Source organism: Malus domestica, chromosome 09, assembly GCF_042453785.1.
Source record: "Malus domestica chromosome 09, GDT2T_hap1".
NCBI lineage: Eukaryota > Viridiplantae > Streptophyta > Magnoliopsida > Rosales > Rosaceae > Malus > Malus domestica.
Window position 1 is genome coordinate 16,097,475 of NC_091669.1, and position 69,792 is coordinate 16,167,266.

Here is a 69,792-nt window from a genome sequence, read left to right on the forward strand (position 1 = left end):
ACTAAGAGGGTGGCTGACCAAAATAATGGGGCAGGACCGAGAGCTTCGACTAGAATTTGGTAGGCATTTTTACTCCAAGTTGGAGTCAGCATGCCGTAAATTAAGAGAAATAGGTACCACATTGCAATACTTCCCCACACAAAGAGATGCTGAATCCACGTAAAGTGGCTCATTGTGAGAGCAATCTGGCAGTTCACAGCCCACACGATGCAACTGAACATAGTGGTACCCATAGCAGCCATATCAGCCGTCTGGCCATTAGCACGGAAGGCCTGGTCGTAGAAGATGATAATGTTGAGGAAGTAGATTATGAGAGAGCAGTAGACACCATTGCCCATCCACCCCAGTATCCTGTACCAATCGAAGAACAGATTTCTAGGTCCTTGTTGGTACAATGCTGGGAACTGCAAAACACAAAAAAGTTTTAAATGACACTGCAGGGCTATCACAAAACATGGTTTATGTATTTATAAGGGCAGTGTTAGCAAGACTAACCTGTAAGCAGACCTCGGACGAAACATCTTGTTCAAAAACTCCAAGTGAAATGACAGGCAATGAGGTTAGAATGACATTGAATGATAACATGTACCAGTCATCATATATTGATTGCCCAGAGAAACCCGTGAATGCCTCGAAGTAGAAGAGGGTGAGACCAAATGCAATATTTTTGTAGAAGAAATAGCAGACCTGAATACAAAAACATCCCCATTAATAGGTAGAAGGTTTAAAAAATAATAAAAAATTAAAAAAAAAAACACCACATGCATTTAAAGATATTACCATCTGAGCAATCCTCTTATAGCACCAATGGCCGTGGACTACCAAAAGTCTCTCCAAATACCGAAACTGGGAAATAGCAAAGTCACTAGCCATCACAGCCTGCAGGCAATTACCAAGTATTGTGAGACTTAAAAGTCAAAAAAGAACATGTGCCGAATTAATAAGACACTTAAGAAATTTGAGGTCTGGAACTTTGGAGTGATGATTATGCCCCTGAATGTGCATGCAACCATTTTTAACGGATAATCAACAGGCATACCTCACATCAAGGACTAATTTAAAGCACTCAAAAAATTTAGGAGGCAAAGTGAGTCATCTCGAAATTCAAAGACCAATGTGAAACACAGGTCAAATTTAAGAGACATCATCGTATCGAAAATTGAAATTGATAATGTGTATGCTACTATGCATATCGAAACTTGAAAGAGACAAAACTGTTGCAAGCAAAAAACATTATAAGAAAGAGTCAGTAGGAAAAGATACCAACCTGCATACCTTCGACCCCACTGATTCCAACACCAATATCAGCTTCTTGAATCATTCCAACATCATTTGCACCATCGCCAATTGCTAACGTCGTTTTTCCAGTTCCTTGTTTGACTAACCTTGTTACCTAGTGTAAGAAAAAATTGAGTATATAAGGAAACAGCATGGCTATACCCACATTCATAAGGATATCTCAGTCATTTGACAATTCAAATGGAAAATCAAATTTAACCGGAAATAGAATAATTGCAAAAAAGGTATAAAAACTTACCAATGCCTTCTGCTTGGGAGAGACACGGCAGCATATGACTGATGCACAGTCAACAGCTAATCCCAAGAATAGATGCTTCATATCATCCTCCAAAGCATAGGTTAAAGTTTTTCCATCAATAATTAATGCAAATGCCGCATGTGGATCTTTTTCCAACTTGATCATTTGTGAGGCATTGGTGATTTGATTCAAAATGTTATCTTTCACCGCCTGCTCATTAGTGAAAAGACACAAAGTCTAACATTATATAAATTAATCTCCTGAAATAAATCCATGTTCGTTTTCTCAATGAAATATATACCTCTTTGCTATCTTGTCCCAACGTGTCTAAATTTGTGGTTGATATACAAATCTGCTTCATGCCCTGTCGGAGCAAACTACATGCAAATCTGAACAGGAAAAAAACCCCAAAGAACAGAAGAGATATCATTACATTTATCTAGAGGAGCTTCACAACAGTTACAATGAGTAATAGTTCCTCCTAAGATTAAGAAAACAAAGTGCTTTCGGCTTAATTGGTTAGAGACAAACCCTATGTTGATTGCAGTTTCCATCTTGTCCCCCGTCAAAACCCAGATCTTGAGACCAGCTTGTGCGAGATTGTCTATGCACTGGGGCACCTAAAGAAAAGAAAATGAAAAAAGAAACTAAGTAGCAGCAGATCAGTAAGCCAATATCAAATTATGTCTAGAACCAACAATTTATGTACCCCTTTTTGCAATTTGTCCTCTACAGCTGTAGCACCAACAAGGATCAAGTCTCTTTCCATCTTATCTGCTAGTCGCTCAAGCATTCCATCCCTATCAGCCCCAATTGATGTTTTTGCTTTCTGAAACTCATTACTCCAAGCAGAGTACTCGGACTCCTCAAGCTTTCTATAAGCAAGTGCCAATGTACGCAACCCAGCTTCTCCATATTCATTCAAATGCTTAGTAGTAGCTTCCTCATACATTCTTCCATTCTTTGAAAGTCGATCGAAAATTATGCTGCATAAGCCAAGTAAAGGTATGATGAGAGAGAGAGAGAGAGAGAGAGAGGAGAAGGAGAGACGAGATGAAATAAGAATCAAACAACTGCTTAAAGCATCAAACAGTTCACTTAGTTAATTATAGTTAATTATATTTGGCCTGAACGAAACCCCAATTAAACATTTAAAACTAAACAACAAATGAAAGCTGACTGAAGACGCTGCATGATGCTCAAGTTGAAGCGCATATGAATTCTGACTGAAGACAGCAGCCGCACTACATTATGTTATCAATTGCCCAAAAGAATTAAAGAAAAGTTGTGAGCCTAACCTGTCAGCACCTTTGCACATCAGTAAAAGCTGTCCATCTTCATCTCGCACAATTACAGACATACGCTTCCTTTTGCTAGTGAATTCCAATAGATTTAAGATTTTGTACTCCCTGTAAGTTTCCCAAGAAACAACAAAGATGTTAAGGCAAAAGTAGAAACTTAAATGCAATGCTGTAGTAATATAAATCATTCACTCACCTTTCCACTGGTCGTCCTGAATGATGATACCTTTCGAGGACAAACACACCTGATTGACTTCTTTTACAAAACTCAAATCCTAACTCTCTTGCTGCAACAAGAAAAGCTGCTTCATCCGGTGACTCGGCTTCATATGTATAACTGCCAGTCTCTTCATTTACCTCTGGAATTGCAGTGTGGCAAACTGCTAATATCCGTAAAAATAATGAAATCACATCAGGGCTGGACTCATTCAACCAATTTCCTCCCATGAGGCGGCTGTCCTCAAAGCTAAACCCCTTTATGGCAGGTTTCCGATCCTTATCTTCATTGGACGTAACAACAGTCTCTAGCTCAATTTCCGATCCTATTCCATTCTCCCATGATACATGCGCATTATGTTTTCGCATGGGAAAATTGGCAAGCTCATCATCACGGTCTTCAAGGTCACTAGCCATCTGTTTTGCTGCTGCAAGTTCAACTTCACTGGAACGAACGCCATAGGCAGTACCAGCAATGGAACACTTCAGAAAGTCCATCTGGTTGCAGGTTAATGTGCCAGTTTTATCAGAGAGGATCGTGTCTACCTGGCCTAACTCCTCATTCAAATTTGATGTCCGTGCTTCAGCAGGCTTCCCAGTCTCTTCATCATACATGAGTAAGTCTTGGTTAATAAAGCTTGCTTGCAAAACCTTCACAACCTCAATTGAAACATAGAGAGAGATAGGTATTAGATATCCATAAAGGATGAGAGCGGTGACCAAATGGATAAGGCCGGACAAGGCAGGCTTTTTTGGGCTATACATATCCGTCGTATTATCAGGTCGTAAGTACCACGAGTCTGGCATGCTGAATTTTATCTTCACAGCAAAGCCTATTGAGCTGATCATTGAAATCCCTAAAAGGAGGGTGAAAAGAATATAGATAATGTGATCCATTTTCCTTTCTATTCCGCTCCTTTTTGAAGGGGACTTCGTTGAATTCTGCATGACTTTGCTATCATGACCTGTAAATATCACCACCCCATACACATAAGCTGTATTCCTGAGCTTCGAATCTCTCAAGAGTATCTGATTGGGTTCAAGAGGATACACCTGCCGATCATACTCAAGATTACCTACGAATGAGTAAAGATTGGGGTTTGGATCTTCACATTGAATTGTTGCCGTCAAATCCTTGAAAGCGCCATCATCCTCCATTGGCGAGGTTACTTCCAAACATCTCTTTACCTTCAAATTTGTTTCACCATCTAAGTTCATAGTCTCAACATAACAAATCCCATCCTCATAACTTGATGACAAAAGAAGCAAATCTGCAGGAAAGAATTGATCCTTTTCCACTTTCACAACATCTCCAACCCGAATCTTATGCCATGGCCTAAAATCAAAAACACCATCTCCTTTATGAACGATAACTTTACGTCGATTAACCTTCATATCCTGCAAGAACCTATTCCAATCTTCCATCGCTTCCTTTGCCATACTAAGACCAACAACAAATACCAGAGGAGCAATCATACTCACTGGAGAGAAAGGTGAAACAGGTGTGAGGGAAAGAATTGCAGCTAAAAGGAAATACACATTGGCAACCCGTCTGAACTGCTCAAAGAGTGCTTTGGGCAAGAACGTGATAACGTTATACTTGGTGGTTGATATATAATTTGAACGGTATTTATAAGGCTTCTTTTGATGGAAATGAGGTTGGTTGCAATATACAGTTCTTGTGAACCCAGCTCCTTGGATTGGGCGAGGCGCATCTGTCTCATCGGCTTTAGGCTTACGGCAGAATGTGTAAAGGTTGCTCTGGCGAAGCTTCGCCCTCATCTTACCTCCTGCCATTTCTATCGATCCCCGCCAAAGCCAACTATATTTGGCACATATTCATTACAAAAAGGACTCGAACCTCTGTCTTTGCTCTACGACACCCTTGTCTCCAATTTCTCCTTACAGATGCCTAATAAACACAAACCCCCTATGAAAATTAGCTCTCAGCAACTAAATTCACAAAATCCAGAACATAACATCCTTAACATATTTCAGACACCATGCAATTAATCAAACATCACGCATTAATGTTTCCAAAAAAACTAAACTCACTTCTTGAAAGAGCTCCTATTCAAAGCTACAACCAAATGCCTTACATACTAAGATTTCTAACTTTCCCAACCTTTCAGATTTGAGGAATTCACAGAGAAATTCACAGTAAAAATTAAATCATAACCATTTTCTATACCTTTCTAAACGTGAAAATTTACATGAAAATTGATAAAATAATTGATATAAGAAACCACAACAAACCCAATGATACGCTCAACTCAAAAACCAAATAATTCAAGAAATTCAACAAAAGTAATTCAAAAAAAATCAAAATCCAAGCTGAGAATCGGACAACGTCCAGCTCAAACGCTGGAACAATCATTAACAAAAGCACAGATTCCTCGTACAAAAACCTTAAAATCCTCCAAAACAAGGCAACGCATCCGTAAAAAACGAGAAAAACAACTCGACCCAGAAGAGAAAAACAAATCTTTTCCGCAAAAAGCACATTAATTCAAACAAAACACGCACAAAAACACAATGGGTACCTGCCATCAGAGGACCTGGCCCATCTTCAAGGCAAATTTAGAATACCCATTATGCAGAAAAGGGAAAGAGCGAACTTTGAGCTGCAGATCAAGGAGGAAGACAAAGTCTAGAGAGAGAGAGGGGGGGGGGAGGGAACAGAAAGAAAAGAAAGAATTGAGCTTCCCCTTTCTCTTTCTCTCTCTCTCTGCCCGTCGTGAAGTCCAAACCAATGCCAGGAATTTCCGGGCCCTCCTTTTTCTATTTATATATATATAGATATTAAATTAAATTTCTTCGGAAAAAAAAAAGATATTAGATTAAATGTGTATTTATATAATTTCAATTTTATACAATTTCCTGGGGTTTTTTGGGGGAGGGCTGGACATATAGAACTGGAACCTGGTCCGAACCGGGTCTGAACTGCGCTGTACTGAAGGATTTGTTATGTGTTGGGTTTTTTTTTTTTTTTTTCAATAGGAATCAAACCGAATTGTATTACTTAGGGGACAATATCGATTTTCATTTTCTAAATTGTTTCATGCTAAATCGTTGTTTATTATTTAATTGTATGTTTTTAATTACACATGTTAAACATCTATTGGTTGCTTAGGAGGCTAGGATGGTGTTTCATTTGTGTACTCGATGAAATTGAAGGAGTCATTTCCTCTCTGTCTCTCTGTTGAACCACAGTAAGCCAACACCCAAATCAAATTGCTCAACGACTAATGACGAACAAAAAAACACAGTATTTCACCCTCTTCCAGGCGTCTCCTCCTCCCTCCTCCACCCTTGTTCCTCGCCTCCTCCCACCTCAATCCATTGTTTGCAGTTCGAAGTTTGAACTTTGAAAGTTCAGAGGCTTGAGTTCCTCGCCCTGGCGTCCACTTCTAAGCTTCTCACAGCCTCAAAATTACAAATTGTAAGCCTAATGGATCGATATTGAGGTTCTTGCGCTAGCTTTATATTTTGAGGTTAAAATTTTTTTGAATGCAATTGTAAATTTGTAATGCTTAATTAATGAGATCTTTTTTTTTTACTTGAAATTTCTAGTATTCGAAGCTGGATTTTGCTGGTGTGCATTGTATGTGGTGATTTGAAGCAAATTGAATTTTTGAGAATCCAAGGTGTGTGTGTTGTTATGTTAGTGCAACCCAAAATTGAAACCCTCCCCTTGTATCGAAATTGAACCAGTACCAAACGGTTCAGTACACACCTCCATACATACCGAACTGTATCAATTTTTTTACAATTTCAATTTCACTTTATACTGTTCCTAACCGAACCATGTCCAATTCTATATATAATTTTTTTTTTAATATTTATTGATTGATATTGTCATGACCTGTCCAATTTTATATCGCTGGTCTTTGTTTGAGCAGCCACCAAATGAGAACCGGTTTGTCTTTTGAACCTCAATTTTATTTTTAAGGTTTTACCGAATTATAAAAGCTTCACCCTCCAGCACAGCGGGACCCACTTTTTCCTACGTGGCATGTCTGCAACTCCAGTTCTTTTGTCCCGGTAACTGTGGTTTTTTTTTTTTTTTTTAAATAAATATCAATACTAGAGGGTTAGAATTTGTCGGACGTCACAAAATTGATCAGTTCTAACTAGGTATCGAAATTCACTATCCATTAAACGTTAATTTGAGAGTTTTTCTTTACAAATAAAGACAAATACTGTTATCTTTTACAGTGTTTTAATTTTGGTATTTGAGGTTGAATAATATTATTAATCTAATCTTATTCTCATTTATAAGTCGTTATTTCTAATCATTTGAAAATCAAAACTTACGGTTATTACAAATGTTTTGTAAATAAAAGATGATGAGCAAATTTGGCAACCGTCAATTTTTGGTGCGAAGAGAGGTACACTGTCTTAACAAACTTTATTACACCCAAATATGATTTTTTTTTTCTCTTTCTTTCGTTTCTTATTTTTATTTATCTTTATGTTCTTTTTGTTGCAAAGATACAACTGTTACACTTAATTTTCAAAAAAATTTAAAAGAAAACTGAGAAATAATTGGGACAAGTCGTACCTGGTTTATTAAGGTGACAAGGTCAAATTTGGTTTATGAATAGGTGCCTTCTGCATCCATAAGTCTTGTAGTGATAGCTGTGATAGTTTGACTTGCCATAAACCAATATACAAATTTATCTCAAATTGAAAATTGATATATAATATATATGTGTGTTTATATTTGCGCAATAATATATGATTTAGAATCTAATTACTTAATTAATCCTCCTATACAAGGTTGATTTTTTATAATGATCTCCATCCACAAAGGCATCTAGGTCTCACATCCATCAATAGAATCAAATATATCTTTCTTAATGTATACAACTAAACTATCATTTAATAATTAATTTCTCATCCTATTACGATGTGTTCTTCACAATATTCACCGAAGAAGCTCTTTCAATGGAAGCAGTCACAACAGGTAAAATCAATGCTAATTTGACTAGCAAGTACACCAAGAGATACTGCTTATCCCTCTTTGTCTCCACCAATTTTTGTGCAAGACTACTAATTCCTTTCAATACAGAAACTTCATATGCAAATGCATGCCAGAAATATAATTCTTAAGTTCATCTTTAAAAAGTGTGGCCTCTATACAAGGTTCTAAAAGACGCTAGGCGCTAGTCGGGCGGCAGGCTAGGGCCTAGCGAGCAAACTAGGTGGATTTAAGTAAATCTATTATATTTTGTGTAAATAAGTGTATGTTTACACTTAATATATATATATATATATATAATTTCATCATAAACTACAAAATAGAATGACATATATATTATGAAGTATTGGAACATAATGAAAATATGAGGAACAAACATATAATGTGTGTTCATTTAAGTATTCAACAAGTCTCTTACAATTTATTGAAAAAATAAAATGCAAAATGAAAGTTATTTGTTTTCTGTCTAAATGAGTCGCAACTTAAGCAGATGCATAGGCGAGTCTGGGCAGGCTAAGCGGGCTCCTCAATAGGTCTAGGCATCCTTTCTTAATTTTCAAACGCCTAGGCATTAATAGAGGTAGTGGGCAGCCGCCTAGCCCATAGGCGAGGCTTAGACGGTGTTAGGCGGAGATTTTTAGAACAATGGCTCTATATTAAAAAAATCTTTGGATAAAATTGAGTAAGACGAGCTAACTTTTCAATGTCAAAAGTTGAGAATGAGTCATCTGGGTTTAAACATGTTACATAAAGAAGCAACTATGTACTTGCCTCATTGATGGTGCGTGTTTGACAAAGTCTTCAGCGTGTTTGAGGAGTTAGCGTGCTCAATTTAAAAAATATTAATTAAAGATCCTTATTTATTTCATCTGCTGCATGCTAGTATAAGGGTCAATTTTTTTTCTTTCAAAATGATAGATTTTCGAACTTATTAGGGTCAAGGAATGCTAATGCCCCCGCTTTAATTCCGCTACTACTTTGATTCGAATACATTTAGTATTATCGGGGGCCCTCTTTATAAAAATTAGTAGCATTAGGAAATTCCAAATGGATGTCATTTTGGTTTCGTTTGGTTACCTCCCAAATGAATGATTAGAAATAACATGTTGTAATTCATACAATAGATTATTAGACATTTTTTGGCGTTTTTCTTATACAAGGATATAATTTATAATTACAAGTTGGTGGGTTGATAACCATAATACCACTTTTAGCATAAATTATTCACTTATTACCGTTTATTTTGGGGTATCATACACTTTCCCAGTAAGATCCATATCCTCCAATGGCTGTGAAACAAAGTTTCAAGTTTCTAATAGAAAATTATCCCCTTGTATACTTGGGACCCACGGTGTGGGGTCCCACTCGGTCCACCTCCGCCCATGTGGATATTAATTAATTAATACCAGCCCTATGAAAGGAGAAGCAATTTTGGATTACAGTTCATATGGGACACTTGGCACCATATAGTTCGAATTCGTATCAATTTTGCTTTAAGATTTGGCTCGTAACAAAATTAAAATAAAGGACTCACGCGTAAACTTTAGAGCATGTTTAGTCATAAAGAATAGAAACTAGAATAAAAAAAATAAGAAAAAGTGCAACTTTTTTAAAATATGGTTAAGATAACCATTTCACTTCTTAACTCTTCTCTGTGTTTACTTACACGCAAAGAATAAAAAGAGTGCAATTTTTTCCTTAAATTTGTAATTAAATACCTAAAAATAAGAAATCGGATCAACGGGATACTTATTAAATAGATTCTCTTTCCTTACTTCTAATATTTTTAAGCTTTCTGATTCATTCATTTTTTTCTATTTCTATTAAGTAAATATGGTTTGTTCGGCTCAAACTCTTTTTGAAAGAAAATTACAAAATGAAAGATCTTTGAATAAGAAGAGAGAAGATAAATCCATGTTAAGTGCTTCTTCTGAAGTAATGAAGAGTCTAGGTCCAAACCATGATGAAGTCCTCTTTCAAATCAATTATATCCTTAACAAAAGCTCAAAACATTGGTTGTTTAGTTCTTTTGGGGGTTTATGCAAAAGACCTTTAGTCGTATTGTTAAACTCACAACAGTGAGGTTAGTGTTTGCCTCGACAACTCATTACAACAACAAGAATAAAATCTTATCTCATTAAGTGGAGTCAGTTGTATGAATTCTAAAATATTACTTGCTCGATTTTGTGCAAGTTTTCTATTAGATCCAACTACTCCATGTATTTTCTTAAAATCTCTTTTCTAGTCTTTCTGGATCTTTATCTACTCTTTTTCCCCTAAGCCTCTTTCTCATAATCACAGTTCATAGCCAAAGCATTTATAGGTCTTTGTTTCACATGTCCAAACCACCTTAATCGATTTTTCTCTCATTCTATCTTCAATTGCAGTTACTCCTACTTCACCTCAGATATCTTCTTTGTTAATCTTGTCCCTTCTCATATGCCCAAACATCCAACGAAGCATTCTCATCTCCGCTACACATTACACTAATTGTTTGCACGTGTTGATGCTTAACCGCCTAATATTCTCTACCGTAAAGCATTGATGGTCTTATTGGCGTCCTATAAGTTTACCTTTGAGCTTTATTGGCATACGACGGTCCCACAACAAACTCGATGCACTCTTCCACTCATCTATCTAGCTTGTATTCTATGATATAGATTTTCATCCAATTCTTCGTTCTTTTGCAAGATAGATCCAAGTTAACAAAAACGTTCACTCTTTGGAACTTCCTAATGTTTAATCCTCATGCCTTGACAACTCATTACAAATGCAATATTAAAGTTAAAATCGATATCAAGAATGCCTTTTTTGCTTCACATTTTTCAAGAAGATTTTTTTTTTGGCTCACCTTCAAGTAGTTTGATTCAAATAATCTGATTTTGTTTACAAACTAGAAAGAAAAAAAAATCACTTTATGGACTCAAGCATGCTCAAAGAGCCAAGAACGACACCAATTTCTTTATAGATTGGGCTATGAATGGGTGATTCAATCCCCCAAACGCAACAAAAGTAGCTCTAGCCCATCAAAAGTCAGTGAGGCGATTAGTGGGCCCAACACCCACGGACTAGCTGCTTGGGTAATGCTCGCCTGCCTTAGCGTTTGAGGCTATGTGACGTCATGACGTTAAAAAAAAATTTGCAGCACATTTTGAAGCTTCGTGAGGAGAGCATCGAGCCTCTGCCTTGAAGCTTTGCGAACCTAGCCTTCCATGGTTAAGAGGTCGAGAGATCGACATTGTTAGTGGTAGAGAGATTTCGTGGCAACGTGATCGACAATGTGAGTAGCAAAGAGATTTGGTAGCAATGAGCCGAGTCGCAGAGTGATTTGGTGCTATGTGCGTGAGAAAAAGGAGGAGAAGGAGCTAAATTGGTTGGTGTGGTGTGGGAAAACAAAGAGGGAGGAAAAAATGATGTGCAATTGAGAGAGAGAGAGAGAGAGAGAGAGAGGAAAAAACTTAGAAAAAAGTACTATTTTTATTATTTTGCCACTTAGTACTATGATCTAATAGTATTCTTCTTCACTTGTAAGTGGAAAGTCTTAGGTTCGATTCTCGTCAAAGACGAATATGAACCATATTATTACTAACTCATTGTGAGGCTTAGCCTACTCCCTCCCCCTTAGTAGATAATATCGCTTGTTAAAAAAATTATTATTTTTTATTTATATTTAATATGTTATTTTCTAATAGTAATTGTCCAGGCAATTTATTTTACGGGGTAGAGATGCACTTAGGCAACTACTATCTACTAAGGTAATAATTGTCTTTGTCCAATTGACGGGGCAATTATCGCTTTAGTGGGGTGAACTTGCTCTTAGTTGTATACTTACTCCTTTATGTTGACAATGTAACACTCAAATGCAACAAAAATACTTCATCTATCCAAATTGTGATTTCTCAATTATCTATAATTTGACATGAAAGACTTAAAATTTATTGCCAAATGTAACAAAAATACTTCATCTATCCAAATTGTGATTTCTCAATTATCTATAATTTGACATGAAAGACTCAGGAGATTTGCATTACTTGAAATTGAGTCCATTTTTTATTTAAAAAAAAAAGAAAAAAGGATTAGTTGGTGGCTTCGTCATAGTAGTCTATTCTTTCGATGGTCGGAAAGTTTGAAGATGCATTTTAGAACCCCCTGGCCACCATCGTATGATTCACCAATACGAACCTGAAATTCGTCCTTAATCAGTGAGCTATATCAAATTTTAAATTAAGTACATTGAGTACAGAATATTTGTCCAGTGAAAACTGGAATTTCATTACCATGACAAAAGCGACACTAAGAACAAAAGCATCACCCCACAGACACCAAAAAAAAAAAAAAAAAACTAACTAGAATGAGGACATGGCAGGCCGTCCTTGTTATGCACCAAAAAGGAAAGAGGTCCGACGACCTAAGTAACTGCACTCATCTCCTGACTCTTACTTATAGCCATCATGGACAGCCTCTTGGACACTCAATTAATCGTTTATTCAATCTAACTTAATATATGTTTGGGGGGACAATGACTTGTCAAACCTTTAAAATTTGTGCTTTCAATGTACAAATGGGTTTTGATGAGTCTGTAATAGGAGAGTGTTGATTAACTACTTAATTAAACTACTGATGATGTTGCTGTAGGCTGTAGCATATTATACAAACATAATTCGTTGCTGGCTCCACCTCATTACCATCTTTCATCGAAATCAATATAGTCGACATAAAATGCAACTAGTTTGAATTAAAGTACTAAAAAAATATCTGATTTATAAAAACAGATTTGGATCCTCTACTGAACCCAAGGAGAGGATCCTTCTGATCAAGAAGTATGGGCCGTTGGATTTTCATTCAACGGCTATAATTATTATAACTTTAAAGGGACCCTCTGTTTATTACCGTTGAATTTTCTTCCAACCGACCACACTTCTTGGTCAGAATGATCATCTCCTTGGGCTCAGGAGAGGATCCAAATCCTAGAAAAACCAGCAAGCGGAAGATATTTATTTGAGGAGTCTTCACAAAGAGATATTTGAGATTCTACTGTATAACCGGTTATTCAATTTTTATATTTTTATCACGTAATAAGAGATATATAATTGTTTGATCTTTTTAAATTAATTTCTTGAAAACTAATTTCCACAGTCCTTCAAACTCTTACCGTTGAAAATTCTGAATAGGTCAAGAACTTAAATGATACGTTGTCATCTCCGTAGGACCGCCCTAGTTTTTGTTCATATAGGTTCTTCCAGCCGAACTTGATGGACAATTTCTTGGCAAATTCCTTTTCACTCATGTCTTAATTAATATTTAGACCAAGACTTTTGAATTGTTTTGAGTCTCTTATTGCCAACTTTTCATGTACGCGTTACATAATTTTCAGGGTTTGAATGTTAAATGGGCGGCTTCCTCGAAATACTACTTGTACTATCAATTGCATTTCATTATTATGGCAAGGGAATCAAAACAAAACAAAGAATATGATCTCAATAATCAAATGACAAATGTTAAAGGAAGGATCAAAATAAATTTCGCGTGTCGTTTATTAAATTGAAAGTATTTTGTCATCTTAATTATTATTTAACAGATTTTTTTCAAGAAATAAACAAAATGATTGATGGTAGACAAACTCATGGACTAATTCTATTAATTTCAAATCTCAGAAACTAAAATGAAGAGTTATATCAGTCTCAGAAACTTTTATAAAAAAATATTGTACTTGAAACGAGTTCGTCTTATCAAATGAAAAATAAGAAAGGCAAAAATGGTGGAAGAAAAAAAATACTAATCTTTCTAGGCCAACGATCTAGAAGCAATAATTTGTTTATTTTTCTTTTCTGTTTTGGTGGTTAGGCAGAGTCGCATAGTGATTGTATTCTTGGAATTATACCTACCAACTGTAACATTTATATTCAGATGCAAATGACTTAATCACACATTGACCAACACGCAAACGTGTAAGCTGATGGAGCCATCACGGACGTTGATTATGTGGAATTTTCTGCGCCCTTTAAATTTGACCTTCTAGTGGAGTAGAAGTACAATTGGACCGTTCTACTTCTGGGCAAGAATAATAGACTAATGGTTATTTCACCTCAGGGCGGATCTATGAAAATATTATTTGGATGTCAATAAGAATAGTATGCAGTGTGCAAATTTTTTAGATGAAATAGCATGCAGATTGGCATTCATGAGTTTTGATAGGTCTGAGGTCATGTACCAAGTTATATTGCATGGTTGTCGACATATTGCTAATAACTTTCGAGCGAGCGTGTCGATTGATGTTAATAGCTTTTGAGTGAGCATTCCAACAAACGCCAATATATGCCGTATGAGCCTATCGACAAATGTCCAAAGCAACACATATAAAGACATGAGGTTAACAGCTACTTTGCCCAGTGCTCATAGAGGCAATTCATCAAGTAGTTGGAGAGCAGCTTTCAAGAGCATCTTAGATTTTCCAAGGACATCACCCAACTATTAATGGATACGTAAGATTATTTAAACAATTTAAACATAACATTTACTCCTTGGTGACACTAAACCAACTCGTTAGTTAGCAGGTTAACCCATTAATTGCAACCGAACTCAATCAGACTCAACCCAAATACTAAACTTTATGTGTCGCTTCGTGCCATGTACAGTATTACAAAGTTTTAATGTCATCCAGTCTTCACTTTATTAAAAGAAGTGACAAGTTAAAATCTCATAAAACAATGATAGTTAGAATTAGGTATGTGTTATTCATACATCATTTTTTACTTTTCACACACTCTTTGTTAATTTTTGCCCTTTTACCTTTTTTAATTCAGTTGATTCGACAACCGCAAATTAAGAGGGTGTGTATGAAGTAAAAACGGGTGTGTGGATAGTACACCCCTAGAATTATTATGTTGCAAACAAAGGATTTGGATCCTCTCTAAGGCAATTGGTTGGGATCCTCCTGACCAGTATTTTTGGACCATTGAATTTTTATCCAACGACTACAATTATTATAATTTTTAGAGGACCTCTTGTTTGTAACCGTTGGATAGAAATCCAACGATCTACGAACACTGATCAGGAGGATCCGACTAGTTGCCTCGGAAATGATCCAAATCCGTAAACAAAAGCAACTCAAACATTATTATTATATGCATTGGTTAAGAAGAAATCAATTTAATTTGTATGAGTGCCTACTTTAGCACGACAAGACTAGACAACTAATCAAATTAGTATTCAAATCATTTGACACGAGTTTGACAACTATTATAACTCGTTGTGCATGAGAAACAACCCATATATCATGGGTCGAGTTCATGGTCGAACACATATATGTAGAGGCCCAAACTTAAGATCGAAGCGAGCGTAGGATGCGGAAATGACACTACCCTGCTTGTTGATGTCCCTTAACTCACCCTCAATATAATTTGCCATTTAATACTACGATCTAGTGATATTCCTCTTAACTTGTAATTGAAAGATCTTAGATTCAATTCTCATCAAAAGCAATTTGAACCACATCATTGCTAGCCCATTGTGAAATTTAGCTAACTTTCCCACTCCTTAGTATAGATACTATCATTTGTTAAAAATAAAAAATAAAAACTACGTACAATTTTTCTCCTCATACACACTCCTGTTTAATCATATCCGTCATTTCTGTTCAATTTATTTAGGATGGTGATATGCATACACCCACTTTTACTTTTCACACACATCTCTCAGTTTCCGACCGTCGGATCGATTTGAATTGAAGAAGACCAATGAATAAAAACTAACAAGAGTGCGGGAACTAAAAAGATGAGTGTGAATAACACTAATCTTTATTTAATCCAATGCAAGATTGAAACCCAAAAAAAATGAACAATGGTATAAAGAACCCATTGACCAATATCCAACTACTCTACATTATGAAGGAAGGTAACAAGACCTTGTCAAAATATGAAACAAATTTCCTCAGCAGAAAAAGAATAAAACTAAAAGTGAAGCCAATTGATTCTCTCTGCGCGCAAAAACACATCATTTGAGAAGGGTTCTGGTTAGATGCTCCCGTGCTGTTGCCCATGCTTGTGTTATGGTCTGCATTTTAGTAAAAGGCGACTGGATTAGATTAAGATACGAGTTTGCAAAATTTTGTGCTAGTAGGATTAGTGCTGCTTTGATATCTGAAAGATTGTAAAGATCAAAATTTGATGATCTTGGATAGCAAGGTGTGAACATATCTTCTTCTTTAAGCAATGGCATGAGTGACAATTAATTAATTTGGTTTTCAACTGAAGGCATCAAATGAGGAGCTTGTAGTACCTGCTCAGACAAGGGTGCATCTGCATCCATGGTATGAGTTGCCACCTTTCCTGCAATAATGCTTGGATCTGTTTCGAGAATCATCCTGCCATATGACTTAACGGCATAAATATACAAACACTTAATTGACTGAAATACGATTGAGGATGAACCAAGCAGCACCCATTTTGAACGTATTGGGGTGTTTCTGGACAAAATGCTCCACAGAGGGAAGAATATCAGGTACAGTTTATGGACATGGACTAGTGATTGTTATTATTTAGAATGAAGTGTACCACAATTAAAAGACTGTAGCAAAGTTTGTAGATATATAGGTGCATACACCCACACACACGAATACAGATGATCTACTGACACTTTGCCGTACTCATGATTAAAAGACTAACACAACTTTGCAGATATATAGGAGCATAGATGTAGAGTGTGAGAATTTAAGAAGCATAGCATACCCTCCATCAACAATCTCATCGAAACATAAAAGTATAAGATCCAGATTCTCTAGTGCCTCACGTTTGTCAACGTTGTTCCTACAAGAAAAACATTGTAAGACTATACAGCAAAGGTATGGACAAGTAATCATCAGAAAGGAAAAAGATCTAATAGAAAATTTTAATGACCAAGACTACCTCAAGAGAAGGGCAACTGCATCAAAAAATCCCTGGAGAACTGTGGCTAAAATCAGTTCATTTTCATCGTCACCTCCAGTCACAAAAAAGTGAAGGTCCTGCACGAACTTATATATAACAACGTTGCTCTCAAACATCATTATCTCCGCTGCAGTTTAAAAAAAATAGCAAAACATGAACGCTGCAACTGTGGTGATATAACATTGACTTTTACAGCACATTGATGAAGGTTTTTTTTACTTGGACTCTTTCCATGTTTACTTCAATCATGTTTAGCCGCATACCTTCTATCCGAGCATTTGTCTTCAGAGTCTTAGTGAACACAGATTTTTCAAAAGCCAACTTTGCACCATTTGTTGGCCAATCATCTGAGAAGTACTTGACAGCCACACGCTTTCCTTCAGAGTCCAGAAGAAGAATATTCTTCACAGAAGGGCACGAGTCCTATATGAAATTAGAAAGTTTATTAACTGAACAGCACGTCCATTCACTTCCTACATGATGAATACTCAAACTCTTTTGGGTTCAGCCTTATGGAACGATGTAGTATCCGTCATAAGTTCTCTTCGCCTCACATCAAGCTTTAATTCATCAACCTAAATAACTAGTCGGCTAGAGGAGGCAAACCTCAAGCTAATAACAACTGTATGTGGGGATCCATACTTCACGAATCACGCATAAAAATGCAGCATACATGTCCTGTCAGAAATCTATCGGGTCAAAACGAAGTGCTAATGCACCGGTGATTCTTCTCATTCTACAATCCTTACCTAATCTATAACAACACCATTGTATCCTCGCCGCCTCGGATCTTAATTAACCACATTAATCTTCTCAAATAAGAAATTAACCACAATATTCACAAACCCAATATAACAGCATTTCCAAACACATTCCCTGTTGATTCTAAATCAGGTAAAGCAACAAATCACCCATAATTTTCACAATCTATAATTACTGAAACTTTTGCTGAGTTCATAAAGATCTAAAATTGGGGAAAGCCCAGAAACGCACAGAAAGAAAAGAAAATGGGAACTTGATGCGACATTTAAAATCAAATAGAATGCGTATATGCTCGCAAACTGTTTGGGTCCTAAGAAAATGGGAAAAAAAGTGACCTTGAATACGGTGGAATCTCCAGATCACCACAAAACGATTCCCAATTAATTGTACCAAAAAATTGCTAAGTGTTGAGACAGTTATATTTAATTGCATAGAATTCCAGACCTTTTTTCAGAATTTTACGGATCTTGTGTAACAATTGCACACACCCCCAGAAACGATCCTCATCGTAAACGGGAATCCTGGAAAATCAAGACATCGGAGAGAGAGAGAGACTTACACGGTAGCTGAAGAGGCTTGCCATTGTTGATGGAGTGGGAAAAGCAGCGAGCGTTTAGCTTTACAGTTGCAGAGTTCTGTGTATACGAATTATTTTTGCCAACGTTCTGTATTTTCTTTTTATAAATTAACTATGTACTTCTTGGAAATGATGCTTTCAAGATATTTTCCTTATAATCTATCAAGTTCAGGAATTCGGACTATTGAAATTTGATTCAACGATTAAAATTATTATAACTTTTAAACTGAGTCTCTGTTTGTAACCGTTGGATCAAATTTCAACGGCCTGGATTCCCGAACTTATGAATTAGGAGGAAGGGATCCGGAGAGGATCTATTTCTGTACTTCTTTTCATTCGGGCAATTTCGTCATTTCACGTTAAGGTTTGGAGTGTGGATACTACGTCAAATGACATGTCATTCGGGTAGCGTATACCCAAATCCGTTCATGCTCAACTCGACTTTTAATCCAATTGAGCGAGTTATGATTAGGTAATACCCTCCAAAATTGGGATGAAGATCCTCTTCTGATCTATTTTTATGGAAATCTTAGAGATCCTCACATTTTAACCGTTCATCGTACAACATAAGGTCAGTTTTTCGTTAGATACTATTGTAGACATCGAAATTGCGGTGAAATAAATGTTCACCAACGCATTAAAATTTTGACGTGTCAGGGCATACATGGCATATGCCACGTGTCATACAAATTGTACACATGGTGTGTGACTCAACAAAATAAGAAGAAATACCCTTGGAGGATTACACAAGTTTTTTTTTCTCATTTTGGGCAATGACAAGGCAAGCACATTTCAATCCATTGAAGATCAAAACAAGGTTTTCTTCTCATTTTGGGCAATGACAAAGCATGCACATATCAAGTTTAAAATGATATTAAGTGGAAAATTAGGCCATAAAATTACCACTTCAAGTTTAAAATTGTATTAAGTGGGAAATTAGGCAATGGTGCTTGGAAAAGAAAAAAATATTTTGTGGTGGTGATTCATTTTCAAAGCCTATAAATAGGCTTCTACATCAAGGTATCATCAACCAATTCACAAATACATTTCTCTACTCCCAAATTGGAAGAGAATCCCCCAAATCTTTGAAGCTTTGAAACTTTAAAGCTCTTAAGCAAATCTTGAAGGATCAAGAAAACCCTCTTCGTTCTTCATCAAATCCTCCTTCAAGATCAAGCCCCAACGACCCTTGAAGAACTTCCACCAATTCAAGATCAAGTCTCGACAGCCCTTGAAGAAAGTGTTCATCGTTCATCATCCGTTCATCCTAAGATCAAGCCCCAACGGCCCTTTGGATCAACAACATCAACAAATCCACACAACTGTTCATCCTAAGATCAAGCCCCGACGACCATTTGGATCAATAATATCAACAAATCTACACAACATTTCTTTAAGATCAAACTTCGACGGCCCTTGAAGAAGCTCCCAACCGTTCATCCAAAATCAAGCCTCAACGGCCCTTGGATCAACAACATCCATAAATCAACACCTTACGGAGATCAAATCAGAGGATCAAATTAGAGATCATAACCCTAAAAATAAAAAAATCACAAAATATTATTTTGTACACGTTGTTCTTGTCTCTTTCGTTTCAGGAAAATTTCGTGTTCACAACTATTTATGTTTAATTTTAAATAAAAAATTCAAAATGATTGTTGAGCACACGATGTACGATGAACGGTTATGATGTGAGGATCTCTAGTATTTCCACAATTTGGATCCAGATAGAATCCAAATCTCCAAAACTCAACCTCACCTTAACTTGATCATTTACTGGTAGGCTGGGACACTTGGAACCAAAATCCTAAAGTGAAACAGGAAATAAATCGGACCGCACTAAACAATTTAATTTTTTTGGTTTTAAAACAGTTTTGGTTTGAAACAGAAAAGCGATTTGATTTCAGTAATGAACATCTGAAACCGTACCAAAATCGAATCGAATCGCACCGCAAAAAAGAAGAAGCCTAGATTCCACATTAAAAAGACTACACACCTTACATTAGTTAGCATTCTTCAAGCCGTCAATCTGTTGTGCCTATTTTGGTTAAAAATTGAATATTGGCTGCAATCTTGCATCGTACTGATTTAAAACGCATATAAATGCTTGCTAGCTGCCCTCCGAAGAAAAACCTGGTGGTTTTTACAAACTAAATACCAATAGTGCTCTTGACGAGACTGCAAAAATGCGAGGTGTGGAAGCAGGGATTCATGATGAGAAAGGGAACTAATGGGGGCTATGGCTAAAGACCGTAGCTGCCATTCATGAAGCTAGTCATTTTGTTTGCAAACGATATAAACCAAAACCAAAACCGTTTAAAATCAAATCGAACCAAAACTAAATGGTTTAGTTCCATTTAGTTTTAGTTTCAAAACCGTATCAAACTGAACTGAAAAAATTTCAGCTTTGATTTCAGTTTTACCCTAAACCGCACCGAATCAACCATACCCAACCCTGTTTATTGGATTGAGAATTTGTACCCAATTGAATCCGAGTGAACTTGCAACAACCTAAAGCCTAATTCAAAAGTGCCTAAGGGGCCTTGCTTAAGTACCATAGTTCTTTTGAACATATTATTGATTTGGAGTTTGAGGTATAACATAACCCAAACTCAAACTCATATTGTGAACGTTGGGTTAGGGTTGAATAGGAACTCAAGTTGCACCCTTAAATTTACGCATCTCAAATGGTTATTATTATTTTTTGGCTTGCTATCACTAGTAGTCTTGTTTATACCATATTTAGGGCCTCGTATTTAGATCTCGTACAAATACTCGGGGGACTTAAATGTAATTATGGGATAAAGGAAGGGGCAAATATGTAATAAGTGAGGAGTCCTTATTCTATAAAAGGACCCCTCACCCTCACAATTAGGGAGGCCTCACTCTCACTCTCAGAGGCCATTTCTGGAGCCTTACCCTTTTCAACGCTCTCACTTCTAGAGCTCTCTCTCCCCCTCACTTCTCAGAGAAATATAATACAATCAGTGTGGACGTAGCCCAAACATTGGGGTGAACCACGATAAAATCCTTGTGTTCTTTACATTACTTGCAGATTCACGGTCGGATTTACGTTGTTCCAAGACCTCCGGTTTTGTGCATCAACATTTGGCGCCGTCTGTGGGAAACGATACGAAAAGTTGTGTCGGTTCTCTTTCATTTTTTCATCTCCGTCGTGAATCTGCAAAAATTTGCAAAAACCTAGAAATAGAAAAGATCCAGATCTCAAAATCACTCATCTCTCTTTCTGGAAAACACATTGAAGCTAAACAAAAACCCCACTTCTCGATACACAGACACACTTTGTCTGTCTCTCTCTCTAATCTAATCCCTCAGCAAAAACAAAAAAAAAGATCCAGAAGAAAAAGAAAGAGATTCCATCGTCTCAACCATCATCATCATCTGCTCCGCAGCCCCACCAATCCTCCGCCGCACCCCAATCTTTCCATCGTCTGATCGCTGTCGACGTCCCCAACGAAGAGGACGAGATCCTTTTCGCAGCTCCTAGCTCCCGCCGCCTCTGTGAGATCAGACACCTAGAAAAACGGCACAGCAGCAATCACAGTTTCTCTCTCTAGCTAGACCAGCAATGGCAGGGAACAGACTGAAACTCGATACGACGTCGCAGTCCTACTTAGAAGGAAAAACAGTGAGCGACACCAAGGTTCTGATATCTGATCTCTGCCGCCAATTCTGCAATCTCGGATGGGTCTCAGGAACGGGTGGCAGCATCACAATCAAAGTTCACGAAGACTCTGTTCCGAAGCCTGAGCGGCTTGTAGTCATGTCTCCGTCTGGCGTTCAGAATGAGAGAATGGTACGGCCCGGCGGTGGATTTACAGTGGGGAGATTCTCCGGCGAGAGGGAATTACCGGTTGTGTACACAGAAATGGACGGCGGGTTCAATGGTAACGGGGCTCCAAGAAGGGTATTATGGGCACCGAGGAGTAAAATGAGTGAAAGTCGCAGGATTTAGAGTGCTTTTCATAGTATAGCTTCGTTTTGGGGGCGATTACGTTCCAATTCATCATTTTTGAGGTCCGGGTCGGAATCTGGTATTGTATTTTAACGAAGGCGAAGATCGCGATTCGTGGGTCAAGGACGACGTCGATCTCGGGGCACGTGTTTTTGGTCGGAGACAGCGCAGGCATACCACATGTCCAAGCAGCTGTCATTAGGGAAAAGCAAGAAAAGCAATCGCAATTAAAAGCTTAAAGTCAGATGCTTTCCAAAGCCATAGAACGTGGGTAGACAGAGAATGAGCAGAAGAGCAGAAAAGAAAAGTACTTTGATGGGATTTTTACAGCTGGAGTACACCAGCTTGTGTTTCAAACAGCAGAAAAAGAAAAAAGAGGCGTGATAGTGGATGGGCACGACCAAGATGTCCAAGAAAAGCAAGTGGAGTTAACCCTTCAGTTTCGCCAAGAGACAGAGACAGTTTTCGCCAAGAGACAGACAGAAAAGCAATGGGGAACAAAGCAGAAAAGAGAAAACAAAGAAAATGCAGCAGAAAAACACTGCAAAAAACAAGGAATAAATACCCCATCAGAGGGTAATATGTATAAACCCCATCAGAGGTCAAAAAAAAAAAAAAAAAAAAAAAAAAAAAAAAAAAAAAAAGGAAAAGCCCAAAACAAATGGCTGACATGTTGTGGAGGGCAAAGGCCCATAGGCCTGAAATAGCACCAACCAGGTCATCAAAAGTACGCCCAGTACTCCGCAATTATTCGGCAACCCGCCGTTATTACCACCAACCAGGTGATCAAAAGTACACCCAGTACTCCACAATTATTCGGCAACTCGCCGCTATTACCACCAACCAGGTGATCAAAAGTACGCCCAGTACTTCAAGTCATACATGAGCATTACTCATGTCAATCATACATAAACATTCATGAGCATCACTCATCCAATCATACATAAACATTCATGAGCATCACTCATGTTAACATTCATGAGCATCACTCATGTTAACATCCATGAGCATCACTCATGTCAATCAACATAAACATTCATGAGCATCATTCATGTCAATCAGCTTCAAAGACTTCATTTACAGAGCTCTAGCTTCAAAGACTTCATTTACAAGAGCTCTAGCTTCAAAAGCTTCATTTACAAGAGCTCTAGCTTCAAAAGCTTCATTTACAGAGCTCTAGCTTCAACAGCTTCATTTACAAGAGCTCTAGCTTCAAAGACTTCATTTACAGAGCTATAGCTTCAAAGCTTCACTTGCAAAGCTTCACTTACAAAGCTTCAGTGCATGGTCTACAAAGACCGCCTCCGAACAACCGCCACTTCGGCCCATACATGGATTCAATTTGAAGTCTCCAGCCAACAGACTCTATTGACCGAAGACTTGGGGGACTACATTATGTACCATATATTGGGCCTCAACTGGGCCTCATGAAAAATATTTGGGGGACTCTAGCCCATCACTTATGTATTGAGGAGTGAGCCCTTATTCTATAAAAGGGAATCCCTCACTTTCATTAGAGAGCACCCATTATTCATGTACTGAGGAGTGAACCCTTATTCTATAAAAGGGACTCCCTTACCTTCATTAGAGAGCAACGCCGCCAGCTGAGCAACCGCCTTGCTGCAAACATCAACTCTAGCCCATCATTTATGTATTGAGGAGCGAGCCCTTATTCTATAAAAGGGACCCCCTCACCTTCAAGCGCCACAAGCCGAGCCAACCAAGGCAATATAAGCCACAAGCCGAGCAACCTCGCAACATGTGCTACTTCTAGTTGAGCATCATTTCAAATTGGGCACCGCCTCATGTCGAGTGTCAGCACCAGACGCCATCTAGTTACTTCGGCCCACACATGGACTGAATTTCAAGTCTCCAGCCAAAAGACTCTCTTGACTGAAGACTTAGGGGACTACTGTTTATACCATATTTAGGGCCTCGTATTTAGATCTCGTACAAATACTCGGGGGACTTAAATGTAATTATGGGATAAAGGAAGGGGCAAATATGTAATAAGTGAGGAGTCCTTATTCTATAAAAGGACCCCTCACCCTCACAATTAGGGAGGCCTCACTCTCACTCTCAGAGGCCATTTCTGGAGCCTTACCCTTTTCAACGCTCTCACTTCTAGAGCTCTCTCTCCCCCTCACTTCTCAGAGAAATATAATACAATCAGTGTGGACGTAGCCCAAACATTGGGGTGAACCACGATAAAATCCTTGTGTTCTTTACATTACTTGCAGATTCACGGTCGGATTTACGTTGTTCCAAGACCTCCGGTTTTGTGCATCAACAAGTCTAATTATGCACATCAATGCTATCCTTAGCCTCAATTTTGTCCTACTGTTTCATCAAATGAAAATCATATCACTAGTTGTCTAATTATGCACATCAATGCTACCCCTAACCTCAATTTTGTCCAACTTTTTCATCAACTGAAAATCATGGTAGGTGACTAAACTTTTAAGGGTAAACTCGTCTTATCACACCAAACCACTCGCTTTGAGTTTTTAACTTTCGTTCATGACCTCAAGTGTAAGGGGTGAATCAAGCTCCCGGTGCATTTCAGTGTCTAGTGATAATGAGAGATAGATAATTAAATTCAACACCTCGAGTGTAAGAGGTGAATACTCTTAACGAGTTATGGTAAAAACTCGTTGCGTCTCGCATTGCACTATTAGAATTAGAAAGAAGCAAAAGATCAATGCACATTAAAATTGATATTTGTACAATGGATGAATAGGATGAATTGAGTTGAGTAGATGGGATTGGGATTTGTGTCCAAGCCTTCAAGGGGTGTAATAAGTTGGGCCACACTTGCATTTCCAACCCTCGGGCTCGTAGTTTGCATACTGCACCCTCAAATGGGAGGTTTGCTTTTTGGTGGTGGGCACTTGAATGGCTTCACAGGGAGTGCACCCATAACACTTATGGTCACAGCTTGGAGGGCTTGACCCTATTTTGCTGAATTCTCTGTAGTTTGCTATTGCATTCATCTTTCCCACTCCTCCATTGATGCTCTTTGAACCCTTTAAACACAAGAAATTTCAATAAAATTGAACTGAGAGAGAGAGAGAGAGAGAGAGAGAGAGAGAGAGAGAGAGAGAGAGAGACCTCTTGTAGGGTAGCTAGCAAAGACTCTGGGCTTTTGCCTGTGCCTGGCCAAGCATTAACAGAATTTAGCAGAGAAACTAATGAGCTAAACCAAATACTATCAAGCCACAGTGTGCCCTCTCTGCACCCGGATTCGAATTCCCCTCTCCGTAATTAGAATAGTTTACAATATAACATGTAAGATAAAAACATCCTGACATGAAAGAGGAAGAAGAAAAGGGGTTGATATGCGATGAAAATCTAAAAGAAAAACTCTATAAAAACTAAGGGGAACAAGGGAAAAAAAAAAGATCAATATCACAGAAGAAAACAGATACATATCCAAATTCAAACTTTCCACTTGAATAAGTTGCGAGAAAAAACACACATTTTTGTATGGTAATGATTGAAAAGGACATCTTGAATTTGAAAGGAAGGAAGTGAGTAACCTGGTTGATGAACACCAGGACCTGCATTTGGAGGAAAAGGCCTGCTTGTTGCAGAAACCCAACTCAATATTTGCAGAGCTATCACAAACCAATAAACTTTCCTCATTGCTTCAACCCACAAATGATTACTGTGATTATGGTGAGTATGATTAGAGGGGAGAGAGAGAGAGAGAGAGAGAGAGAGAGAGAGAGAGATTTGAAATCACTCACAACTCACAGCACAAGATGTACATGCACAAATTGATGGGAGATGTGTACTATATATATATATGTGTATAAATGTATATATAGGTGAAGAAAAAGCGTAGAGTACAAAAATCCAAATCCCGAAAAGCTCCGAAATTTTCTTGGTTTTCTCTCTATCTTGCATTGGTAGAGAGAAAATTTTGCTTCACAAGCAACTGATTCTGGGGTTTCTTGTCAAACTGTGAAAAGCTCTAAAAAGTTTCCACCTTCATTGAAAACTCACTTCAAAATCCTTGTATGACCAAAGGAAGATACTGATATGCTCTCTCTCTCTCTCTAGAAATATCTCTGTTTATCTCTCTGAAACCAACCCAACAGAGCAGTACTAAATGAGCGGGTCCCTAGGCCCAAAATAACAGCTCCTCCTTTGGGGTCTGGAAATTTCAAGAAATCTCAGCTCCCTTAGCTGTCTAGCTAGCTTCCACACCTATTTTTCATTAATCTGATATTATTTGCATTGCTTCAAAAGGGTATATGTGAATCCAGATTTCCCGAGGGAGTGGCAGAAGGGTTCATGTAAAGAAGTGAGAAGGAGAAAGGATCAGCACAGGAATTTAATGAGTTGTTAATACATCTATTTGGGTCAACTTTTTTTTTTTTGCAGGTTGGTAGGTGGGGAACACCCAGGCTTTCTGTACCTCCATCCAATCCGGACCCTCCATGTGGACCTGCATCAGCGTGGCATTTAAGTCTTTGGAAGGCCTCGATTGTCTTGAAGCCACTTTCAGAATCCCAGATGATCACATTGACACGTTATCAACATAATCTTTGCTTTCTTTGTTTTTGACAAACACATCCTCTCGTCTCTCTTTGCACACTCTCTGGCACACTTGTATTTCATGATTCTTCTTTCATTTCTTTGATTTAAAGGTTAGAAATAAATCTCAATGAAAAAAAAGGAAACAGGAGTGTATAAAGGCGGAAAAAAGTTGTAAAAAAATCAATAACAACGGAAATTATTAAACTTGAACGATACACAGATAATCACTAACTATACGTAACTTCTATAACATAACCTACATGCATCAATTATCAGAAATTAATTACGCAAACAGAGGGTTGAACGCTAGTGTCTTTCCAGCATAGAATTTGTTTAGTATATTAATTTCTTGAGGTTTGTGCAGTGAAAGCAAGTCCGATAAGCAAAGCTTGATAGTGCAGTGTATCTTTATCTGGCTGCTTTTCTCTAGGAAGTAATAGGCACTGCTGTGCCGTACTAATAGCAAATTTGAGTAAGAATTTGCTGCAAATATTTTGCCTAAATGGGATTATTCGGTCAGCAGTAACGTCATAAAAAGTTAGACTGCTGTAGCAACAGCACAGCACAACCCAATGTCAAAAGCATCCCTACTTACATACATGCATATATATATATATATATATATATATATATATGCTAGTAAGTTCATGTTCCTAGGAATTTCTCCTTAGTAGTCAATGTGGGGGTTATCTTTAATGGAACGGCTTATAGCATAGATCGAGATATGTGGCAGTTGGACCCTTAGCCATTGAATTATACTTTTAAAAATTCAATGGCCATAGACCTTAGTTCCTGTTATAAGACCTAGTTTGGAAGTAAGATGCTTAAAAAAAAGCACCTATGAAAAAAAGCTGTGAGGGTTTTAGGTGTTTGGTAAACTGAAAAAAAAGGGCTTATTTTGAAAGCTGCTGTGAGAATAAGCTGAAATCAAAGGAAAAAGCTGAAGCTGCTATTTGCAGCTTTGGAAAACTGATTTTTTTTCAAAGCACACGGAACTACAGTGCTTCTTTAATGAAAAGACCCACTATTAGACTGTTTTTTTTTCAAAAGCACTTTTACAAAAAAGTTTACCAAACACTCTGCTGATTTATTTCACAGCCGCTTATTTTCACAGCACAACCGCTTATTCTCACAACAGCTTTTTTTCAAAGCACATCAATACCAAACCAGCCCTAAGTCGTTCCACACTAGAATTTTCGGTCCATATGTTGAGTGTTACCCCAAACCTCTCTTTCTCCCACCTGAAACTACAACTAAGAGTGTGGAAGAAGGTATTGAATTGATTCATTTATTGCTATGAAGAAAGGTCAATATGTGCTATCATATGATGGTCATTCCACACCTCCCACCTGATATGCTCAATAAACTTAAGATTAAGATTGATGGGATTGAAGATTTAACCCAATTTGATAAGTTTATGAAAATTGAAACTGGTTTTGCTTGGAAGTTTGAATCCGATCTGAAGAAAATCGGACGCAAATCAAATTTAAACTTATAAGCAAATCAGATGTCAAATCAGATTCATACATTTGTGAGGATAATTCAATTTAAGTAATCGCTCAGTAAGTTAATCTCTCAGCTATAGTGAAATCAAGTCTTGTATTAAAAGCAAAATAAGGATGCTACTAGACTACAAAATGAGATTCGACTATGTAACCGGGATATATCCTATCTCTCTATTGCTCTCATCACATGACAGCACAAAAAGAGATGGAGAGACGGGGATACACTCTTACACCCAAGATTTTGCCCCACAACACCCTTCCCCTTCTTCCACATACAAGACGTACCAAATGGCATCAACATTTAACCATATAGTGTTTAACCAATTCAAGTGTGCAAACCTATAGCAGATTGTGATAGAACTAGAATGGTTATGGTACTATTTAGCTTCTACATTTGTGGAGACTCATACATCCAAGTGGCGATATATAACCATCTTTCTATCTCATTTATCGCGTGACATAATCTGATTCTTCCATAAGATATTATATCGAGTTCAAATATCTGTAAAATAATATTAAGAGTATATTACTCAAAGAGTAAGCAAATGATGACCAATATTTGAGGAATCATGCAACATTTTCCTCAAAATGGCCCTATTACTCAAAGAGTAAGCAAATGATGACCAATATTTGAGGAATCATGCAACATTTTCCTCAAAATGGCCCTATTACTCAAAGAGTAAGCAAATGATGACCAATATTTGAGGAATCATGCAACATTTTCCTCAAAATGGCTCCATTTCATCAACCACATGAACTGCAACGCAACAAGTACAAATTAAAGAAACTACACAAACATTGCCGACTATAAATCCCATTTCTCCAAATGAGAGCAAATATTTTCAAGCATGCTTACAACTGGGAGACGAATCAACCAACCAACCTCTCACTTGGGAGACGAATCGTGACTGGCGGATTATTTCGTAGGATGAATAACTGCTTCGACAACGGCTTCCACTTCTTCCTTCACCCGTTCAAACACACTTGGCCCTTTCACTTCATCTATGGAGGTGCTCTCATCAATGTCATCACTCCTTCCATGCGTTTCTTTGTCATGCCTTGGCGATTTATCACCATGATGTCCTGCTGATTTCTCTGCCATGCCAGAATACATAAATATATGCATAAATTTATAATTTAAAATCGAGACTTGGCTAATAGAAGTATCATTTCTACAATGTTCTTCAATAAATAACAGACGTTGGCGTAAACACATTGATTAAAGAGGTTGTGCTCTCCTATGCACTCGAGCTTGAATTCCTCTCTTCGCAATTTACATCGGCTTAACAAATACCACCACCTCAGAGAACTATTAACTTTATCTAAAACCCATCACCAAGATCAAATTTTTACTGCAATTATCATTGGAAAAGAATTCAATTCAACAATATCAACAATATCAACTCTACAGAAACCCAGAAATCAAATGAAAAAATATGTAATTGCTAAAAGTGGACGATGATTTGATATTAGATATGGGGAATTCTGAAAATACAAAGGAAATGGAAGTACCTGAGAGAGAGTCCTTGAGCTCTGGTTTTGGTTCTGCCATTGGAGTTCCTCTGAGAATTTTTGTGGGTCTCAATTTCTTGATTTATTTTGATGTTTGGTTAATTTCTACATTTGCACAAGAGGCGGTGTCTGCGTCTTGGCTGTTAAATTTAGGGCCGACATATGGTGGGGCCGTGTGATGATTTTCGACGGTGCTGATGCAACTGCACGCAGAACTAGGATGGGACGTGCAAAAATGTGATCTTATTTTTTTGGTCAATGCAGAAGGCGTGATCATAGCTTATGATCTGAGCTATTTTGTTGTTGGATTTGGAACTCGAGGCCTTGGATTTACTGTTGGCCCATGACTACCCATATGCCGATAGTGAGCCCAATGAAGCTAAAGTCCCAAATTTCTACGCTCCTTTTCTTTTTCCTACTTTGCACTCATTTTAGTAGGGGTGGGTTGGATTGGGTCTGTTTTTTGGGCCAAAACCGAAACCAAACTGACCTAGTCGGTTGAGCCAAAATTGCAAATCAAAACCGATCAAGTCGGAGATAAAACTGATCATGTCGGTTAACCGACAATGACGAGTTGGTTTGGGTCAGTTTTCAATTTGTGGATGAAGCGGAGTGGGAGAGAGAGCTATCATATATATGGAGAGATTCATGATGGTGGCGGAGGAAGGAAGCATGGAGGACATGGTTGGGAGGCTGTTGTGCTAGGTTTGAGAACTAAGTCTGAAAGTGAGAGAAAAGAGGCCACGAGAACAAACAGCTAAAAAGTGATATCCATTAAACACCCAAAATGGGGCCACAAAGACAAACAGCTAAAAAACAAGAAAAGTAAAGAAAAGGTGATATCGATGCAAACTAGGCAACATAAAAGTCATCCTAGACATATAGACAAAACACCACCGTCACCATTAAGGTCTCTATTCTGTTTAAAACAAATGGGTTTTTGAACATTAGTCCTTGCAAAAGATTAAAATTTTAAAAAAAACCTGGTGCTAGATTAAATATTCAATTTAATCCCTTGAGTGTACTTTTATCCAAATTTACATTCAATTTTTGTTATTTAATGTGTATTTTTATTTAATCTCTCCATATTAAATTTTAATTTTATTAATATGCTCATATTTAGTTTTTTTTTTAATTAGAAATGAATGTAAATGAGAAAATATTAAAAGAAATTTGTGATACAAAAATATATAAATACATAAGCGTATAGAAATGATTGTGCCAAAATATATAAAATTGACTTTTTGTACTGACATGATTGTACGGAAATATATTATAATGAACCTAAATGTATGTACTGAAATGTATTATATTGAATTAATGTACCTAAATGTTAATATTGAAATGTATGTACCAAAATGTACGTACCCAAAATATACATACCTAAATGTCAATACCAAAAATATATGTACCTAAATATTAGTACCAAAATGTATGTACCTAAATGTATTTACTGAAATATAATAATTGAATTAATGTACCTAAAAGTCAATACTCAAATATGTGTACCAAAGTGTATGTAACAAAATACATTATATTGACCAAAATGCATTATATTGAATCAATGTAACTACATATTTGTAATGATGGATATACCAAAATATTCAAATGTATTAATGTACCTAAATGAAGAACATACAAAATTGTTATCGGAATATATATTATAAAAAAAATTAGTTGCCTAAATGTAGACATTAAAATATATTATGATGAATGAAATAAAAATTAAATTTAAATGTTACTAATACATTAAAATAAAAATTAGAAGATAAAATAAAACATCAAAATACAACTAATAAATGATATGATTAAATGTGCTAGGGACTAAAATTGGATTTTAATCTTACATATGGTTATAGTCTAAAACTCATCTTTTTTAAGGAGTAAAATGAAGTTTTCTATTAAAACAAATAAAAGCAAACACACGGTAAGAAAAGAAAAATTAAAACAGGAAATGGTCAAGTAACCTTGTCGCTAAAGCTTAAACTTTCGGTATAGAAATTCCATGAACAATACAATATAACTTTGAACTAGAATTTGTGTAGGAGAAGGTAAGAAAATGGTTAGGATTAGAATTAAGATTCGGTAGGTCAAACTTCAATGCTTCTAGTGTAATTTAAATTATAAAAATGAAATTTCCAGTAAATCTTTGCGGAAATTACTAAAGACTAGGTCAACAGATTGATAAAGTGTGACATCATTTCCCAAATGTTTGTTAGAGGGAATGAGGGCAGTTGCAAAACGTGTCGAAAGGTTTCCAGTTTCCATGTTTTATAACCTTAATCACTTTTCAACAACGACATAGAAATTTGTTGAAAGCCATGTTAGTAGGGTCCAAGGAAACTTTGTAATTAATCATTTGTAGTGTCATTTTATCACAGTGATGAAGAGAAATGTTTCCCTTGCACTACGGCATGGGTACAAACTCCATCGGTTTTCTATTATAACATCTAATCTAAAAAATCTATCATTTAACTCAAAAAAAAAAAAAAAAATTGTCTCGTGAAAAATGTGAAGGAGAAAAGGAATTAAGATTTGGCTTCTGGGTTTATTTTTATATATGATTATACCCCCACAATTTTCTAAATTTCAAAGGAAACTACAATTAAATAAGTTGTGTCTTTTATAATTTGTAGAAAGTTTATCCTTGTTTTCTTGGACTTTGGATTAACGTTTTGCTCTTTATCTTGTATTAAAAGCAATGACGTGAATGACTACATTCTTGACTAGTACGCTAGGGGTTATTTCTTTGCATAGTTGCCTGACTTTCTCTTTCACACACAGATACACATAAAATTTTCGTAACATTTCGTTGCAATGAAAGAAAACTTACCTGGTAAATGTCTTAGTAAATACTAACCGGTGAGTGATTAAGCACTCTTATATAGTTATACATATATGTAACCTTTTAACCCTTCACGTTTAAACCTCTCTTGGTGTTTTCTCTTTCGATTCAAGCAACTGTTTAACGGGGCCAATTAAATTTCGAACACTGCTGTATGTTCAGGAATCAATTTATAAGGTCAACATGATTTTTGGTTTGACAGAAATTATACAAATGGGCTCGCAGACATCCACCAATTTGAATTCCAAGAGGGCAACGCCTAGAACAATTAGCTTCAAGAAAACTGATTTAAGCAAAACTGGAATATCTGATGGGATGGAAAAAGTGCTTTTTGAAGAATCTATAAGCAGCAAGAAAAGGAAACTAGGTGATCAGCTAAATATTGGGACAAATGTTTCAAGGAAAACTGCAGAGGGAAAAACTGAAATTTTCATTGAAAAGTTAAAGCCAGAAGATTGGGTTTCTCCACGGTCTCCAATTGAGCTTGATGCAGCTGCAAGCAAGGTGCAGAAAGTTTACAAGAGTTACAGGACTAGACGAAACCTTGCAGATTGCGCTGTTGTTGTTGAGGAGCTATGGTTTGTGCAGCTTCATGTCCAATTTTATTGCATAATGCGTAAAAATATATTTGTGCTTATTTGATCGTCTTTTAATTGTTATAGGTGGCAGGCATTGGACTTTGCTGCTCTTAGCAGGAGCTCCGTGTCGTTTTTTGAATCTGTTAAATCAGAAACTGCAGTTTCAAGATGGGCAAGGGCTAGGACTAGGGCTGCCAAGGTGATCTCTTCCTACACATTTCGCTTGCGGTGAAAGTTACTGAGCTTTTAGAAAATTTTAGACATTAGCATTTTGAATAATATTCATTTTAGTATTAGATATAATATTCTTATATGTCGATCTTGTAAGAATGCTATGTTAAACTGTTAATATGTTATACTCATTATGTTTGATGAAGAAGCATATATATATGGTTGATCAATGAACGTAGGTTGGGAAGGGTTTGTCCATGGACGAGAAGACTCCGAAATTAGCTCTAATACATTGGCTTGAGGCTGTAAGCTCACATTAAGATTAATTTTACCGAGTATTTAGCTAATTTTTTTCGATTTTAACACAGTTAAATTAAGTGTACAAATGAATTGAGTCAAGTTGACAACATAATTAGGAATTCCTATTTTTATTTCTTAGTAACGTTTCACATGCAGTACCAAATATTATAAAAATGAAGGATCCTTATCTTCTGCTTGTGCTGTACAGATTGATCCTCGCCATCGGTATGGACAAAATCTGCACTTGTACCATGATGTTTGGTTTAATAGTGGGAGCTTTCAGCCTTTCTTCTACTGGTAAAATTCCTCCAGAACCCAAGTTTTCTGATTTAACATTTTTTAGGATTCCTTCGCAATTTTTGATGCTCTGTCCGGAACGAAGGTTGGATGTTGGTGATGGTAAAGAAGTAAACCTTGACAAGTGCCCAAGAACTGATCTGCAGTCTCAATGCATCAAATACCTTGGACCAGTGAGTATCAATACATTTAATCGCTCTTCCCAGATACTGGGAACATGTGTCGCATTGCCTAGTCTTTAATATGCCATCAATTTAAAAAAATGAAATTAACGCCAATATGCCATAAAAAAGTGACGATATCATTGCTGCCAACAAAACTTATTAATGTATCGATATATTTTTGACAATATCCATACATGCCTAAAGAACAACCTTCCTGCAGAAAGATCTCCATAGCAGGCCATCTGATCTATATTTAAGTTTCAATTTTTTTTTCTAAATTGATCTTGATTAATGATGTTCTGTTCTCCGTATATTGCTCTCACAGAAAGAGAGGGAAGCTTATGAAGTGATTGTGGAGAGTAGGAAGCTTGTGTACAGACAAAGTGGGAAACTTGTGAATACTCGTGAGGGTTCTAAGTGGATCTTTGTCCTCAGCACATCAAGGAATCTGTATGTTGGGGAGAAGAAGAAAGGCTTTTTCCAGCACTCTACTTTTCTTGCTGGAGGGGCCACCATTGCAGCAGGGAGAATTGTAGCCTCTAATGGGCTTCCTGAGGTTAATTACTTGCTTAATTGCTAATGAATTATTTCCTTAAACACACACAATATATATAACATTACAAATTACATAATTATTTTTTTCCTCATAATTTATGAACCTTAATTTGATCTTCATAATGTTCAGGCTGTATGGCCTTACAGCGGTCATTACTGCCCGACAAAAGAGAATTTTATGGAATTCATCAGCTTTTTAGAGGAGCATCAGGTGGACTTGGCTGATGTCAAAGTAAATTATTCTTAAGCCTGAACCCTGATCTCATATCATATGTATCTCATATAGAGGCCTAAACTTGGTGTTTAAGCTGCTAATTAAGAGGGAATTTTCGTACTACTCTCATTAAGCGTATTTCTTTTTCTAATTGTTCTATGCAGACATACCCTATCGATGATGATGTTCCACCATCATATGCTATACCAAGAATGATCATGTGAAGTCAAAGTCTATATCAAGCACCCTTGAAGATATCCCCATCTGCTAATGTGTTTTACATTATTAGTGTATATACTCAAATGTTTAAGTTAGCTAAGTTCCTATATATATTTGACATGTAATCTGTATATCTCACATATTCCACTATCGTATTACCACCCTAAGCCTAAAGCCTATAGATTATAGTTTTCCCTTTTGACATTAAATTCAATCAAATATAAATAATTCATCTCTTTCTGTAATTGTTATTCTGACCTGGATCATAAGTCATATCATTACATAAATTTGATTAATCCCCATGGTTTCGGGTGTGGCTATTGATGCCAGTAGCCACCGAGGATAGACCATGAATTGACATGCGCAAACCTTAAAGCACACAATCTCGAACTCACAAGTAAGGTTGAGAGAGACACCTCAAAGATTGTTGGTTAAATTAATACACACACACAATATGTACAACGCAGATATATTGACGCATCGCGATATGTGACAACAACACTAACCCTTAAATACTCACTTTGAAATTCACAAGCGCTAACCCTAAAAGATGCACTTTGGAACAAGTAAAGTTGAGAGAAACTTCAAAGTTGTTGATTAATGTGATATTTGGTAAAATGATAAAATGCTTATATATTGAAGCATCATGACATGTGAAAAGATACGCTTATTAACACAATATAAAAATTAAAGTTGAGATAAACTTCAAAATTTTATTTAATAATATGAAAAATAACCCGAAAAGAAAATTTAAAGCCACTTTATAACAAAAAAATCTACTAGAATTAACTGAAAAGAATATTACATTATACCATAAATGTACTGTAATTAACTGAAAGCTGTAAAAGTATCAATATTTTATTACAACAGAATATCCCGGAAGGACCACACCCTAGTGGTCATCAGACCCTCTACAACAATGCATGCATAAGTTCAGAGCATAAGTAAAGTGGTGCAAACCAGGGGCGGATCCACAGTGGGGTCATTGGGGTCACACGACCCCTTGGAAGCCATGGAAATAACCTTGGAGCTGCTGGTGCGACCTCTTGGAGCTGCCGGTGCGACCTCTTGGAGCTGCACACCACGTGATCGACGAAATGTCTGAAAGAAGAGGAAAGAGTTCGCCTGCCTTCACCGCGCTCTCCGTGCTCTTCGGGTTTGTCTTCTCACCTTATATCTCCTTCATTTGTGTTTTTATGTTCTTCATTTTTCGTTTCTGTATTTGATTGTCGATTTAGTCATCGTTTTGATCATTCATGTATGCAGATAAAGAAAGTGAAGCTGATTTGGGAGTGAGGCCTCGGCAGAAGGATGACCTTCATGCGACAAGGAAATCACACAGTTCATGCAATTCCGAAAAAATATGTATGTTTAGTATGAGGTGTTCCAATAATTATAACGAATCAAACAAGTAGCTTTGTTCTTGTTAAATTTTACTTCAGTCAACTAAGAATGTTTCTGTATTTTCTTAGCAGGTAGAGATGTGCACGCCGAAGGTCTGTAATGGTAATTGCGCATCGTCATTTCATCCGCCCCTGTGCAGCAGTGCGCAATGGAAGAGAAATCCTTTTTCAGGTAAATTTGACAGTTTCCATATAATACTAAGATATGTACAACAACTTGTCGGAGCCATTTTATACATAAAATATATAGTTGAAGTGATTAACAAGACCCGATGAAATTGGCGGTTTAGGTGTCTTCTTCTTCAGGGGTCTGACTTCTCCAAAATAATTTCATGGCAAGCAGCTAGCTTTCAGCATAGAACCTGCTATAAACACGTTTGTATAAGATTACATTGATGCTGATTAGTTGTGGTATTTTTGGTATCATACTGTTCGTACTTGCAAAGTTTGCATTTTTTTTCAATTTGAGATCTAAGATTACATTGATGCTGATTAGTTGTGGTATTTTTGGTTGTCAGGGAAAGTGAAGGCACCTTTCAGTATGGTAACTATCGGCGAGAGGCTGATCACGCTATCTTACCAAGACCCGATGAAATGACGATATGCATGCCGTTTCTGTTCAAAACACACCGGATGCACTCTTCCACTTCATCCATCCAGCTTGTATTCTATGGATGAGATCTCCATCAAATTCTCCGTTCTTTTGCAAGATAGATCCTAGGTAGCGAAAACGGTCGCTCTTTGGTATTTCCTAATCTCCGATCCTCACCCCTAACTCATTTTGGCCTCCGTTTGCACTGAACTTGCACTCCATATATTCTGTCTTTGATCGGCTTAGGCAAAGACCTTTAGATTCCAACACTTATCTCCAAAGGTTAAGCTTCGCGTTTACCCCTTCCTGCGTTTCATCTATCAACACTATATCGTTTGCGAAAAACATACACCAAAGAATATCATCTTAAATATTAAGTTTGTGATTTTCGCTAGATTGCTCCGGTCATTAATGTGGATAAGTATGTAAATGGATAGAGACAGGAAGCAAACACAAGATGTACGTGGTTCACCCAGATTGGCTACGTCCACGGAGTAAAGGAGTTCTCATTAATTGTGAAGGGTTTACACAGTACATAGGTTCAAGCTCTCATTTAGTGAGTACAAGTGAATGATTTAATACAAATGACATTAGGAAATATTATGGGAGAATGATCTCGTAATCACGAAACTTTTAAGTACCGAAGTGTGGTATCGTCTTCACTTGCCTTATCTGTCTCATAGGTAGATGTGGCATCTTCTTTGGAAGTACTCTTCCTCCCTCCAGGGGTGGTATCTTTAACTGGTGGAGATGCACAAGGTAATGTATCAATTTCACTTGACGCTTACTTGTAGTTTCAGGCTTGGTCAAGCGCGATACAAACCATGTAGTAAGAGTCTCCCAAGTCACCGAGTTAGGGGATCTGCTGAAAGAGGTGATAGACAAGGTAAGCAATCAGAGCTCCAAGCAGTCAGTCCCAGATCAGAAGTTTGATTTCGAGTTCTGGCTGATTGTTATCCTTCTCCTTATCTTGCAGGCAGCATGAAGGATAAAGAGAAGAAAATGAGAAAATGTGATATGAAATACTTTTGCTTTTGAAGAAGTAACTTTCCATAGGCTTATTCTTGAACTGGGCTGGGGGGTTTTCTGGTTTCCGCCAGAGTATAAGGCCGACTGAAGAATTTGAGGGTCAAAACAAGTCCATCAAATCTAGAGTACGTTCGACCCTGCTGATATGAGATACTTTTGCTGTTGACAAAGTAGTGGATGTATCGACACGTGTTCTGTTGCGCTTGTCTCCACATGCTTCCTTGTATCCTTCTCACTTGCCCTATTTGTTCCTTAGGCAGATGTGGTATCTTCTCGGGAAGCATAAGATGTTGAAGATGAGTACTCGAGAGCAATGCCAGGTAAGTAATCAGGTAAGGGGTTACAGGCAGTCAGTTCTGGACTGGAAGCTTGATTCCAAGTGCTGACTGATTGCTCTCTTTCTCATTGTCTTGCAGGTAAGAACAAGGCCAAAGGAAAAGACAGGGAAAAAGCATGATATGTGATACTCTTGCTTTTAACCCTGATGATATGAGATATTCTTGCTCTGGTGTAGCTTGTTTGCAGAGGTATTATCCGGGGGAAAGAAAGCTGAGTATTTCGAGAGGCTTCGTTGGGAGTGCCCTGTCAGATATGAGGAAGGGTTGAGCATTTTTGTAGGTCTGCCTGTCCGTTGAGGATGGAGGTCGACATATATAGGAGTCTCCCTAACAACAAGGAGTAATGCTATTCCTTTAGCCTGCTTGGTCATAGCACGGTAGTGGGAGCTGCCAGCTTCACGTGTTTTAACTCTGTCAGAGCACTTTGAAAAAGTGGTCTGTGGTATCTGGAAAGCTGATGTTACGTGTGAAGATTACAGACAAGCTTTATCCAAGAAGATCTGGCTCTTGAAGTGGAGAAAGCAGTGTGAGGATTACAGACAAGCTTTATCTAAGGGGCTCTCGAAGTTGAGAAAGCGGTGCCTCTTCGGTTTTCGAACAAGCAATCCTGTCGGGGATCTGTCTCTCGAGATTCAGAGAACGATGCCTCTTTGATGTTTGAGAAAGTAATCCTGCTAGGAGTCTGGCTCTCGAGATTAGGAGAGCGGTGTCTCGTCGCTTTTTGAGAAAGTAATCATGTTGGGAGTCTGGCTCTTGAGATTCGAAGGGCGGTGCCTCTTCGATCTTGAAGCAAGCAATCTTGTTGGGAGTGTTTTCTCGAATGTGAGTAAATGTTAGGCCTGTTTGCTAGTCTACCTTGCCACGGAGTACAGAGGTTGACACACAGGGACTTTCCAATTATCCAGCAGTGGTCCTGTTCCTTTACCATTGTGGGTAATAATATGGTAGCTAGACCTTCAAAATTTATGTGTCTAAACTTTGTTAGTGCTGTTTCTTTGCAATTCTTTTACCCTTCTTGGTCATAGCGATGTAATGGGAGCTGCAAGCTTCACGTGTCTAAACTTTGTCAGATATTTTTGGCAAAGTTATCTGTGGTACCCGTGAGATGATGTTGCGTGTGGAAAGTGGATGATTGAACATTAACATTCACGTGCTTTCTACTTCACCAGAAATCTTCGACAGAATGCCCGTAATTTCCGCAAAGTTGAGTGTGCATGTGACAGGTGCTGACAAGGATGAAAAAGCAGGTGCCTCTTCGATTTCTGAGATTGGCCCTCGTGGTCTCTGAGCAGCCCAACTTTTGAGAAAGCAAGCGCCTCTTCGATTTTTGCGATCGACCTTCGTGGTCTTTGAGCAGCCCAGCTTTTGAGAAAGCAAACGTCTCTTCGTTTCCTGAGATCGGCCCTTGTGGTCTCTGAGCAGCCCAGCTTTTGAGAAAGCAAACGCCTTTTCGATTTCTGAGCAGGCGCCTCTTCGATTTCTGAAGCTCCATCGAGTGCAGATTTTTATAGAGGCTGATATTAAGTTCCAAAGCACACTTGAATCTCTACCAGTAGAAGCTCCATTCTTGCATTTCTAAGATCTTGATTTATCCGACCTCTTCTCTCTTCAACACCTTTGAAGATGTCTGGCCCCACCGACCGTCGTTTTGACTTGAACCTTGTTGAAGAGGCAGCCACGCCTTCTCCAGACAACATATGGCGCCCATCATTCTTATCCTCTACTGGTCCTCTTACCGTTGGGGATTCCGTGATGAAGAATGATATGACCGCTGCGGTGGTGGCCAGGAACCTTCTCACTCCCAAAGATAACAGACTACTTTCCAAACGATCTGATGAGTTGGCTGTTAAGGATTCTCTGGCTCTCAGTGTTCAGTGTGTAGGTTCTGTGTCTAATATGGCCCAACGCCTATTTGCTCGAACCCGCCAAGTTGAATCATTGGCGTCTGAAGTGATGAGTCTCAAACAGGAGATTAGAGGGCTCAAGCATGAGAATAAACAGTTGCACCGGCTCGCACATGACTATGCTACAAACATGAAGAGGAAGCTTGACCAGATGAAGGAATCTGATGGTCAGATTTTACATGATCATCAGAGGTTTGTGGGTTTGTTCCAAAGGCATTTATTGCCTTCGTCTTCTGAGGCTGTACCGCGTAATGAAGCTCCAAATGATCAACCTCCGATGCCTCCTCCTTCTAAGGTGCTGTCCAGTACTGAGGCTCCGAATGATCCCCCTCCGGTGCCTTCTCTTTCGGGGGCTCTACCGACTGCTGAGGCTTCTCCTAAGCAAACTTTGTGAAGGCTTCCTCTTGTTTGTTTATTTTGACTCATGTATATGTATATATTTGTAACTTATTGGAGATATCAATAAATAAGCTTTGTTTCATTTCAACGTATTGTGTTAAATACACCAAAGCCTTCTTCGCTAAGTTCTTTGAATTTTTCTTTTGTTGAAGCTTGTATGTTGAAGCTTTGTGAGTGGAGCATGTAGGTTGAGGTAGTGTTTCCTTAATTTCCCGAGTGGGGAAAACTTCTCGATTGGAGACTTGAAAAAATCCAAGTCACTGAGTGGGGTCGGCTATATGAATCTTAGAACGCCATTGTGCTCGATCTTGTGTCATGTCCTCCGTTAGATCCAAGTACTCTAAGTCTTTTCTTAGAGTCTCTTCCAAAGTTTTCCTAGGTCTTCCTCTACCCCTTCGGCCCTGAACCTCTGTCTCGTAGTCGCATCTTCTAATCAGAGCATCAGTAGGCCTTTTTTGCACATGTCCAAACCACCGTAACCGATTTTCTCTCAGCTTTAATTCAATTTCGGCTACTCCTACTTTACCTCGGATATCCTCATTCCTAATCTTATCCTTTCTCGTGTGCCCACACATCCAACGAAGCATCCTCATCTCCGCTACACCCATTTTGTGTACGTGTTGATGCTTCACCGCCCAACATTCTGTGCCATACAGCATCACCGGCCTTATTGCCGTCCTATAGAATTTTCCCTTAAGCTTCAGTGGTATACGACGATCACACAACACGCCGGATGCACACTTCCACTTCATCCATTCAGCTTGTATTCTATGGTTGAGATCTCCATCAAATTCTCCGTTCTTTTGCAAGATAGATCCTAGGTAGCGAAAACGGTCGCTCTTTGGTATTTCCTGATCTCCGATCCTCACCCCTAACTCATTTTGGCCTCCATTTGCACTGAACTTGCACTCTATATATTCTGTCTTTGATCGGCTTAGGCGAAGACCTTTAGATTCCAACACTTATCTCCAAAGGTTAAGCTTCGCATTTACCCCTTCCTGAGTTTCATCTATCAACACTATATCGTCTGCGAAAAGCATACACCAAGGAATATCATCTTGAATATGTTCTGTTAACTCATCCATTACCAACCCAAAAAGGTAAGGACTTAAGGATGAGCCTTGATGTAATCCTACAGTTATGGGGAAGCTTTCGGTTTGTCCTTCATGAGTTCTTACGGCAGTCTTTACTCCTTCATACATATCCTTTATAGCTTGGATATATGCTACTCGTACTCCTTTCTTCTCTAAAATCCTCCAAAGAATGTCTCTTGGGACCCTATCATACGTTTTTTCAAAATCTATAAAGACCATGTGTAAATCCTTTTTCCCATCTCTATATTTTTCCATCAATCTTCGTAGGAGATAAATTGCCTCCATGGTTGAGCGCCCTGGCATGAACCCGAATTGGTTGTCCGAAACCCGTGTCTCTTGCCTCAATCTATGCTCAATGACTCTCTCCCAGAGCTTCATTGTATGACTCATTAGCTTAATACCCCTATAGTTCATGCAATTTTGTACGTCGCCCTTATTCTTGTAAATAGGCACCAAGGTGCTCTTTCACCACTCGTTTGGCATCTTCTTCGTTTTCAAAATCCTATTGAAAAGGTCAGTGAGCCATGCTATACCTGTCTCTCCCAAGGCTTTCCACACTTCAATCGGTATATCGTCTGGGCCCACTGCTTTTCTATGCTTCATCTTCTTCAAAGCTACAACCACTTCTTCCTTCCTGATTCGACGATAAAAGGAGTAGTTTCTACACTCTTCTAAGTTACTCAACTCTTCTAAGTTACTCAACTCCCCTAAAGAAGTACTCATTTCATGTCCTTCATTGAAAAGATTATGAAAATAACCTCTCTATCTGTCTTTGACCGCGTTCTCTGTAGCAAGAACCTTTCCATCCTCATCCTTGATGCACCTCACTTGGTTTAGGTCCCTTGTCTTCTTTTCCCTTGCTCTAGCTAATTTATAGATATCTAACTCTCCTTCTTTGGTATCTAGTCGCTTATACATATCGTCATAAGCCGCTAACTTAGCTTCTCTCACAGCTTTCTTCGCCTCTTGCTTCGCTCTTCTATACCTTTCACCATTTTCATCGGTCTTATCCTTGTATAAGGCTTTACAACATTCCTTCTTAGCCTTCACCTTTGTTTGTACCTCTTCATTCCACCACCAAGATTCCTTTTGGTGTGGAGCAAAGCCCTTGGACTCTCCTAATACCTCTTTTGCTACTTTTCGGATATAGCTAGCCATGGAATCCCACCTTTGGCTAGCTTCCCCCTCTCTATCCCACACACACTGGGTGATTACTTTCTCTTTGAAAATGACTTGTTTTTCTCCTTTTAGATTCCACCATCTAGTCCTTGGGCACTTCCAAGTCTTGTTCTTTTTTCTCACTCTTTTGATATGTACATCCATCACCAACAAGCGATGTTGATTAGCCAAGCTCTCCCCCGGTATAACTTTGCAATCCTTACAAGTTATATGATCCCTTTTCTTCATTAGAAGAAAATCTATTTATGTTTTTGACGACCCACTCTTGTAGGTGATCACATGTTCTTCTCTCTTCTTAAAGAAGATGTTGGCTAAGAAGAGATCATATGCCATTGCAAAATCCAAGATAGATTCCCCATCCTCGTTTCTCTCCCCAAAACCATGGCCACCATGAAAACCTCCATAGTTGCCTGTCTCCCTGCCCACGTATCCATTTAAATCTCCTTCTATAAATAACTTCTCCGTCTGAGCAATTCCTTGCACCAAGTCTCCAAGGTCTTACCAAAATTTCTCCTTCGAACTCGTATCCAACCTTACTTGAGGTGCGTACGCACTAATCACATTGATGAGTTCTTGTCCTATTACAATCTTGATTGCCATGATTCTATCTCCTACCCTCTTGATATCTACAACATCTTGTGTCAAGGTCTTGTCCACAATGATGCCAACACCGTTTCTCGTTCTATTTGTGCCCGAATACCAAAGCTTAAACCCTGAGTTTTCTAGATCCTTTGCCTTAAGACCAACCCACTTAGTTTCTTGTAGGCACATAATATTTATCCTTCTCCTCACCATAACTTCCACTACTTCCATAGATTTTCCCGTTAAGGTTCCTATATTCCACGTTCCTAAACGCATTCTACTCTCTTGAACTCTACCCTTCTGTCCTAGGTTCTTCACCATCCCCCGTCTAATAGGATCAAAGTACTTCTTTTGTGTGTCCTGTGTAAAGTTGATAGGAGCATATGCTCCCAAACAACTTTGAGTGGAGTCGTTCGAAAAGAAGTTTCTATGGCCCCCTTGCTCATTTAACACTGCATCCGGGTGCCGATGGAGATACAGCGACCCTTGCTCACTTATCACTGTGCTCGGGCCACACAGCGCGCCACTTACGGGTGACGTCCTAGCTTTAGCGCAATTTCGTTCTGGATTCATTGTCATAAGGATTCGACGTAACTGTGGAGTGCCGGCTGTCGACTACCTGACGCCCTCCCCCTCCTCCTTTATCCGGGCTTGGGACCGGCAATGTAAGATAAACTTACACAGGCGGAGTTTGACTAACCTAGCTATTAGTTCCACAAAATATGCGACAAAGCTAAATCAAAATAAATAGAAATATTGTTTGTGTGTGTGTGTGTGTGTGTGTGTGTGTGTGTGTGTGTATATATGTTTGAACCCGTTTTTACACCATCGGCCCGTGCAATCGAGGCCGTTAAATGAGCAGGATTTTAGGCCGTTGGTTGATAAAGTGGTTGAAATGATTTTTAGTTAGTATTGAGAAATGATATTGTGATTTTAATCATAATATTATCTCTTAATAATAACTAGGATATTTAAACTTAATATTTGATATATCCAGTTGGTTGTTTTTTAAAAAGGTGATCTGATCCGCCTTCAGAGGAGCGCGCGAGGACATTCGAATAGGCTCATCTTATCAGGCCCCAGGTGCATGCAATCTCCTACATGGCCGATTATTATTAAAACTAAAGACCTATTTATGATATAAAAGTGGGTGGTACAATTCAAGTTGATTTGGAATTCATGGATGGGATTGATGTATGTGGCTATATCTAAGGGATATGGTGATTATATTTCATCAGTTAAAGTTACTTTTTAAAGTTTAAGTTGGTGAAGGAGTCATCATGCATCCGTGGTCTTCGGTAGAAGGTTATGATGATGGATAAAGGTTATGATGATGAATAAAGGTTATGATGATAATGGATAAAGGTTATTAATTAAAAACAAGATTGCATCAGGTTGCAAGATGATGGTAAGTTTTGATAAGACGTGGGGTTGGCAACCAATAAAGACTCAGAGTCACAGTGCAATTAGGATTGGTTTTCGCGACTTGGGCCTGCAGATCTCTATAAATATCAAGGCATTCTGCAACAAAGAGACGACCTCCAACTCAACACACAAACTGCCATGCGCAAACCCTCGCTCTACGCGAAACCTCTCAAACATCTTGAGATTTTTATTTTCTTTTTCGCCAACACATCTTCAGTTTGGATAAACAACACTGTGAAGGCAACCGGTGAACATCTTCAGTTTGGATAAATAGCACTGTTGCCGTAGAATTAGCCGACCGCGGAGCACCTTCCGTTTGGATAAACAGCACTGCGTTGAGGTCGACTGGTTATCTATCCAAGTCTCGGTCGAGAAGGATTTTCGAATCCTTATTGGCAGAGGTCATCTCATTAGCCTTCTCGGCGAAGTAAGGTGTTACAAGTTGCTACATTCGGCACATTGAAAACCGAATTTGATATTGAACTTCGTAGAACTAGTAGCTTGACTTCAAGCTCTAGAACCCGAAGGCCGAGACGTATTCCTTCCTCGGCCGCAGTCGCAAGATCAAGAAGTTAGTAGCGCACCCAACGCAACATCAACACATTTTACTCCTCGGCCGAGCTCGGTTGACGAGTTGGCACGCCTGCATACAACCAAAGGATGTAGTTAGCTCATTAGTTACTCGGCCTGTGCGCCACGTAGGCTTGATAGTTTTTAGGTTCAACAATATATATATATATATTCTAGTTCTTCACACGACAACCTGATTGATCAGTTAAGTCTCGATTCAAACATTAATTTTTTTTTAATCATTTTGGGTTATATTAACGATGGTGTATAAAATAGCAAGTCTAGTGACACTGGTGGTAGAGAATTAGGGGAGCTTGGATTAGGTCATAGGGATGGACACAATTGAATTGTAAGGAACAAAATATGAGTGAACACCCCACCCATTGAAATGAAGCTTCGGTGGCGAGTCAAACAGTACATCCCTATTTTCTCGACATGGTTCCATTTCACATTTGACAATTTTTGTAAATTTATATTTCTCAATCTCCACCCTCTCTCGCAAAAGTAAAATTAACACCTTCAGTCTTCTTGACAAGTATGTCACAAAATCTTATGCTTGACCAAACTCCCCCCCCCTCCCCCGGTTCAAACGTTAAATTGCCCCAATATTTTAGTTCCAAATAAAGTAATTAAGCACCAAAAGTATATTGGCAACTTTTTATTTTTATTTTTATTTTTAAGGTGGGCTTAACCTCACAATGAGCTAGCAATAATGTGGTTCAAATTCAACTTTGACAATAATCGAACCTAAGACCTCTCACTTACAAGTAAAGAGGAATACCACAAGATTATAGTACTACGTGACAAGTATATTAGCAACGTTGAACACTCTAAGTTTAAGAAATCAAACCCCTCGTGGGGTTGTCAAAATCCGGTCATGTTTTCCCATTTTCATTCAAAAAACCCCTTTTCATGGGACCAAATTTCAAACCCTTTTTCTATTTTCTGCAATTTTTGTCCAATACGTGTTGGAAGGTACCATTACCAACTCTGAACTTTCAACCCTAGCTACTTCGTTTTCATTGTCCTTCACAGTTTATAAAGGAGAGAACAACTCTGAACTTTCAACCCGAGCTACTTCGTTTTCATTGTCCTTCACGGTATTCTATTACTTGAATTAATCCAGGTGAGCAACCTCAACCTTCATCTTAATTTTTCTAAATTTTTTGGGCTCCTTTGTATGATAAACATGTTAATTTGATGATTTGTTTATATGTTTCAGTATATTATCTACTCCCTTGAAAATCCCAAGTTTAGTTTTTCCTTGAATTTGATCATGGTTAAAGTGAAAATGTGGATTAATTGAATGAAAAGAGAACATTACTTTGTCTGATTGATAACTAAGGAAGTAGATTGTAGAAATTCTTCATGGAATCCAACCTGCATTTTCTTCTCTGGATTACCAAAACTTTAAATAGTTTCTACGAATATAGTTGAGCAGGTTCATTTGTCATTTGATGCACTATTGCTTTAAGATCAATCGGAATATCGTTTCTCTGAGGCACATTCCTTTTGTTTTGACAGAAATTTTACAGAAATGGTCACACTGACATCCATCAGTTTCCAGTCCAGGAAAAAGACGGCGACATCTGGAGCAGTTAGCGAGGAGAAAACTGATATGGGCAGCACCAATGAATCTAATGAGGTAGATAAAATGATTATTGAAGAATCCTTGAGCCCCAAGAAAAGAAAAGCAGGCCAGTTAAAGCTAGGGACAAATGTTTCTTTCAAGAAAATAGAAGGAAAAATGGATAGTTTTATTGAGGAGGTCAATCCAACAATTTCCTTACCCAAGCCAGAAGATTTCCTTTCTCCATGCCATCCTAGTGAGCTTCAGGCAGCTGCAACCAAAGTGCAGAAATTTTACAAGAGCTACCGGACTAGGCGGAACCTTGCAGATTGCGCTGTTGTAGTCGAGGAGCTATGGTCTGTTCTGTCATCATCTCCTATTTTACGGCTCATAGTTGTTACGTACAGTCACATATTCTTATTCCGTGTGTGTTTAATTGTTGTAGGTGGAAGGCATTGGACTTTGCTGCTCTTAAACGCAGCTCTGTGTCATTCTTTAACTCTGATAAATCAGAAACTGCTGTCTCCAGATGGTCGCGGGCTAGGACTCGGGCTGCCAAGGTGATTTTTCGACACGTTGCAGTTTATGTTACTTATCTTTTACAATATATTGAAGATAATCGAAATTTTTAACATATTTTTTTCAACATTTGGACCTATATTCAGTCTTTTCGAAGACAATCCTTGCTCTTCTTTGATTTGTACTTGACCATGACCAGAATGGTTGACTAGTTCAAAATTAATATATAAATTCTTGTTAAGAAATGCTTTTCGGTAGACATTGATTGTTGACCAAGTATCATTATTGATTCCAGGTTGGAAAGGGTTTGTCAAAGGATGAGAAGGCTCAGGAATTAGCTCTAAGACATTGGCTTGAAGCGGTAAGCTCGCATTACGAATATTCTTACTAATTGTTCAGGCAATTAATCTATTTATCTTACCTTCTGCTTGTGGTGTACAGATTGATCCACGAATTTCTTACTAGTTGTTCAGGCAATTAATCCATTTGGCTTACCTTCTACTTATGATGTACAGATTGATCCACGCCATCGTTACGGGCACAATCTGCACTTGTATTATGATGTCTGGTTTAACAGTGGGAGCTCTCAACCTTTCTTCTATTGGTAGAATTCATACATTACCATTTTTGTTCGTGTTTTAGAGATTTATATGGCTTTTCTAATACATTGATGCATATGTTGCATTTGAAATTAATGAAGGTTGGACGTTGGAGATGGAAAAGAAGAAAATCTTGAGAAGTGTGCTAGAACTGATTTGCAGCGTCAGTGCATCAAATACCTTGGACCGGTAAGTATTAAAATCTCTAATTCTTTTTCCACATAGGTTACGTATGGATCCTTCGTCGATATTTAATTTTTTGAAACAACAAATTCGAATTTTGATTCTGAGGGAATGAAGTGTAGGGTTTTCAAGTTTTGATGTATGGTAAATGACATAATACCTGTAAATTGCTCTTGCAGAAAGAGAGGGAAGCTTATGAAGTGATTGTACACGGCGGGCAGCTTGTGTACAGACAAAGTAGGAACCTTGTGAATACTGCTGCGGGTTCTAAATGGATCTTTGTCCTCGGCGCATCGAGGAACATGTACGTAGGGGAGAAGAAGAAAGGCTTTTTCCAACACTCCAGTTTTCTAGCAGGAGGTGCCACCATTGCAGCCGGGAGATTGGTTGCATGCAATGGGGTTCTCGAGGTTCGTTTCTTATACTCATCCATTCTAATATGTACGTTATATTTCTTGAGATGCAAGTTATCCTTATAAATTTTGAACCCTTGATCTTCATATTGTTCAGGCTGTGTGGTGCTATAGCGGTCATTACCGCCCAACAGAAGAGAGTTTTTTGGAATTCATTAGCTTCCTAGAGGAGCATAAGGTGGACATGACAAATGTGAAGGTAAATTATTCTCTAGTCCTCAAATTTGCTTCCACAACTTGCCTAAAATTGGTTCACATATATGATTCTGAAACATGTAATATTTTTATTATGATTCTCTTTCTCAATATCTACAATTCCATGAACTTATTTTCTACAGAAATGTCCTATCGATGATGATATTCCACCTTCGAAACCTCCGAAAAAAGTGATTAACACTGAGTCTACAGAAACTAAAGGCTCCACTTCCACTAATATAGCAAACAGTCAAAATGAACATAATGTGGATGGCGTCGGAACTATCGTTGAAGAAGCACCAGAATTCGACTCAGGCAGGCCTTTGTCTTGCAAATGGACTACCGGAGCCGGTCCTCGAATCGGATGTGTACGAGACTACCCAGCAGAGCTCCAAATTCAGGCACTTGAGCAGGTCAATCTATCACCAAGAGTTTCTGCCAGCAATGCTCCAATTCCTTCACCAAGACCAAGTCCAAAAATCCACCTGTCACCTAGGCTTACATGCATGGGACTGCTAAATCATCACTAGATTAATATATAATACTTTAATTAGCATTTGTTGAATTAATTGAGAATTGTAAGTGCTTTGATTTCATCATTGTATTTATCATTGAATAATCATTGGTAGAAATTATCTTGAAATTCTTTCCATGTGTTGAAATTGAATCTTCTCTTTGTGATGAGTTTGACCATACCTACTCCACACATATATCACACATGCCTGGAAAAATTTGGACATACTTTCGTAACCATTGACCACAAATACCAATTTTGCTAATTTATTTTTAAATTAAAAATGCTAAGATCCTTGTTATCGGTTAGTGTTTGAATAAGACAACCTTTTGCTATCAACATAAAAGAGTGATTGGAATTCGAGATCTCTTTCGACATTGATAAAAGTTGTGCTACTATTGAGTTTTCATCAAATAAAATAAGTTTTGAATTACGTAAGTATCAATGACTTATATCAAATAAAACGTTTTTGAAATAATTTAACAATTCAATTCCTTTTGCTTTAAGTTTGAAACAATCCAACATTTTTATTAAGTCTATGATTTTGTTTGAATATTGAACCGAATTGAAGTGTGTCCACCTCTATTTATAGTCCAACTTGTTTTTGACTAAAGTGAATGAATATATTGAATAAAACTATTACCGTTTCGCCTCAAATATAAAAAGTTTAATACCATTGTAAGTTTGAAAGTAAACGTCTAAATGTCCTTTGAAAGCGTCACCCAGTATTATGGTTTGGTGATATTCCTCTTCACTTGAAAGTGAGAGGTCTTAGGTTCGAATCTCGTGGATGACGAATTCGATACCAAATTAGGTTACCCATTGTATGACTTAGCCGAACTCCTCATCCCCTTAATGTAAAAATATATCGATGTACTAAAAAAATGTCCTTCGAAAGTAAGTAAAATTGAGTTTGATCCAAGAATAAGAAAAACAAAGGGAAAATTCTGAACTAAGAGGGCTACAAAAGTGAGACCCAAATCAAGGTCCGTACCCGACTGGCTCTCTCTTTAATGGACTTTATACCGGGCCCCCACCTCTCCAACAAAGGTTTTGAAATCCAAAATTTGGAAGCTTGAGGTTAAGGTCGTCGTTTTATAAAGGAGCCCAGGTGCGTAAAACCCTCGATTGCAATTTGTATCCGTTATGCTTTAATTGACCTTTTTACGAATTCGAAATTCAAATTTGGCAATAAGATCCAACTAACATTCTGTTTTTTCCTTGAAGCAAGGCGCCTTAATAAGTAATTTAACGTACAGATCTCGCTTGAATTCCAAAAACCCCAATCCCCAAAAAAACCCAGACAACAACTCTCTGCACCGAACTCGGTTTCCATTTCTGTTTCCCAGAAACGCTTTCAGAAAAAGCACTTTCCACAACAGATAGAGAGCAGTTCAAGGTTGATTCAGCTTTTACAGCTTGATTTCTCAAATGGGAACTCCAGGAAAATGGCTGAAATCACTTATCAATCCCAAAAAGGCCACCAATTTTGACCAAGTAATCACAAAAATTCACCATCCTCTGTTTTCTGTTTTTTTTCTCCATATTGTCCTTTGTTTTTACTCTGTTTTTGTTGTTTTAGGAGAAGATGGGGGACAAAGGGAAGAAAAAGTGGAAGCTATGGAGGAGTTCATCGGAAGGGTTTGGGTCACCGGCCAAAGGTGGGGTGAAGAGGAGCCAAGTGACGGCTTCAAAGACCACGTCGGTTGATGAAGCACTGGCAGCTGCAATGGTTGCTCTGGTCAGAACTCAGCCTAAAGATTTTCAGGTCCTCAAGCAAGAGTGGGCTGCTATTCGTATCCAAGCCGTGTTTCGCGGATTCTTGGTATGTCTGCAACTTAAAGAATTCAGTACAATTTCTGTTGGAAATCTTGTAATCTTTCCATTAGGTTTATGTAAGTAGTTGTTAATTTTATGGATAGATTGATCTCGGAGTGGAAATCATTTGTTTTTAGTTAGTTTGAAACAAAAGTTCTGAACTGGGTAATGCTAAGATGCAAACGTCTTGGTCTCTTTGGAACTCAATTAGACCCGCAAATTAGTATACTTTGTTTTTGGTTTTTTTTGGGCCCTTTTTCGGGGTGTTGTCGAATCCCTTAATTATCTCCATCACCACTTATCATGCTCGTTACCATCTTTCATGGTTGACTATAATTTCCTATCATGCGTGCCTTTTCCAGTTTCATGTATCTTATATAAATTAAATATTGAACTTTGCTCCTACGAATAATAGTCTGATTTGCATCCGAATTACCATGTATGAGTGCGAATTTAAGGTTGTTAAGGCTGATTTGAGCTGGTTCGATGTCAAACAAAAGTGATAAAGAATAAATTTGAAACAGTTAAGTAGATTAAAAGAAATGAATGCTAGATTTGATCAGCTTATGAACTGCTTCTTAGATTATTTACCTAACGAATCAGACAATGTGAACTTTGAAGCATATAAGCTAATCTGCAAAATAATGTTGTCTTATTATACTTGATTGTATTTTATGATAGTTAATATGATAACTGATAACTGCAGGCAAGGCAGGCTTTGAGGGCCTTGAGAGCAGTGGTAAGGCTTCAGGCTTTATTTCGTGGTCGGCAGGTTAGGAAGCAAGCCGCGGTTACACTGAGGTGCATGCAGGCACTTGTTCGAGTTCAGGCTCGAGTGCGAGCACAAAGAAACTCTGAAGAAGGGCAATCTGTGAATGACACATTGGATGAACAATTCTACCAAGCTGATCCCATTAAGCAGGCTGAGGTTCTTATCGAAATTTTCTAGCATTCTACATGTTATCTTGAAGTTTTTATAAGGTTCATGAAGATATTGATGGTATTAACCCTAGTATCAATATTGTTTACTACAATTTTCAGCAAGGATGGTGTGATAGTCCCGGAACGGTGAGTGAAGTTAGAGCAAAGCTTCAAATGAGACAAAGAGGAAACATAAAGAGGGAGAGGGCAATTGCATACTCCTCTCAACAGGTAATGAATTCTTTTTCGTTCTTTCCGGCAAAAGAGTTAACAGAAAAAAACATGAGCTAGTTGAATGGAGCTTTTGATTATATTTCTTTCTCAGAGACCAAGATCTGCCAGTCCATATAGTAGGGGAAAAAAGACACCAAAGGATGTTAGACATCAGAAGGTAGCCGAAAAGACTTCAGGATGGAGTTGGATAGAAAAGTGGATGGCAGCCAAACCATGGGAAAACAGACTGATGGAAGAGATTCATAGCTTGCCATCGGAAGTGACTCATCCTTATTCTAGGAAAAGTGATGGCAGTGTTGGCTTTTGTCCAATTTCTTCTGAACAGAACTCGGTGAAAGTGACGAGGAACAATGTCACAACTAGGGTTTATGCTGGGCCTCGTACAGCAAGTCCTATTACTCGCTCATCTTCTACCCCGAGTTCTGATTTTTTACAGGATGAGACCTCAGGATCACATTCTTCTACGTCTTCAACTTTAGTGTCTGGCAACTACCTAAAGGTAGAAAATGTAGAGGAAGCTAATGTAGGGAAACCCGGTTACATGAATCTCACACAATCAACTAAGGCCAAGCAGAGAACTTCCAATTGTTTTAATATGCAGAGGCATTCCATGGAGGAGTATCATTATCATAACAAGTCAATGGGATTATTGAACGACGATACAAGGAGCAATGGCGATTCTGATCTGTATCCTCCAGTATTTGCTGGTAGAGCTGAGCGAGTAAGATATCGATGAGATCAAGATCTACTAAGAACTGCCTTCTTGCATTAGGTGGACTTTTCCATGATTTCAACAGCTTGTTGCCCTTTTCTTAACTTCCATATCATTCAAATTACACATAGATTTGCCTCAAAGGATTACTCATACAGAACTAAGACAAGTTTCTGGACAATTGATTGTGATTATAGTGGGAAGTAATCTTTTTTGAGAGAGTGATTATATGATTAAAAAAATTGTGAAACTTCATTTCTGATTTGGTGGTGTCATTAGTATGTTACTAAACTGCTATCTGTAATCTTGTAGTTTTCAGGGAAAGTGTGATTGGTTACTACAAAGTTCAATTGTTTGTGGCCTGAAATTGCTCAAACTGTCACAAGCATGACATTTTCAAAGTGTTTACATGTAGAATGATTGAGTTGTGATATAAAGAACTCTTGGGTTCTCATACCAAATGTGAGCCCCTTGTTTTTGTGATGTGGAATTTGGATGAGTTCTGGCTGGAAATTGCACAGTAAGTTTAATGTTCTGGCGGAAATTGCGCAGTCAGTTTAATGCTTGGCAAGGACTCCACTTGCAAAATACACAAGCTGTAGATAGAACACAACTAAGAGGGAGAGAGACTTATTTGAAGCGGAGACGTCAAGGTGGCGGTGTCCCAGACCTATCAGACTTGACTTTGACTGTTTTGTAACGCCAAATAGGAATTTTATCTAGCTTTTTTTAGTATTTCACCTTCCCTTTTCTTTTCTTTTCTTTTCTTTAAAAACACCTTGAATTATAAAGCTATACTTTAGATATGATTACCCCGTTAATCAAGTTGAGAATTGATTAATCTCTTTAACTCCACTTAGAGAACAAGAACAAATCACGCACATATGTGGGCTTCACCATTAAGGCCTAAAATTAGAATCTGAACGCCTTTTAGGGAGGATGAATTATGCACATTTGGTTTATCCCCATCAAGTTCAAAAAGGAAAAAAACAAGAGGTATCACCATTATTAGTAATAACCAAATGGTCCCTGCATTCATTCACATCTAGTTAAATGGACCACATGTATTATTATCAATCTTCCTTGCCTAGAAGTGGTTTGAAGATGTAAACCATGATCTTCGAGGTGAAAAAGAACAGGAGAAAAACTTTTGTGGACCTTAAGTGCAATCCAATTAAGAGATGACAATGTTTAAGCAGACATGTTTTATTTTGCACATGATATGTTGTCAGAAATAGTTTCAGGAAAATTTCCTTAAAGCATAGAGGATTAATAAATAAAAAAGCAAAACTGACATGAAATAAATGGTTTCAAGAGATTGTTTGTCATCCTGACACACAAGAGCGGAGTTAGAAATTTTGTCAGAGTTGAGCTAAATTTGTTTTGTATTTTCGTCGTTTAGAGTGACTTCCTTAGTCTTAGAAGATGTTAGGGTAGAGTAGACCAATTATTAGTTCAGTGGGGTGGGCTTTAATTTGCAGTGGGGTGGGCTTTAATTTGCTAAGTGGATGAACTTCACAGGAATATACAACAACAACAAAGTCTTATCCTACTAAGTGGGGTTGGCTGTATGAATCATAGAATGCCATTGCGCTCGGTTATTTGCCACGTCTTCTGTTAGATCCAAGTACTCCAAGTCTTTTCTAGAGTATCTTCCAAAGTCTTCTTAGGTCTTCCTCTACCCCTTGGGCCATGAATCTCTGTCTCTTTGTCACATCTTCTAATCGGAACATCTGTAAGCCTTCGTTTCACATGTCCAAATCACCGTAATCGATTTTCTCTCATATTTCCCTCATTTTCGGGTACTCTTACTTTACCTTGGATATCCTCATTCATAATCTTATCTTTTCTCGTGTGCCCACACATCCAATGAAGCATTCTCATCTCCGTTACACTCATTTTATGTACGTGTTGATGCTTCACCGCCTAACATTCTGTGCCATAAAGCATTGCTGGCCTTATTGTTGTACTATAAAATTTTCCCTTAAGCTTTAGTGGCATACGATGGTCGCACAACACACCCGATGCACTCTTTCACTTCATCCATCCAACTTGTATTCTATAGTTGAGGTCTCCATCCAATTGTCCGTTCTTTTGCAAGATTGATCCTAGGTAGTGAAAATGGTCGCTCTTCCGTAATTCCTTATCTCCAATCCTCACCCCTAACTCATTTGAGTATCCGTTTGCACTAAACTTGCACTCCATATACTTTGTCTTTGACCGACTTAGGTGAAGACCTTTAGATTCCAACACTTTTCTTCAAAGGTTAAGCTTCGCATTTACTCCTTCCTAAGTTTCATCTATCAACACTATATCGTCTGCGAAAAGCATACACCAAGGAATATCATCTTAAATATGTCTTGTTAACTCATCCATTACCAATGAACTTCATAGGAATATAGCACCAAAAATTTCATTTACCATAACACTGCACTGGACTAGAGGCAACCCTCGCCCAAGAATCGATGGCTCCCTTGTAAACACATACATTGACGGAGGCACCAAGGGACCATGATGGTCTTGGGCCTATCCTGACCTTTAAAAGATATTATATCTATATCTATACACATTTTGCGTAAAATACCTATTTCTCTTCCTCTAAAACCCTCCTATTGTTAACACCGGCGTGTATTGTGCTAAGGAAAGAGCTACTTAGTACTACGGTCTAGTGACATTCCTCTTCACTTGTAAGTGAGAGGGTCTTAGGTTCAATTATCACAAAATGCAAATTTGGACATATTATTGCTAGCCCATTGTGAGGCTAAGTCCATCCATTCTCTCTTATTATAAATAATATCGTTTGTTAAAAAACAAAAACAAAAAACCCTCCTATTGTTCAACACTTCAAATAAATTCAATCATTATCTCTAGTCATGGTCCTTTATCACAAATTAAACCTTTAAAACTGAACTCATCATTAACTTTTATTTATAAAAATACATAATCTTGCCTCACACTCTAATCTTATCTATTTCACGGTGCAACCCTGAGATTCGAGAGTTATTCCCTATCTCATTCTCGAAATTTCATATTTTTTGTTATTTCAAATTCCAAATCCGTTCACTTATCGAAAAAAAATTACAAGTCCATTCAATAAGCAACAATAACACTCTCTATTATTGTCCATAATTTTTATTCGTTTCTACTTTATTCTACCTCTTACTTGAGTTTTATGATTTGTAAATTTTTTATTGAGCTCTCTATTGATTCTAATAAAATTCTTTCAACAGTATAAGCACGAGGTTGTCATCCAATGGTTTCAAAATATGAAAACTCATCAAGGATAAATATGATTATTTTGTATACATATTATAATATTTTGGTTAGTAATTTTATAAATACTACCCCTTTTTCTTACATTATGAGAGGCTCCTCCTCACAAGAAATTCTAGCTCCGCCACTGAATACACACCGGTTGAGCAACAAAATTATGCTGATCTAAGGATTTCCACAATGTTCGTATTCATATATATTCCTATGGCAGAATTTCCCCCTTTTTCGACTAGACCACACTAGGATGAAATGGTTCGTAGGTCAATTTCACAAGCAAGGACACATTTTTCAGACGTTTTTAGACAGCATCTCTCCAATCCGTACGTTAAAGGTTGACTTCTCTCTCCCAAGATGGTGCACTGTGATTGGTCCACAACCTGCTCACGTGGGATGTACGTGCTAACAAATGAAAGAAATCAGGATTCCGCCAAAAGCAATGAAATTTTGTAGATATCATTTGTTGGGGATTCTCTGCAAGTAAAACTGGAAAGAAAAAAGCATGGCGACATTTCTTCGATTGTGAGAAAATACGTGAACTTTCCTTCATGGAGTGTGGGGGGTGGTGGTTTGCCATTAAGAGAAGCAACTCAGTGTGGTGGGTCACTTAATCTGTTTTTTCATGCATGCAGATTTAATTTTCTGTGTCATTTTCTCTGCGGTACTTCACTGTAATTTTGTTTCACTATATGATTCCATATCATATGAATCACTGTGATTGATTCCCGATGAACTCGACAACACTTTCTTTTGTGAATTTTGACCTTTTTGTTTCAATCAATTAAAAAGCTAATAATGTATTTGCTTTAGATTCTATAATTTACAAATTTTCAACTCCTTTATGCTTGTCATAAAAAGACTACAGCTAGGTCGGTATTTAATTAAGAGAGTTTTAACGAAAAGCTCACGATACTGTTTACTTTAACGAAAAACCACATTATTACACTAAAAGTCAAACTTGCTATTATTCACTTTACCCTTTATTTTGTTCTTATCGTTAAAACTTAAAGTTTTTAAACCATTTTCATGAGTTTTCTTTTTAATTAATCCAATATTTGGCATTATATGTTTTGGTGGCTACAATTAGAGACGTATATGGTTTAATGATATATATTTTTAGGTCCAAAATCATCTTACGACCCCCTTAACTGGGATCCTTAGGCCAATTACTTGTGGTTCCAAATTTTCTTTAGAACTTCGGCTTTTGGTAGTGTTGTCCTTTATCGTATACAACTTAGATTGGATGAAAAATTGAAAATGATATATAGTAACTGGAGTTTTCTACTTAACCAAGCAGTGTGTTTCAAACTACTATACTTGATTCGTGGCTTTGATTTCAGTCTTTCATCGAGGGTACAATTATAGCTTAGAGTTTAGGTTGCGATTAACCACATTTTTTAAACCGAAGACAAGCAATCGAGATGGCGTCATTGATATGGTCAATGTCATGATACTGTGAACTCACAGTTGTTGATTTGTTGTCCATATTCATATACATATATATAGGAGGAATGTATATATATACAAAAGATAAAACGCTATTTAGTGATTCCAGCATTGATTACTGTTGACTTTTTCTTCCTATTCAAGAGAAATGGTGTCAAGAAAGTAGAAATAAGTAAAAGATGATTTTGTTGCACTTTGTAATACTAATCATCCTCGCAAAAGTAAGGCAAAGGAACAACGACATAAACATGGAAAATTTTAACAACCTAAACTTTGATTGAGTTTGTCGAACAATATTTTAATTGAAAATGACCAATACCAAGATCAATATCCTGTTGATAGAAGACAACGAATGACCTGGTCATTTTTTCATGTTCTTCATCATTTGATTCTCCAATAAGTAGGGAAAAAAACAAAATGCTCTTGCAGCTTGTCCTTTTGATGGCTCAACAAATAAAGCAAAAGTCTGTTGAAATTAATTGTTGCATGTGAAACAAAAATTCAAGAATCTCCTTTGGTCTTATTTCTTCCATCAAGAGCATTTCAAAGTTTTGCTTTTTCTATCAGAAGCAACCAATATTACTTGTTAGTAGGTTTTGCATCCTGTTTCACCACTAACACGATTTTTATTGAAGATTATTCTATCTGGTGGACATCAAGAATCATGACTAAACCACCATCAACAAAAAGAAAAGTTAAAACTACAACGAAGCATTTAGGACAAATTTTTTATTTGTAATTGCTTTTCCATCATAGAGTCCATTATTATATAGCAAAAGCAAAGCAATTAAGTCAATATTATATAATAACAACGAATCCTCAAACAGAATGTAAAAGCCTGCTTATTATCATCAATTGCTTTTCATAATATTTCAACAAAATGGAGCCCCAGATGAACATCAAAGTGGTGCACAACATGATTCTTCAACTCTTTCAATCAATTTCTATGTGTAATTCCTGTTCCTGAATCATAATATAAACTTATAAGGACAGTTACAACAGTTGCTGTCTCTCCTCTCACTAATACAGTTGCAGTCTCTCCTCCCACTATACAGTTGCTTATTCTTAATTTTTATTCTGGAGCAGTTATTAAATTGGATGTTTTATTTGTTTACTTGTCCTCCACATCCCAAGGCCTCGTGTAACTAGGTCCTAATTAGGCCTCAGAGGAAGATTGCCACGAATGCTGTTCTTAAACCCTTTAATGGCCTCAGATGTACAGACCGTGGCGACTGGTAAGAAATAAACGGATTATCCACATGAGGCCAGGCAATCAGTGGCTTATGCCCCCTTTTTCTAGTAGTAGAAGTTTTATTAGATTTTCATTTTTTAGTAGTATAAGTTCTATAAGAGTTTCATGCAGAGCATTGTTTGGCTCCTTATCATAGCCACATGCAAAGCAGCAAAAGTAAGATGAAATATACAGTGGCGGAATTAGGATATCAAATGAAGGGGCCTTCTACAGACATATCAAACAACAATTTGAACTCATACTTTCACCAAAACATTGATAGGCAACATTTTTATCCATTACACCCATATTTGTCATCAGTTTTAGAGAGAAATAGAAGTTCATAAACCTCATTATCAAGGTCCACATATTAAGATTTTACTACATATGAAAATAGAAATGAAAATGAATGAAACAATAAAAGAAAAAAAAAAAAGAAGGAAGAAAGGCTAAGATTTTATGGAAAAATTTCTTGTAAATCTCATAAACTTAATATATATACATTATAGAAAGGAATTTCTAAAAGGACAATCCTTTCCAGGTATATCATACATCATACAAGCCTACAAAGAATTGTACATTTTGTGGGCTGTTGGCAAAGGACTAATATTGTTTATTATTTATTTTAAGATATAATATACTATAAATTAACCTAATGTTTATGGAAACCCGAAATTCTAGCAACAAATGAACCATGAACACATGTATAAAGTAATAATTTTTATTAAGGAAAGTTTAGGGTTACAATCTCTGATACAAAATCTTAATCCTCTTATTCGATCTTTAGGATGCACAATGTATGTGTAGGGTGGTTGATCCGAGGGATGTAGTGACTTGTTCTCGAACCAAAGAGCATTGCAAGAGTTTGGCTTGTGGAAATGGAGGAACCGACATGTGTAGTGGTGCTTAATGGTTCGCGAAGAATGCAGAGAGTTTTCTGAGTGTGTAGAGTGTTTGAGAGTATGAGTGTCTGAAGGATGTGTAGATATATGAGTGTGAGGACATGTGTGAGTGGATTCCTTCTTTTCTTGAAGCCTCGTATTTATTACCTCTCCATTTCTTGATTAAGGCCATGACTTTCAGCCTAATGGTGATCCTTCAGGCCAGTTGACTTTCTTAGCTCCAAAAGGCATGATTTGACTGAGTCCTAATAGAAGTAGGATTACTGAGGGATCAGACTTAGACGTGGCTCAGTTGAGTCCTGGTTAAATTAAAATTACTAAGGATCAAGATGAGTTTTGATAAAGATTCTAATTATTCTAGGAATCAAAACCTATGGCCGATCGTATAATAAATTAAAGGGTAAAAGACTGTTTACTACCCTCATGTTTCATGGTTTTCAACATTTAGTACATCAAGTTTTTTTCGTCTCAGAGTCATACCTAAAGTGTAAATTTTGGGACAGTCTCATACATCCGTTAGTCAAACTATTAAATTTGCCGTTAATTGTGACGTGGCGCCACGTGTCAGCCACGTTTTTTTTTGTGACACGTTTTTTTTTTTTTTTTTTTTCTTTCTTTCTTCTTCTTCTTCTTCTTCTTCTTCCACCCGACTGCAAACGTTTTTTTTTTTTTCTTCCTCCTTCTCCTTCTTCATTCCTCCTTCTTCCTTCCCCTTCTTCTCCTTCTTCCTTCTTCTTCCTTCTCCTTCTCCTTCTCCTTTTTCTTCCTCCGAATTTGGGGAATTTTTTTTTTCTCTTTCTTCTTCTTCTTTCTTCTTTCTTCTTCTTCTTCTTCTTCTTCTTCCACCCGACTGCAAACTTTTTTTTTTCTTCCTCCTTCTCCTTCTTCCTTCCTCCTTCTTCCTTCCCCTTCTTCTCCTTCTTCCTTCTTCTTCCTTCTCCTTCTCCTTCTCCTTTTTCTTCCTCCGAATCTGGGGATTCTTCTTCTTTCTTCTTTCTTCTTCTTCTTCTTCTTCCACCCGACTGCAAACTTTTTTTTTTCTTCCTCCTTCTCCTTCTTCCTTCCTCCTTCTTCCTTCCCCTTCTTCTCCTTCTTCCTTCTTCTTTCTTCTCCTTCTCCTTCTCCTTTTTCTTCCTCCGAATCTGGGGAATTTTTTTTTCCTGCTTCCTTCTCCTTCCTCCTTATTCCTTCTTCTTATTCTTCTTCTTCCTCCGAATCTACCCATATTCGTTATTTTTTTTCCTTCTTTCTTCTTCTTCCTCCTTCTTCCTTCTTCCTTCCCCTTCTTCTCCTTCTCCTTCTTTTTCTTCTTCTTCTTCTTCTTCCTCCGAATCTGGGGAAGTTTTTTTTGTTTTTTTTTTCTTCTCCTTCCTCCTTCCTCCTTCCTCCTTCTTCCTTCCTCTTCTTCTTCTTCTTCTTCTTCTTCTTCTTCTTCTTCTTCTTCCTCCAAATCTGCCCAGATTCGGCTTTTTTTTTTCTTCTTTCTTCTTCTTCTTCCTTCGACTGCAACTTTTTTTCTTTTCTTTTTTTCATTCCTTCTTCTTCTTCTTCTTCTTCATCTTCCTCAAAAAAAAAAAAAAAAAAAAAAAAACCGAATCTGGGCAGATTCGGAGGAAGAAGAAGACGAAGAAGAAGAGGAAGGAAGAAGGAGGAAGAAGGAGGAAGAAAAAAAAACTTCCCCAGATTTGGAGGAAGAGAAGGAAGAAGGAGAAGAAGGGGAAGGAAGGAGAAGGAGGAAGGAAAAAAAAAAATGTTGCAGTCGGGTGGAAGAAGAAGAAGAAGAAGAAGAAGAAGAAGAAAAGAAGAAAAAAAAAAAACGTGGCTGACACGTGGCACCCAGTCATTGTCCACATGGGCGCCACGTCACAATTAACGGCAAATTTAACAGTTTGATTAACGGATGTATGAGATTGTCCCAAAATTTACAATTTAGGTATGACTCTGAGACGAAAAAAACTTGATGTACTAAATGTTGAAAACCATGAAACATGAGGGTAGTAAACAGTCTTTTACCCTAAATTAAATGCAGAAAAAGACTAGGTTTAGAATCCTAGTTCAAGTCAAGGAAGTTGAGACTAGTAAGAGATTAGATTTCGGTTAAAGAGGAGACTGAAGAGATAATGTCAAGCTTGATTATCACGAAATCCTGATGATTGCTGAGAAGGCATAGTTCTATAAGGCTCTTACCTCGACAAGGTCAGTTATCACCAAATCCACCCCTATAAATAGAAGTGGTTTTGCAATGTGAAAAGCCTCTTCAGCTCAACACACAAACTCAAATGTTCAACGCGAAATCTCACTCTATGCGAAACATTCTTACACCATTGAGAAAAACACTAATATCCTAACCTTTTGTCAGCAAATCTTTAGTTTGGATTAACAACGCTGTGTTAACAATTGCGACATACACAGTTGGATTAACATCACTGGAGTTGCAGAATCATGCGAATAAGAAGCATCTTCAGTTTGGATTACCGTCACTGCTTTGAGATTGATTGGTTATCCATCGAAGTCTCTGCTGATAAAATGTCTTTGATTCTTTCGTAGAACGAGGTCACTTCATTAGTTTCCTTGCGAAGTAAAGTGTTCTATGATTGGTTACTCTCAAGTGCACTTCAGAGTTCGGCATTTAGATGGCCGAACGAAGTTCATCATAAAGACGCTCATATCATTTGAGTATCTTTTCCTTTACAACCTTATATTGAGTAAGCGCACTGTGTTATCACGAATATAGTTGAAGTTGCCAAACCTGGTGCAGAAAATCTTGAACTTCACAGTGAAATAAATAACCTTGTCTTTAGGTTCTAGAACCCTAAGCCGAGAGCGTTCATTCCTTTGTAGTAGTTGCTTAAGTGTAGAAGTTAGCAGCACATTTGACACCACACCACCACATCCATTTTACTTGTCCGATGGAGCTCAGTTGCCAGTTGGCAAGCTCGCATTCATAAGAATGACGTAGTTAGCTTAATAGTTATTTGCCTACACGCCACATAGACTTTCTAATTTCTAGGTTCAACATAAACATACATGCATGATAGGAGAACTAGGATTTTCTTAACAAAAATGGAAAAACGAAGAAAGTCAGATAACTTAAAAATAGGAGAACCAAATCAGATCAACTCACACTTTTTTTTTATTCCATATGTATTATTTTGAGAAGTGAAATGATTCTCCTATGAAGCACAGATAGGGATGCAACAATACTATATGACACGACGATACGAAAAACCTCTCAAACTACTATACGATACGCTATAGATAAGATATTTAAAATATAAAGTAATAGGGAAACTTTGGTTCCATATGTATTAGTAAACACTGGTCTGATTTTTTATTCCCTAAATATTTAATGACATATTTTAAGAAGTAAAATGTTCTCCTATGAAGCACGGATAGGGATACAACATACGACACGACACAATGCAATAACACGAAAAATCTCTGATAACTAGGACATGATACGCTAAAGATATGGCAATAAAAAAATATAAAGTAACAAGGAAACTATCTATGGTTCCATATGTAGTAGTAACATTAGTTTGATTTCTGATTCCCTAGATATTTGATTACATATTTTAAGAAGTGAAATGATTCTCCTATGAAGCACTAATAAGGATACAACGATACGATATGACACGATGCCACGGTGCAAAATATCTCTCAAAATTATGATACGATACGCTATAGATATGATAATTGAGAATATAAAGTAACCTAGCCTCGGGCTTTTGGCTCTTTTAACGTAACCCTCCAAGGCTTCAGCCTGATACATTTCCATTATGTTACCTAGCCAAACCCACCACCTCATGTATTGACGGATTTTTCGAGATTTTTCTTTCTTAGAATTGGAAGAAAAAAATTGAAATAACCGTTCAAAATTTCACCTATACCTTTTAGGGAAATTTTGGTTTTAGTCCCTAATTGACTAAAATCTTAGATTGAATAAAATCTTAGAGTGAGACTTTATCAATTTGAATATTTTTATTGAAGGACGAAATGTCAAATTTAGTATTAGTTAAGAAATTTAATAACAAAATTATTAAATCCTTATGCGCCAAGTCTTTTGTTAGCTCCAAGTACTCCATATTTTTTTTATAGTCTATTTCAAAGTCTTTCTAGGTCTTCCCCAAACCTTCTTGCCTTGAGTCTCCATCTCATTGTTGCATCTTCTAACCAGAGCATCTGTAGGTCTTCGGTTCACGTGTCTAACCATCTTAACTGATTTTCTTTCATCATATCTTCAATTGCGGCCACTCCTACTTTACCTCAGATGTCATTGTTATTAATCCTATCATTTCTCATATGCCCACATATGCAACGAAGCATTCTTATCTCTACTACACTCATTTTCCACGTGTTGCTTTATGACCGCCCAACATTCTAGATCATAAAGCATCGCTGGCATTAGTGTCGTCCTACTAAATTTTCCCTTAAACTTTAGTGACTTGTAATATTTTTATTATTGAAATAATGACATGGACAAAAATCAAAGGATGGAGATGACTATTGATAGTGGTGTTATGGAGCCTGGGATAAGTCTGGAGGTGAGATTCAAAGGGTTTGATCCAAATACAAGAGGCCACGGCTGATGTGGCACTTGACGTTTATCTGCTAGTTTTAAAACAACAAAGCATGTGGCTCATTGGTCATTGGGGTTTTAATGTTCCTGCACGTCATAGGTTCGAACTTGCTAGGTTAACATCCTTTATCTTTTTTTTTTTAACCAAAAAACTAAAACACCTTACCAAAACTAACCATTTTTTGGCTGGTTGATATGAAACAATCTTTTGAGCCATGATTTTAAATTTTTGTTTGAATCTAATGTTAACTTTTATTTTTATCAAAGTTCGTAACAAGTAATGTAACATTCCACATCGTTCAGGGGAGTAGATCCTCTATGCCTTATATGTATATTCTCATCTCTCTCTAGCACGAGGATTTTTGGGAGCTCACTGGCTTCGGGTTTCATCGGAACTCCGAAGTTAAGTGAGTTTGCGTGAGAGCAATCCCATGATGGGTGACCTACTGGGAAGTTTTCGTGTGAGTTTCCAGAAACAAAACCGTGAGGGTGTAGTCGGGGCTCAAAGCGGAAAATATTGTGCTACGGCAGAATTGAGCCCGGGATGTGATGGAGCCCAGGTTGGGATGTGACAAGTTATGTTTTTATGATATAATTATTTCAATACGAAATTTTACATACATTTTAAAGATCTATACTATTGTTTGGTTAAAATTTTCCATGCCATTACCAAAAAAAAAACCCTTTAGTTTTATCTCATTAGCTATATGGCTATATTTTATCTAATTTCTTTCATATGGTTTAAAGGCCCCTCCTATTCTGAATTTCTAGCTCCGCCACTACACATAGTTAAGCATGGCGGGAGATTTGGCTAGGATGAGCTAGGTCCGGAGTTTCTCTTTAATATTTTAGCAGAAGATGCAAATGTAACTGTTCGTATTTAAACTTTAATAAAATTCCATTTTTCGACAAAAAAAATTGTAAAAAGGAATAAGGTTTCAATCAATGAAATTAAAAAAAAATGAGGGATGAGAACTTAATTTCTCCAAAGTAGTATATAACAATAAAAATACAAAAATTTAAAACATATTTAATAACACAAAACTTCACATTCATCATCCAAATTCAAGTTTATTTGATTTATTGGAGAAGAAAAGTTTTGGAATCTAAATCTATTGATATATAGAAGTATGAGAATCGTATTCATATAGTTTCAGTATAGGCAAGCTCTTCATATTCATAAGGTTTCAACAGGAGCTTTGTCTCCTATTAATTTTCTTATTTTAGTTTCTTCTGTGAAAGTGTAAAAACAACCTGGGTGTGTCACAAATCCAGTATATGCGTATCTATTAAGTCAAAGTTGTATTTATTGACCATGATACGTATAGATGAGTATCTGAGAATATTCGACAGCCAACTAAATATCAAATGCCAGAGACATGAACAAACTGAAGTATTCGTGCTTCATAGTAATTCTCATATTCATGTTTAATAAAATGCAAAAAAAATATAAAGAAAACTCAAAAAAAATTATTCAAATTCCTACTCTCTTTAAATAAACGCACTACTTCGAATAATTTAGTGTACTTGGGTTGACAAATGTCTTATATCTTTGATTGCAAACAAGAAAAAGAAAAGGAAAAATGAAGAAGAAAACATGCCAAACATATCAATATACTTTCCACAAGAATCCAGCTAAGACCTAATCCAAATCACTCAATGAACTAAACCAATTGTCACATTTTCATTCAACTGTGTACCTGCAGATTGATCCTCTCTGAGGAAAAGATAAGTCTCCCAAGAGTGGGACCTGGCAAATACACTGACAGGGATCCACCACCCTGCATGTGAGACACGTGTACGTGCCCACCCATCTCTGAGTGAGCAAAGGATTAATCCACTATAGCCCAGACAAGTCTCACAGAAAGATGCTGCATCTTTTAGCCCTTTGCGACAAACCTTAACAGGGGCCACCATATACATTGCTTGTACTGCTCTCAAACATTAAATTCACCACCCCCACTGAACTTACACTTTCATGTCATGCATCCATTTCTCTCTCATCTCTTCATATTTTCGGAGTGATCAGAACCTAGCTGTGGCTAGGTAGCTAGTACATTTTCAGTTCACTGTTTCTTTTTGTTACCTCTTTCTCTGCTGCTTAATCATACGGGTCGAGCATAAGAGCTAGCTTCCTTTGTCTCTATTGATCTCTCTTTTTACTTTTTATCTTCTTCTGCCTTGGCTGCAATACTACTTTGAGAGAGAGAGAGAGAGAGAGAGAGAGAGAGAGAGAGAGAGAGATGGGACATCACTCATGCTGCAGCAAACAGAAAGTGAAGAGGGGGCTATGGTCTCCGGAGGAAGATGAAAAACTCATCAACTGCATTACAACATATGGCCATGGCTGCTGGAGCTCAGTTCCTCAACATGCAGGTACCCTCTTCCTTCTCTCTGTACATCTATATATACATGTATCTTATTAATAATTAATTGATCTATATACATTTATGCATTATATATATGTTTTGGATTGTGCGGGATTTTGGTTGCTAATTAACCCATTACAATTTGTTGCCTAAGTTTTCAACTTTTTATTTAAATTTTTGTGTTTAAATTTGCTTCCATGAGGCCAGGCCTTCAGAGATGTGGAAAGAGCTGCAGACTGAGATGGACAAATTATTTGAGACCAGACTTGAAACGTGGGAGCTTCTCTCCCCAAGAAGCTGCACTCATCATCGAACTCCATAGCATTCTAGGCAACAAGTATAAATATTTGAACTTTTTAATATTAGTTCATCACCATTGTGTATGTTTCGGAAGCTGTTATTGACAGTCCAAGAAAGTCATTAGGCACTTTAAATTTACAAAAACACAAGTAAAAGTTAAAAGAGTGCAAGATGACATTTTTGAAGTGCCAGTAACAACTCTCTATGTTTTTATGTTAATTGTAATAATCTTGATACGTAAATTATAAGCAGATGGGCTCAGATAGCCAAGCACCTGCCAGGAAGAACAGATAATGAAGTGAAGAACTTTTGGAACTCAAGCATAAAAAAGAAGCTCATCCCTCATGAAGTTAATCCTGCATTTGCCTCCTTTTCTAGTGATCATATTCACAACTCTAGAAGTCATGGCTCTGAGGAAGGTTTCTTCACTCTCAATACAAACCCTAATTTGGGTTCTCAACCACAAGACCAGCTATACCTCCCCATTGTTCCATCACCAACTCCATCACTAGGTCTCGATTATCATGGTGATTTTAATAACATTCTCAAGTTAGACCAGACCAGTTACGCTTCCAATTTCGTCGATCATTTTTTGCCGCCTTTCCAATTACCATCAAATAATTCATCCTCATGTGAATCCTCATCATGGTCTTTAGGCTATCAGCCCCATTGCCAATATGATCCAAATGTTCAACAAGTTCAAAATTTCAGCATCAATGAAGCTGCAGCTGCACAGTATAATAATATTGGTAATGAGCTCATGGTTCCAATTAGTATGGCATCGTCAGCGCCAGCCGCTTATGAAATCATTGATAGTAATGCTTGTGGAATGCCAATACTATACCCATCTGATACACAAGAACTTGATTCACTTACCAAATTATCATGTTTTACTTCTGATCATGGGTCTCACCCTCAAGATCTTCAATTTCCATCCAACCAGTTGGAGTGCATTAAGGCAATCATGTCCTCGTTGCCATCGTCTTCATCATCGTTGTAGCTTCTACCGGCATCTTCATCCTTGTCACCTCCAATTTGTCGCAAACCTTAATGTTCATTCAAGCTGCTGGGAAGCCTAGCTGGTTAGACATAGTATTAAATTTGCGAATTGTATGGTTGATTAAAATAATGGTACGGATTCCCTGATTTGGTGGATTAGGAGGAAGGGATCCAGGATCCCTTTCATATCTTTCTATCTTGACATTTGAATAAGGTGATGATATTCTCATTACCAGAAAACCTAAATGTTGCTAGTTCAGGCTCCTTAGGGAGTAATGTTTGTTGAAACTCCATAAATTTGTATCTCCTTTCACATGTTGCTCACTTAATTTTATTCTTATCAAAATACTCTTTGAATATCGTTTATTCTGTACTCTAGGACCTGCCTGCTTCACTATTATTTGGAAAATATATATGCACTTCCTTTTCTCCTTCTGCACACTCATATATTTCTTTATGTTTGATTGATCCAGTCCAAAGACAACAACAAAAAATAGTAATGTACAGGAAGAGAAGACGGATGTGAAATCACTTTCCTATTGTTTTCCTATTATGTCCATCTTTTTTCACTGTTTCCGAAAACACCGGATAAAGTACAAAAAGTATGCCTTCTAGTCAAACCTTAAAAAATAATTTAGGCAAAGTATTGTTGGTACACCTAGCAGTACTAGGAAGTTGATTTTCGCACATTGTTTTGAGCATCTCACGTAATATTCTTTAGTTACAATGATTAGATTAAATAAATCAAATAAATCAAATAAAAATAACTAATAAAATTAAACAGAGATGTATATGAAAAGAAAAGGAGTGTTAATCTTTTCCGTACAAACAAAAGATTCTTGAGACAAGGCACTTTATATCGGAAAGGGATCCTATGCATGAGACAAGGCACTTTTTCTCATAAAGGGATCATCTTCGGATTCATTCTTTTTAATCTATCAAATTAGGAAATTCGTGTCAGTGAAATTTGACCCAACGGTTACAAACAGAGATCCGCTTTAAACGTTATAATAACTTCAGTTGTTGGATCAATTTTTAATGACACGGATTCTTTAATTTGATGAATTAAAAGAAAAGGATCCGGATCCCTTTTCCTTTTTCGAGTCTTGATTGTAGAAGCAGTACTTTAAGGCCATCTCCAACCGATGGTTGGTCAGAGGGTTCGTTTTAGCCCTTTGGCCTTCTAAGATTTTCCAAGATATTAATATTTTAATGAACAGTACATGACCATATTTGCCTCCGTCTCCAACTGAGGGCCATAGGGCCAAACATAATTTATTATTTAAAAATGTTTTTAAATGTTTTTAAAAATGTTGTTTAA

General features: G+C 37.5%; 7 protein-coding genes and 2 long non-coding RNA genes across 12 annotated transcripts in view; 6 read left to right on the forward strand and 3 right to left on the reverse strand.

The window, feature by feature from the left end:
• Window positions 1–5,821, reverse strand: part of LOC103453583 (probable phospholipid-transporting ATPase 4) — a 6,323-nt gene extending 502 nt beyond the window's left edge. Inside the window, exons 1-11 of one of the 2 annotated variants that reach the window (XM_008393130.4) lie at window positions 5,598–5,821; window positions 3,035–4,966; window positions 2,836–2,946; window positions 2,247–2,523; window positions 2,069–2,157; window positions 1,839–1,926; window positions 1,538–1,747; window positions 1,268–1,393; window positions 781–879; window positions 496–687; window positions 1–404 (exon numbers count right to left, since the gene is read on the reverse strand). The exon at window positions 1–404 is cut by the window's left edge and continues 502 nt beyond it. In XM_008393130.4, the coding sequence (XP_008391352.1) occupies window positions 1–404; window positions 496–687; window positions 781–879; window positions 1,268–1,393; window positions 1,538–1,747; window positions 1,839–1,926; window positions 2,069–2,157; window positions 2,247–2,523; window positions 2,836–2,946; window positions 3,035–4,851 (3,413 nt within the window). In that variant the 5' untranslated portion in view covers window positions 4,852–4,966; window positions 5,598–5,821. Of the gene's footprint in view, window positions 405–495; window positions 688–780; window positions 880–1,267; window positions 1,394–1,537; window positions 1,775–1,838; window positions 1,927–2,068; window positions 2,158–2,246; window positions 2,524–2,835; window positions 2,947–3,034; window positions 4,967–5,597 lie in introns of both variants that reach the window. The other variant, XM_008393129.4, reaches the window with a different exon arrangement.
• A 9,991-nt stretch (window positions 5,822–15,812) lies between these two features.
• Window positions 15,813–18,443, reverse strand: LOC103453582 (coatomer subunit zeta-2-like). Its single transcript, XM_008393127.4, has 6 exons — window positions 18,284–18,443; window positions 17,226–17,385; window positions 16,942–17,089; window positions 16,765–16,842; window positions 16,316–16,400; window positions 15,813–16,090 (listed from the first exon to the last, which is right to left on the reverse strand). The coding sequence occupies exons 1-6, from the start codon at window positions 18,305–18,307 to the stop codon at window positions 16,031–16,033; spliced, it is 555 nt and encodes a 184-aa protein (XP_008391349.2). The 5' UTR covers window positions 18,308–18,443; the 3' UTR covers window positions 15,813–16,030.
• Window positions 18,444–22,881: 4,438 nt separating this feature from the next.
• LOC139198515 (uncharacterized) lies at window positions 22,882–23,310 on the forward strand. Its single transcript, XR_011584057.1, has 2 exons — window positions 22,882–22,994; window positions 23,060–23,310. It is a non-coding gene; the product is annotated as an uncharacterized lncRNA (long non-coding RNA).
• Window positions 23,311–24,964: 1,654 nt separating this feature from the next.
• On the reverse strand, window positions 24,965–27,998 carry LOC103453581 (EPIDERMAL PATTERNING FACTOR-like protein 1). The gene is made up of 3 exons (XM_008393125.4): window positions 25,817–27,998; window positions 25,389–25,432; window positions 24,965–25,303 (listed from the first exon to the last, which is right to left on the reverse strand). Exons 1-3 carry the CDS (start codon window positions 25,920–25,922, stop codon window positions 25,064–25,066), a joined length of 390 nt encoding a protein of 129 aa, XP_008391347.1. The 5' UTR covers window positions 25,923–27,998; the 3' UTR covers window positions 24,965–25,063.
• Window positions 27,999–32,773: 4,775 nt separating this feature from the next.
• Window positions 32,774–35,370, forward strand: LOC103453684 (IQ domain-containing protein IQM1-like). Of its 2 annotated transcripts, XM_029107525.2 has the most exons (8): window positions 32,774–33,262; window positions 33,347–33,461; window positions 33,673–33,738; window positions 33,942–34,030; window positions 34,116–34,203; window positions 34,520–34,750; window positions 34,880–34,981; window positions 35,128–35,295. In XM_029107525.2, exons 1-8 carry the CDS (start codon window positions 32,868–32,870, stop codon window positions 35,185–35,187), a joined length of 1,146 nt encoding a protein of 381 aa, XP_028963358.1. In that variant the 5' UTR covers window positions 32,774–32,867; the 3' UTR covers window positions 35,188–35,295. The 2 variants fall into 2 exon arrangements, with proteins under 2 accessions (XP_028963358.1, XP_070661112.1); XM_070805011.1 differs by lacking the exon at window positions 33,673–33,738 and having other exon boundaries at window positions 35,128–35,370.
• Window positions 35,371–36,142: 772 nt separating this feature from the next.
• LOC103424175 (uncharacterized) lies at window positions 36,143–37,210 on the forward strand. Of its 2 annotated transcripts, XR_011571158.1 has the most exons (5): window positions 36,143–36,338; window positions 36,449–36,547; window positions 36,655–36,757; window positions 36,876–36,960; window positions 37,104–37,210. It is a non-coding gene; the product is annotated as an uncharacterized lncRNA (long non-coding RNA). The 2 variants fall into 2 exon arrangements; XR_011571159.1 differs by lacking the exon at window positions 36,876–36,960.
• A 10,019-nt stretch (window positions 37,211–47,229) lies between these two features.
• Window positions 47,230–49,866, forward strand: LOC103453683 (IQ domain-containing protein IQM1-like). Its single transcript, XM_008393246.4, has 8 exons — window positions 47,230–47,623; window positions 47,713–47,827; window positions 48,082–48,147; window positions 48,302–48,390; window positions 48,487–48,574; window positions 48,748–48,978; window positions 49,079–49,180; window positions 49,320–49,866. The coding sequence occupies exons 1-8, from the start codon at window positions 47,235–47,237 to the stop codon at window positions 49,704–49,706; spliced, it is 1,467 nt and encodes a 488-aa protein (XP_008391468.1). The 5' UTR covers window positions 47,230–47,234; the 3' UTR covers window positions 49,707–49,866.
• Window positions 49,867–50,891: 1,025 nt separating this feature from the next.
• On the forward strand, window positions 50,892–53,637 carry LOC103453578 (protein IQ-DOMAIN 8-like). Its single transcript, XM_008393123.4, has 5 exons — window positions 50,892–51,187; window positions 51,273–51,515; window positions 52,215–52,436; window positions 52,550–52,660; window positions 52,755–53,637. The coding sequence occupies exons 1-5, from the start codon at window positions 51,122–51,124 to the stop codon at window positions 53,397–53,399; spliced, it is 1,287 nt and encodes a 428-aa protein (XP_008391345.1). The 5' UTR covers window positions 50,892–51,121; the 3' UTR covers window positions 53,400–53,637.
• Window positions 53,638–67,716: 14,079 nt separating this feature from the next.
• LOC114826758 (transcription factor MYB53-like) lies at window positions 67,717–68,759 on the forward strand (the record flags this gene model as incomplete). Its single annotated transcript, XM_070805082.1, has 1 exon — window positions 67,717–68,759. A coding segment is annotated over one exon (756 nt), but the record flags the coding sequence as incomplete, so codon positions are not given.
• Between the last annotated feature and the right edge of the window lie 1,033 nt (window positions 68,760–69,792).

Excerpts from the sequence above, each read along its gene's own strand:
- LOC103453582 (XM_008393127.4), bottom strand. The coding sequence starts at position 18,307 with ATGGCAAGCCTCTTCAGCTACCGT. Across the intron at positions 17,090-17,225 it reads GACAAATGCTCGGATAGAAG|CGGAGATAATGATGTTTGAG; the intron begins GTATGCGGCTAA and ends TTTAAACTGCAG. Across the intron at positions 16,401-16,764 it reads GATGAGATTGTTGATGGAGG|GATGATTCTCGAAACAGATC; the intron begins GTATGCTATGCT and ends GTCATATGGCAG.
- LOC103453581 (XM_008393125.4), bottom strand. The coding sequence starts at position 25,922 with ATGAGGAAAGTTTATTGGTTTGTGATAGCTCTGCAAATATTGAGTTGG. Across the intron at positions 25,433-25,816 it reads TCCTGGTGTTCATCAACCAG|GCACAGGCAAAAGCCCAGAG; the intron begins GTTACTCACTTC and ends ATGCTTGGCCAG. Across the intron at positions 25,304-25,388 it reads TGCTAGCTACCCTACAAGAG|GGTTCAAAGAGCATCAATGG; the intron begins GTCTCTCTCTCT and ends TTGTGTTTAAAG.
- LOC103453684 (XM_029107525.2), top strand. The coding sequence starts at position 32,868 with ATGATTTTTGGTTTGACAGAAATTATACAAATGGGCTCGCAGACATCC. Across the intron at positions 34,031-34,115 it reads TTTCAGCCTTTCTTCTACTG|GTTGGATGTTGGTGATGGTA; the intron begins GTAAAATTCCTC and ends TCCGGAACGAAG. Across the intron at positions 34,751-34,879 it reads CCTCTAATGGGCTTCCTGAG|GCTGTATGGCCTTACAGCGG; the intron begins GTTAATTACTTG and ends CATAATGTTCAG.
- LOC103453683 (XM_008393246.4), top strand. The coding sequence starts at position 47,235 with ATGGTCACACTGACATCCATCAGTTTCCAGTCCAGGAAAAAGACGGCG. Across the intron at positions 47,828-48,081 it reads CTAGGACTCGGGCTGCCAAG|GTTGGAAAGGGTTTGTCAAA; the intron begins GTGATTTTTCGA and ends TATTGATTCCAG. Across the intron at positions 48,148-48,301 it reads TAAGACATTGGCTTGAAGCG|ATTGATCCACGCCATCGTTA; the intron begins GTAAGCTCGCAT and ends TATGATGTACAG.
- LOC103453578 (XM_008393123.4), top strand. The coding sequence starts at position 51,122 with ATGGGAACTCCAGGAAAATGGCTGAAATCACTTATCAATCCCAAAAAG. Across the intron at positions 51,516-52,214 it reads CCGTGTTTCGCGGATTCTTG|GCAAGGCAGGCTTTGAGGGC; the intron begins GTATGTCTGCAA and ends TGATAACTGCAG. Across the intron at positions 52,437-52,549 it reads ATCCCATTAAGCAGGCTGAG|CAAGGATGGTGTGATAGTCC; the intron begins GTTCTTATCGAA and ends TACAATTTTCAG.